The sequence below is a fragment of the Pocillopora verrucosa genome, chromosome 13, assembly GCF_036669915.1.
Source record: "Pocillopora verrucosa isolate sample1 chromosome 13, ASM3666991v2, whole genome shotgun sequence".
In the NCBI taxonomy this organism is placed as follows: Eukaryota; Metazoa; Cnidaria; class Anthozoa; order Scleractinia; family Pocilloporidae; genus Pocillopora; species Pocillopora verrucosa.
Genome location: NC_089324.1, coordinates 2089498 through 2159142, shown reverse-complemented (window position 1 = coordinate 2159142; position 69645 = coordinate 2089498). Strand labels below are relative to the sequence as shown.

Genomic DNA, 69645 nt, shown 5'->3' with positions numbered 1-69645 from the left:
TCAGTAAGTTATTGTGTTTTACAAGTTCAATTTTACTGCAAGTTTTCAATCAGCTTATCGATTCCTTAGCCTAGCGTCATTTACTTAAGCAGTAGATTACGCAAAGCTAAGTGAGTTTTCAGCTCTTTTTAAATATCAGCTGAATTTAAAGCTCCAGAATCAATAGCAGTTGTTATACAGCGCGAAATAATTTCATTGTTCCTTGTTTCGCTCCAAATTGGTTTTTGTGTTTTTGCAATACCGATAGCTATGGAACTTTAGTCGATTCATGTACGAGTCACGAAAGCTCAGCTAAATACTCTGTAGACGTAGATGTGAAGGATTTTGAAGAGAAGAGAAAGTTATATTTATTTCCGTGTGATTTATCATTTTTACAATGTACATTTTCGGAAAAACCAACGTAAGTTTTGCATCTTATGCAAATTGGTCAAGGTGTCTGTCCGTGATTGGTTAGTTTATCTCGGTTGACACATTGGGTCAAGAAAGTCTTATCGAGTGCATTTCAGTCATGCTACAGAGTTATTACCATGCTATTATGATTTATTTGTTTTAATTTCAAATGTGGCTTTAAGCAGAAAGTCAAAGTAAATTTTCAGCTAGGTTTTTTTTTTTTTTTCAACTTTGTCAGTTCATTGTCATTTTAGGCAAACAGGTGGTGTTGATGGAAATTGTTTTCAAAATATTTATCTCTTAACCCTTGAACCCCCAAGATCTGATTGTTAATTCTCCCTTCTAGCTGCTATATATCTCCTTGTAAATTAGTTACAAGAATTTGGAGGTAGATAAACCTATCAACTTCTGCCTGATGAGGTCAGGTATTCTCATTATCTGTCTGCTGGATAATGTAAGGATATTATGGGAAGAAGTTACATCTTAATCACTTCTTGGTGTTTAAAGGTTGACACCGAATTTTTTTCAACAGCTTGTGTCACCAAAATAATTATATATTTGATAATTATTTTTGTGTTTCTCTAATTTTTTTTTCATGTTTCATAAACCTATGGAACACTTTGCTTTATGCTGTAGGTCCTAGCTGATGATGAGAAGAGGAAGGTTTATGACAGGCATGGAGAGGAAGGACTGAAAAATATGCAACAAGGAGGTGGTGATGGTTTTGATCCTTTTTCAAGGTACATTGTTTTGCGTGATGAAGAAAGATCTTATTCTTTTTCTCATGAGCATGGCTCAACGATAGAATTTCACTTTTCTGGAAGGAATGGTACCTTGGACCTGTGATTGTAGGTTCTGTGCTCCAATGCTCTTCCATTAAGTCACAGAGCACCAAGGGTTTTTTCATTTCTTCCATGCTCTTTCTGTACTCCTTAACCAAACTCAAAACTTACCTTATTTTGTTCTCTAGTTACTGTTTATTATTATTTTTTTTGATTTGAATTTTCCTTGTTATTCCACATCTCACCCTATTATCAATTTTTCCTCAAGGTAATAAATATATATAATTTATTATTATTATTGAGAAAAGACATGTGGATTGTAAACAAAATCATCAGCTAGCAAGCCTTCCCTGGCCACTTTTCCAACCCCCAAGGGTGACTAGCTTTTCATTTCTGTTTACGGTATCACCTTTTCTTTAGATGTAAAAGTTGTGAAAATAAAGTAAAAGACTTGCCAGTTTTGGAACCTTCTGATTGTCGAACAAATTCTCCTTGTCAGTACCACAGAGATTGTAAAGAGAACAGTTTAGAAAGCATGGATACTAATGTTTGGTTATTAAGGGTGAACACATGTAATGTTACTTCATTTGAGGCATTGTTTTGACCTCGACTGTTTATAATCTTGACTCAGTCATCTTTACTTTTAGCTTCTTTGGAGGGTTTGGTTTTCATTTTGAAGGATCACAACATGGGGGTGAAAGGGAAGTCCCTCGTGGAAGTGATATTCACATGGATCTTCATGTCACATTGGAAGAGCTCTACTCTGGAAACTTTGTAGAGGTTAGTGAAGAATTCAACCCTGTTAATACAATAAACATATTTTTATACAAACTTGACGTTTACATGTACTGGATTGTTGATACAGGTCTGATAAAGCAATTATGAGTACAGTGGACAGTTACAAGTTAGCAAATCCCTGCCACAGAGAATGTTAAATTACTAGGTTTTAATATAAGTATTCAGTGAATTAATCTTAATCCTAATATCAGTCCTTCAGATAGGCAGTTAGGCAGTCAATAGTCATTTGCTCTGACAAAGGGCTAACACTTAAAATGTCAGCTTTGAAATTCTATACAATGGCCAATTTAGTCATGAACTCATTTGATGATATCAAATTACCCAGTCAGTCAGTCAGTCACTCAGTTAGTTAGTCAGTCAGTCAATCAGTCGGGTATAGTCAGTCACTCAGTTAGTTAGTCAGTCAGTCAATCAGTCGGGTATAGTCAGTCACTCAGTTAGGTAGTCAGTCTCTCAGTAAGGTAGTCAGTCAATCAGTCAGTCAGTCACTCAGTTAGTTAGTCAGTCAATCAGTCAGGTATAGTCAGTCACTCAGTTAGGTAGTCAGTCTCTCAGCAAGGTAGTCAGTCAATCAGTCAGTCAGTCACTCAGTTAGTTAGTCAGTCAATCAGTCAGATAGTCAGTCAATCAGTCGCAGGTAATTTTGTTCATCTGTCGGACAATCAGTCAGTCAGGGAGGCATGAATTTAAATCCCATCAAAGCCTTAAAGTTTCTGGGCTTTTTTTCTGCAATTACCTGAATTGAAGTCCACCAGTAAGGATCATTTATTTACTTGATTTTCATTTGCAGATCAAGTGAAATTTGTTTCCTTAAAAATTCCAGACAGTCAGGCAATCCGTCCTAATACAGTCGGTCAGTCTTTATGCAGTCCATCATTCAGTCATTTCAGAGGTGAACTGATTGATCATTTGTTCACTGTCCACAGGTTTTACGCATCAAACCAGTCACACAGACAGTTCCTGGCACAAGAAAGTGCAATTGTCGGCAAGAGATGAGAACAACACAGTTGGGTCCTGGAAGGTTTCAGATGTCACCAGTGGATATCTGTGATGAGTGTCCTGCTGTAACTTATGTCACTAAAGAAAAACTTTTAGAAGTTGAAGTGGAACCTGGAATGAGAGACGGACAAGAATATCCTTTTGTTGCAGAGGGTAAGAACTGGAACAGTTTGAATTTGATATTACTGATTGTGCTGTGGTTGTTTCTGAGATTGCTTTGATCAGCAAAGCAACAAATCCACAAAATTTAAAATTAAACATGAGCTTGCTAAAGTATAATACTGAAAAAGCTCTGTACATGGTTCCATTTTGCTACTAATTTTTAATCTCCTCTACCATAGAAATCAAAGGAATGCAAATGATTTCAAAATAATCAAGCAACTACTGTTTGAACCAAGAACAAAATTGAACCACAGCATCCACAATTCCCCCCTTTTTTCTTCTTTTTGAAGTTGAACTTTCTTGGGTCCAGTTGCACCATTAATCTCCTGAGAAGTCTCTTTTAAAGGAATGACCACGATTGTCTTTCAAATGATGCTTCTCTTTGTTGGTTAGGTGAGCCTCACATTGATGGTGAACCTGGTGATTTGAAGTTTATCATTAGAGAACAAAGGTACATCTAGATTAGGGCTGATTTTAACCCTTTAACTCCCATGAGTGACCAAGGCAGAATTTCTCCTAACAATATCAATACAATACCAATCAGATAAGTGATGAGAATAAAGAAACATATAAACTTGAGAATAATTAGATGATCCAACACTAAATTCTTAGAACTAACATTATAAGAACTGTATAGTTGACAGTAAGGAGAATTACAAATTTGAACTGGGAGTTAAAGGGTTAATGTTCTCAAGTTGTTTGGTATTTCTCTGTGAAATTAAAGGGGAATAACATTTTGTCTAAAGGGTTACCCAAGGCTTTACTCTAGGCACTCTTTCAAGTGATGGGAGTTATCATGACATGATGGTTTGTGTTCCTGGGGTATGTTGCTCAAAGTTCCCGGTAACTTAACAAGCCCATAAAGCTTTTCTGTTTTATTCAAAATGGGGTTTTCAAAAGGTTTGAAAATTGTACCAAAAAAAACTGTTAGCTAAAGAAACAAAGTGGACTGATAAGGTGGACCTCTCTATTCTTTCAGTTTTGATCTTAAGATTTAGCTTTGGGCCTGTTAAGTTTGTGGGACTTGCGAGAAACAGGCCCTTGGTCTGATCAAGAGGTCAGGGGGTTAAGTTGTGGGCAAGATGCTTAACTCCTACAATGCTCACCCCACTCACTCCACCCTGGGGCATAAACTTTTACCTGCCAACTGTGTGGGAAATGTGACAAAGTAGGGGAAGAGAGGGAGGGTGGCGAGTGTTACCTACAATGGAGCAGAATCCCGTCCAGAGGGGGTGGAGATACTCCAATTTGCTGAACCCTTTTAGTTGAGCTACTGGAAAATCTGATTGTTAATTCTCCCCTCTGGCTTTCACCCATTTTCTTTAAGTTTGTTCAAAGAATTTTGTGTTTGATCAAGAAAACTTTTGAGCATTCTCATCAGCTGTTTTCTGGTAAATGTATGGATATTATAGGGTGAAGTAACTTGTTTATCACTTCTGGAGGGGTAAGGGTTAATGATGTGGCAACTTGGATAGGACCCAACAGTATTAGCCTTTATCAGTTTGTAAGCAGACTTACGGTGCAGCAATTTTAAAGAGTGTATCACATCAACAGGCACGATAGATTTCAGAGAAAAGGAGATGATCTTTACACAAATGTGACTGTTGCTTTAATTGATGCATTAAATGGATTTGAAATGGATATTGACCATCTTGATGGTCACAAGGTTAGTTTATGGTTGAGCTTGCGAGTGGATTCACATGAGATCTGTTTACATAAACATTAAACCAATCAGCCCTTAACACTTTCACTCCCAAGATCTTGTGAGTAATTCTCCTTACTTTCTGCAATACAATTCTTGTTATGTTGGTCCAGAGAATTTGGTTTTGGATCAGCTAATAGTCCCCTAACTGATATTTTTCTTTTTCTCATCACTTGTCTGCTTTATATTGTATTAACATTGTAATGAGAAATTCCGTCTCGGTCATTCATGGGAGTTAAAGGGTTAAAAGGTTTTTCAAAGTTTTTCTAAGGTTTTTCTCCATGAAAATTGATGATAATTTGATTTCCAGCACTTTACAATCCACTCCTTTGCCCTGAAAATAGTTGTCTTCTCTTGTTTGCCTGCAGTGTATGAGAATGAAAATTAAATATCTATCACATCTTGATAAGAGTTTTTATATTACACTGTAATAACAGTTTGATATTCAGCTATTTGTATACCACCCCTTTGCACCACTGTGAGCCAAGTGGATTGCAAGGATCACCAAAGATAACTGAAAAATAATTCTTGTGGCTTAAATCATAAGAAATGCACGTCAAAGAGCAGGGAGAATGGATATGGAAGGTTGATGAGTTTGCTTTTCCATCAGGTGCACATTGTGCGGGAGAAAATCACATGGCCAGGAGCACGCATAAAAAAGAAAGAAGAGGGCATGCCTAACTATGAAAACAATCACGAGAAAGGGGATCTTTTTATAACATTTGATGTTGAATTTCCAAGAGGTGGCATGTCAGAAAGTGAAAAAGAAGGTAGGTTCTATTTCTACCATGAGAATTGATTAACCAAGAAACTAAAACAAGAGTATATTGGAGTTCCATTTTATTTGTTATTGAGATAACACACAGTTAACTGCTGCACCCCTGAAAATTGTAAAAAGTGTCCATCAGTTGAGCTGTCTGCCTTTGAGAATTATTCCCATAAGGGGATACTAGGGAAAATTAGGGTGGATGTCTGCTTACAGGAGAGTTAATTAACAGGGGTTAATGTACATGTTTTGTGGAAAAAAAAGAAAAGAAATGCACAGTGTATATAAATATATAGGGTTAGGTTAGGTTACACCCCTATTCTGTTAAACCTGTATTTAGTGGTCAACTTGTATTAAGCCATTCCCCATGAGTAATTACTGAGTACAGGTTTGACTGTACATGTTGATGCAGACTGGCCTTTTTTGTATTGCTTCAATACCAGCTCAAAGAAGATAAGGATGCCATTTAACAAAAAAAAAAACACTCTTCTATATTAGACTATTGTATTGCTCATAAATTAGCAAATCACTAATTAATCTTCGTCTTTGTTTTCAGCTTTGAAGACCATCTTGAAGCAACAATCTCAACAGAAAGTTTATAATGGACTCTAACCAATTGTTGATAAAATAAGATTTTTCAATATAGGTAGTGTAACATTGTATTTTTCAAACTTTGCCTCCTTACAAAAGGCTTTTTAAAGTATCACAAAAGGATAAAATGTTTCTTGAGCTTGCACTTTTTGAATGAAATAACTTGCTTGACGAAATGAAAAAAAGTGCAGTTATTTAAACCTTTACTGGGTGATGTTTCCTAGTTGAGCTTGGGACAGATGATGTCTAGGACATCTTTCTGTTCTTTGCAGAAAGGAACAGGGAAAAAGAAGAGAAGTCAACTACTAACTCTCTATTCCTTGTTGTCAGTAGGAGATCTCCCTCTTTTTTTCATTTAGAGAGAAGGTGTTCTTTCCTGGTAACATTCCTTAATTTTGTTGAACAGATAAGTTTGGTGCTCTTGTCACCTCTTTTGGGATAATGTTGAGAAAGCTGCATTTCACCCCCTTTCTGGGAGGAGTGACAAGAGGGCACTGCTGTGGCCTGGGTTTGAATCCCGGACTTGATGTCAGGCTTAGGTTGAGTTTGTTGTTGGTTCTCATGGCAGGGTTTTCCAGTTTCCCTCCCTCCACAAAACTAACATTTCAAATTCCTATCGGACTTGGAAACAGTCAAATATCCACCACTAAATTCCATTATTATTATTGTCATTGTAAAAATTAAATACTTAGCCCAGGATTATACAGTCATGAGAATTCTGATGTGGAAGAATTGTTGGCTCTTTCCTTCTAACCCTCCCTAAGGCTGCATGTTGTAAAGAAAAGTATGAATTTCTTTCTATCTTGGTAAATTATCCATACAAACATTGATTTACAGTTCCCATGTCTTCAAAACACCCTAGCTATGGGTATTCCATGGTTGCCACAGGTCAAAGAAAAGATTAGGAAAATGAAATTTCTTCAAGATCTGGGAAAGTCCAGGAATTTCACTTTGATTCAGGGGAAATTTACATATTTGAAGGAAGTCAAGTGAAATTTCAAGTCGTCAAGAAGTTGCCTATTCATCTTCTCCTGAACCTTTTCCTGGTGACATGGTGACACTTTCCTTTGTCATGTTGAGGTTACTCGTGTATGTTTTTGAGAACTATTGACATTTCCTGACAATCTTGTCCTTTCCCTTTGTAAAGAAAGTTCAACTTGGTTTGTGAATGTAATCATGCACATGTGTTTCAATTTTTCATTGTTTTAACATTTTCAATTCCTCAGCAAGTGTTGCTTTGGTAGATTTTTTTATAATGTAATTCAATGACAAACTGATGTTAGGTTTCCAACTGAATCAGTCCACTTACCGTGTTACCCTAAAAAGCTATCAATGCATGTACACTGTATGTGACTTTATGTACACTTTTTGTGACTTGCTGGAAACTTAGGTTTTCAGGCTGAGGGTTGAGGTCGTAGGACACTATCAGAAGTCACTCGTGAAATAATTAATTTGGATGGTTAAAAAGGGAAATTTTATGTTTGTCTAAAGGAAAGTCAGGGAATTCAAAATCCAACAACTATGTGGCAACTATGGTATTATTTCAAAGATATGGAGAAGCACTGAATTTTATTGTTATTACTGAATGATGTAAATAAAGTCTTGTGTTAAAAAAAGGGTCAAGTATAATTTGCTTCTTTGCTGGCATAGTTTCATGGCATTAAACTTTTACATCCTAACATCAAAATGCATCTTCTCCACACTCCTCTCTGTATACTCCCTAAGGTGCTGACAAGGAGAATTCATTGAACAATCAAGATCTTCATTAAAACCCAATAATTTCCTCTATCCTTGTGTCCTTGTTGTGTATTATTGTAAGGAGATATTAGATTCTCGTCACTCTTGGGGATCAAAATGTTAAGTAACCACTGGAATAGTGGATTAGGAGGGGTCATGATCACTTAAACTTATTTTTAATACACACAAATTACAATGCCTTCATCTTTAAATACCTAATGCAAGTCCTAACAGTTCACTCTTAAAATCTTGTACTATTCATAAAGTAAAGTCTGTATTCGAGCTTATTGGCCTACCCAGCCACAGCTTGGCTTTTTGAGTCAAAAAATCTTGTGCATAAATAGCCTGCATTGCTGGCAGTCTGTGATTTTGGGGGCAGAGAGAAAAATGAAAAAATTTTCTCTTCGCCCCCAAAATTGCAGACTACTAGCAATGCAGGCTAATGCATAAAATGGTAAGTAGTTTTTATAAGCAGAAATTTCTGCCATATCATTAAAACTTCCCCAAATCTAGCCCCAGGTTTCCATATCTTTCCTTGTCCTTTTAGGAACAAATTTCCCAACATATTGGATGAAACTAGAGTATTTGCGTGACACTGCCAGGCATCGTGCCATCCACTAGACAAAATTATCCAGTTATTAATTCAATTTTTTACCTCTTGATATTAGTTGTAAGTAAATTTGAGAAGTTAAACAAACAAAAGCAAATTTCAATAGACAAACAAAAGCCAGTAATTGCAAAAATTCCCAATGATTTTCCCTTCTTTTTGTCTGTGCTTTGTTCACTGCACAGGCATAACGTGATTATGCCTGCACATCCACCACACAAAACACACAGATGACTCCCTGTGGTTTCAGTTGGTACTGTTCAGTGCATGCAAGCGATTCAAATTGTAATGCAGTTTTCTTTCTCTGACAATCTTCTATAGAATCCCTGGGTATTCAGAAATATCAAAGAAATACCAGTTGAAGAATTCTTAAAACAAATTAATCACAGTAAAGCCTGAAGTTAATCACACATAAGATTCTGTTCAAATACCAAAGTTTTCATGAGCTGAACTTAATTCACATCATGACCAACTCCTGTTCAAAAATATACAGCTGATCATTCCAACCATCTTGAAATGTTCCATACACAGTTTCTGGAAATAGCTACAGAAAAGGTTATAACTCTTGTATTTAGCTCGGCATATAAAAAAGTTTCGCATCTGACTCACAGCTGTTCCCTACCAGAGTCAAAATTTCCAACTAAAGCAGAAGAGCATAAAGCTGAGAATTTTACTTTCTAGCAACTCATGTTTCTACTGGACAAATTCTAAAGCAATTTGATTGTTTGATTTAGTAGTGATTTATTCCACAAATTTTGGGAATTTCACTGGCTAACAGCTCTTTCACTGGTGAAAAAGCTTAGCAATATTTACAAGAGGGAACATGACAAGAGCACCGATACATGACCCTATCTGTATACAAATACCACACCAAAATAATGCCCGTTTACCATGGTCACGCATGATTGTTGAGATGGTCAACTTAGTATAACTAATTAGAATGCCGCTGACAATACTAACAAAAATCTGGAAACAGAGAAGAAAAATAAGAATTAGTAAACAAGTTAAATTAGATAAAAATACAGGGCCAAATAATTCCTTATCTACAATCAGCAACAAAATTGTTGACACTTAGACAATTTAAGGTCCCCATTTTTTTTCCAATTTTATCTCTTTTGCTCTCAGTAAGCCAACCTATTCATCCCCCCCTCCCCCTAAAACAATGTTGTATTATGATTTTATGAACTTTTTGGGGAGGGAGGGTCTTATCAATGATTTAGAGTGTGGTAAAAACAGGAGTATTATTCTACAAATAAATAGCACTCTTCAAACATGATGTGTCAACTAATTTTGAGGCTGATTGCAGGTCTGAGAAACACCTACATGTGGTGGTAGAGCATCAAAGCCTGAAATCAAAAGGTTTTGATTCCTCATGGGGACAAAAAACTTTTTTGTCTATCACCTGTGAAAACCATCTCTACCATCTTCCTTATTCTACTAGCTCTTATGTATCTTTTGACTTGGTTTATTTTACATGTTTCAGAGAATGTTCAGAGAACTTTCAGAGAACTTTCAGACAACTTTCAGACAACTTTCAGACAGTTCACCTTTTTAACCCCTCAACTCCCAAGATTGGATTGTTAATTCTCCCCTCTAGCTGATACACATTTCCTTGTAAATTAGTAACAAGATTTTGCTGTTTGATCAAAATAACAATTTCTACCTGGTAAGTTTGAACATTCTCATTACCTGTTTGCTGAATAATGTATGTATATTATAAGAAGTAACATGTTAATCACCTCTTTGAGTTAAAGGGTTAAACCACTAACATGCAAGATTCAGTGAATCATCATTTTCATAAACTTACCACTATCAAGCTCCCAACACTTGTACCATGCATGGGTGGTGTTGGGCTCATGGCTGCAAGGATGATGATGTATGTGCTGAGGACTGTATACACACTTGCCAACACTGTAACTAGTCTGGAAGATGTTGATGGAAACCATAAGGCAATGAAACAAGTCAATGCGCTCGCTATATTTGACAGTGTGGCAACTATGGAGAGACAAGATATGCACTGTCAAGATGCTAACTTATTCCTGGTTTTTTTAATTAATTAACCTTTTCACTCCCAGAAGTGATAATCATATAACTTAATTCTCTCTATAACATCCAAACAATATCAAGCAAACAGGTAATGAGAATATTCAAACTTACCACATAAAAATTGTTGTTTTCTTGATCCAACAACAAATTCTTGTAACTAATTTACACAAGAACATGTAACATCTGAAGAGGAGAATCAACAATTAGATCACATCTAAACTCCCAAGATCTGATTGTTCATTTTCCCCTCTAGCTGATCCACATTTCCTGGTAAATAAGTTCTGAGAATTTGGTGTTATTGGTGTTATAACAACTCCTACCTGATAAGTTTGAGTAATCTCATGACCTATATGCAGGATAATGTCTAGATATTATTGGGAGAAGTTACTTGTTAATCACTTCTGGGAGGGTTAAATAAAGCACGACTAAATCTCTTTCAGAAGGAAGAGTGATTAACTAGTTTTTGTGCCTCATACTCTACTGTACTGAGTAACAACCATTCTTTCACAGCTCTGCATAAAAAGAGGGTAGCAAAGGGTGTTCTGATCCTGTTTCACATACAGATTTTACAATGTTACAACAAGTCATACCTCACATATATTCAAACTGCATTAAACATGTCACAATTTCAAATGAAAACCTTCAAATCTCTCTTCTTGTGTGCAAGGTTTCAGGGAAATCTTGAGGTTTTTGTGAAATGAGGGGGAGGCAAATCACACATCACACTGGCTCTTAAATTTACATATCACCCTAGTCTTTCTGTAAAATTCTGACATCACACATTATTTTTGACCTTAACAACAAGAGCTTGCAACTTGTCATTAGCTTAAAACACTTTCCATTGATACCCCACCATTCAGAAATTCCCCTTCATTTTCCAGTATCTTTCCTTAAAAAATGTTGCTTTTTCTCCCTGAGGATTTTCAATACCCTTGAATGGATTAGGTAGGAACATTTTAATAAGCCAAAAGAAATCCCTTTAAGAAGCAAAATGCTGATTTCAGGATGTAAATTAAATTGCCTTTTTAACTTCATTTCTTGCCTAGTGGGTATTCACAAGGAATTTCGGAGGAAGCTGCTGATTCACAGACACCTCATAATTGGTAACCCTTTCACTACTTGGAATGACCACGACTTACAACATAAACACAATATCAAGAAGAAACATGGTAGGAATAAAGGAAAATATTGATTGTGGGATTATTCTCTCATCAAGCAACAAAATCTTAAAACTAACATTATGAGAAATGTACTGCAGACAGTAAGGAGTAATAACTACAAGATCAGTGCCCGGTCTTTTCGTTCAAGAGTCTTTTCATCCAAGAGTCTTTTTGTCCAAGTCTTTTTGTCAAAGTTATAACATTGTTTTAAATGAAGTTGTAACACGGTATACTTTATTAAATAGTGACAAAAATAAAGACTTGCCATTTAATTATTTCACACGAAAGAAATGGGAATATTAGGCTTGTTGTTAAGCATCAATTAGGCGTAATAGACAACTAAGTGTAACATCACTAAGTGTCCAACATGACCAGTAACATAGCACAACAAGAAATTTACTTCTACCAAAATGGCAATGGCTCGCGCTAATAAGTTCTTTATATGGCCTCGTCTAGCCTTCTAAAAGTTATTTATATGTTTCGAGAAAAGACTTTACCATTAGATGAACAGACTTAGATGAAAATTTTTATGGATGAAAAGACTTGGACGAAGAGACTTTTGGACGAAAAGACCGTAATTCATGAGATCTTACGAGTGAAAGGAGTTCATTATTCATTTTTTACCTAAATGGTATGTCTTGTTGCCATAGGGAATACTGGCGTATGCTTGTATCGATGGCAAGACACCATTGGAAAGGCAGTTTATCCAAGTTTGAATACAGAGCAGAAGTAATATGTGACGTTCACACCAGGAGAATGTATCACTGTTGACAGATTGGTGACTCAAGTAAGAATCTTGAGGAGAAACGTCACTTGTTGATGTAGACTGAAATCTACTTCTTGTAGTATCATCGAAAAGTGGCTGTGTAGAACTGTTGCTGTTTCTTCGTGTTTTAATTTGTTTTTGTCTGACATGTTGTCTTTTGGCCACTGGTAAATAATTCAGCGCCAAAAAGGCTATCCCACAAATAACCATGATTGTGAACAAAAAGAAGAAAAATACCTCTGGTGAAAACCTTGATTGGGGAATTAAGTGGGTCTTGTGATCAGTAGTGTTTTTGCTGCTGTTTGTACCTCCATTTTCAATGCCCTGGGCCAAAGCTACTAATGATGGCAGCAAACCACTTGAGGTTTCACCAACAAACAACGCACTCATATAAGTTGATGGGAAAGTAGACATGAACGTGAGAAATACCAAAGAGGATGTACAATCAACTAATGCCAGCAAGAAGGATAAGATAAAAAGAACTGTGCTGTGTTGTTTGCCACCAATAGAGCTTGTCTCGTCCCAATAAAGACCCAACAAGGCGCACGCTATACACCCAATCGCCACAATAAAAAGAATCGTCGTTTTTTCGTGAACGATGTGAGGAGCGAAGCGGTTCCCCAAGGCGTAAATCACGGGGCCGATGTTCGCCAACTGAATGATAACTGTGAGATACGATGGAAGGCTCCACTGTTCTGGGGCATATCCCACAAGCACAGGCAATTCAACCCACAAACCATTGACAGCTACCCAGGAACCCAGGCCAAATAGACAGATTAGAACGTACGTGGTCCAGGAAATGTTCTTTCTCAAGCAAAATGAGTTCCATCCTGTGCTTCGAATGAAAGCTTGTCCCTCTGCCATTTCGCAAGTTACTTTCAGAAGAGAGTTACATAATCATGTACTAATACTGGATCTGGAATATGCCCCCTTTCCCATCGTGACCCAGTCTCGAGCCCAGGGCCATTTTGGCATTATTTTGGTTTAGCGATCATACCGCTGACAAGGAGCCAAAATGACCCTGGGCTACCTTCCTTGAAGACAATTTAGCATTTTACACTAGTTACTGATTACTGGGATACCTGTGGTAGCCCAGTCATAAAATGCCTTTGTTTTTTGGTCGTCTTTTTTTTTTTCCTCCGCCACAAAATGGAAAAATTGCGCAATAGTACCCAGTGGTCATTGGGCCCTCAACACCATGACAACTAACTGTGATCCAATGAGGTGTTCACATGCTGATCACGCGTGTTATCTTGATGATGATTGACGTTGTCATGCACAGACAGGGCTGGGTCACATGACGAATCACGAGATTTTTGCTTATAAAACTCTTTGGTCAGTTATTTTGTATTTCAACGTATTTGGATTGCGACCTCCTGAAGCATCATGGCGCAAACGCGCATAATACTTACAGACGCATATACAAGCCGTATTAATCGCGGCTAATCCACACTACTAAAAGATGTTATTGAGCGGTAATTTTGGAACGGATTGAGTCGCGAACGCTTGAAAGCCACTACGTATGCTAATTAGTCCATGAGCCAAATCCTGAAATGCGGCTAGAAATCAATTTTCGTAGCACCCCCCGTAAGACATAGTGTATTTGGTATCAAATGAAAGCTTATTGTGTATACTTTAATAATATACTTGTTACTTTTTATGTAACCTGAGCGTAAGCGAGAAAATCAACTTTTCCTAAGGGGGGGTGGGCAAGGACAATTTGCACTTGTAAACCCATAAAAACTATGAACAGGGAATTATTTGCACAAATACCAAATGTTTTTACCCCAAACTTAACAAAAAAATTAATGCTCGTAATACTGTAGGAATCTTACGTATAAAACATGGTTTTGGGAGTTGCCATGGCAACTGTTTTCGTCCAAATAGGGAATTATAGAATTGTCATCTTCACTGGCCAAATTTCGCTGTGAGTGTAATTTTGACAAAAAAACGCGAAGAAGTTAAGAATGCCACTTTTAAAATAAGGCTTTTCTTGCGCATCCTTTGCCATAATTATCGCAGAAAAATAAGATAAATGCAAATTAAACTTTGGGGTGGGGGAGGGGTTGGGGCTGGCTGGAAGATAACGGAAGTACCTTTATTACACTTGATCAGCAGGGATTTGCTAAAGCAAAGGCATAGAAAAAACCAGGAAAGATTTATTACTCGACGTTTCGGGGTCATCGTGACTCCATTATCAAGAGACTAGTTTAAAAACATGCAAATAAGGAAAGGTACAAGAATAGCATAAATTAGAATGAACGGCTTAAACAAACACCTTGGCGCGGATGGAATCCGTTTGCACGTTCAGTGTTGGCTTACGCATGCGAATATACAACATTTCATTAACAAGGCAATCAAATTTGCCGTTACATTTCGCGATGACGTTGAATTGCTCGATCAAGCGTTCAGGCATTTCACTATTGTGCTGGAGGTGGTAGTGTTTGTAGATAGAAGATGATTTCCTTGTGTGCCCTTCTACGCGCTCGTGTAAGTGACCACGAGTGTAGCCCACATACCCTGCATCACACAGGTTACATTTAAATTCATAAACGATACATTGTTGGTTAACAATAGGGGGCTTAATTTCGTGTTGCTTAAGCTGTTGATCGAGCTTAGGGCTAACGAACACTGGTTGGACAGTCACGCTTAACTTCGAGCTTAGACTGTTCAGTTGTTGTTTAACATGATTAGCTGACGACTGGTCCTTGAAGGGTAACACTAATCTCACAATCTCCGATGGTACGTCTGGTGATGGACAGGGCTCTGCAGATGAAATCCTTCTCTCAACGAACCGCTTGATTGTAGTTTCAACCAGTGGCTTTGGGTATTTCAAGTTATGAAAAACCCCTCTAAGGCGGTCACATTCCTCGGAGAAGAAAGACCAGTTAGAAGATAATCGATAAGCGCGATCCACCATGGTGTTACATACATACATACATACATACATAACTTTATTTGATAACGCAGGTTAAAATTTGCGCAACTTTACAGCTGATGTGGACCTGCCTAAACTAATTAGTCTATAATTATATAAAATACAGATATGATAAAATTTATAAGTTGAATAAATCAAGTAAACCATAAAGTTTTAGTAATAGTGAAAATTTGGTTTCATGTTTTGTATAACATTACCTCCCTTTTCAAAATTAATATTCATAACAGTTTGCTTGGATTGTTTTAAGTTATATTTAAAAATAGATAAATTTGGAGAATCTTTAACATTATCGGGAAGTGCATTCCATGCTACTGCAGATCTATGAGCAAAGGACCTACGACCCAATTCGGTTTTGGGCCTATTAAGTACAACATTCAGGGATTTCCTTAGGTTATAACTGTTAGAGTTCTTGGTCACCAAACAATTAATTTCCCGCAACCCTAAATTATAATAAGCATTATATGTAATAGTTAAGATACGTAGCTTATAAAAATACTCTAAAGGCATCCAGCCAACCTTAGAAAGTACATCATTATCCCCAAAACTATTTGGTATCTTATGAATTAGCCTGGCAGCCCTGATGTGAATCATTTCTAGATCTTTAAGCTTGGATCCAGACCCCCAAATTGCAATTCCATATAGAACACTTGGTATAACTATCCTATAGTAAAAAGTCTCCAAGATAGATGTACATAGGAAATTTATACGTCTCAACATTTTAACTTTGGCATTAAATGCAGATCTAGCCAATGCAACATGCTGAGACCAAGAGAGTTTATCATCAATTGTAACCCCAAGGCAATTGGTGGAGGACACATACCGAATGGTGTCCATACCCCACTTCAGCTGTTTCAAAGGACCTATGAAGGGGGTAGTACTTAAGACCATTGCCTCGGATTTACCTTCATGTAGGCTGCGCTTGTACTTAATGTCAACATGACTCTGGAAATGCAGAAGGAGACCCGTGTTGGTTCTTTTGATGTAGACCTTGCTCTCAATCTTTGGTGCACGGTTAAGCAGTTCAGTTCCTAGAAAGGGAAGGGATCCTTCCCGTTCGACTTCCATGGTAAACTGGAGGGAGGGATGGGTCGACCTCCTCCGAGCAGCTACGAAAAACCAGCTTTTCCAGTTTGACGGTGCTTTATATGAGCAGACAGATGGAGTCGCTATGGGTTCTCCCCTTGGACCGTTGCTGGCTAACGTCTTCATGTGCTCGATTGAGGAAAACCTCGAACAACACGGTCAACTTCCGCGCTATTACCGGAGGTACGTCGACGACACCCTGACCGTAATGCCTGATAGGGTGACCGCTGGCCAGTTTCTAGACACCCTTAACTCTACCAATCCCTCCCTCCAGTTTACCATGGAAGTCGAACGGGAAGGATCCCTTCCCTTTCTAGGAACTGAACTGCTTAACCGTGCACCAAAGATTGAGAGCAAGGTCTACATCAAAAGAACCAACACGGGTCTCCTTCTGCATTTCCAGAGTCATGTTGACATTAAGTACAAGCGCAGCCTAGTTAACACCATGGTGGATCGCGCTTATCGATTATCTTCTAACTGGTCTTTCTTCTCCGAGGAATGTGACCGCCTTAGAGGGGTTTTTCATAACTTGAAATACCCAAAGCCACTGGTTGAAACTACAATCAAGCGGTTCGTTGAGAGAAGGATTTCATCTGCAGAGCCCTGTCCATCACCAGACGTACCATCGGAGATTGTGAGATTAGTGTTACCCTTCAAGGACCAGTCGTCAGCTAATCATGTTAAACAACAACTGAACAGTCTAAGCTCGAAGTTAAGCGTGACTGTCCAACCAGTGTTCGTTAGCCCTAAGCTCGATCAACAGCTTAAGCAACACGAAATTAAGCCCCCTATTGTTAACCAACAATGTATCGTTTATGAATTTAAATGTAACCTGTGTGATGCAGGGTATGTGGGCTACACTCGTGGTCACTTACACGAGCGCGTAGAAGGGCACACAAGGAAATCATCTTCTATCTACAAACACTACCACCTCCAGCACAATAGTGAAATGCCTGAACGCTTGATCGAGCAATTCAACGTCATCGCGAAATGTAACGGCAAATTTGATTGCCTTGTTAATGAAATGTTGTATATTCGCATGCGTAAGCCAACACTGAACGTGCAAACGGATTCCATCCGCGCCAAGGTGTTTGTTTAAGCCGTTCATTCTAATTTATGCTATTCTTGTACCTTTCCTTATTTGCATGTTTTTAAACTAGTCTCTTGATAATGGAGTCACGATGACCCCGAAACGTCGAGTAATAAATATTTCCTGGTTTTTTCTATACCTTTATTACACACTCAAAATACTCATACTATTGACAACTGAAATGCGTTTGCATTAAAACTTACTAACAATGTTTCTCTTGTAGCCACTAAGAGGTGTACCATGTAATTTTACTGCCTCAACTGTTGCCATGGCAATGTTTGTACGCTAAACGTTTAGAAGCATAGATAGTAGACTTTGTAATTGATGAAAACAGTAGCATTTGCGTCGTTTGTGTCTTTAAGACTCGGTGTTACATTTAACACAGGTCTTTTACTACACCCTTATTAGGTACATTTGAAGAGAGACATTGTACATTCTCATTTGAACTCGTGAGTCAAAATAATATCAAATATGTTTAAAACCAATGTGTTTCTATTAACATACTTTGTTCTCATCGTTTATAAGGTAAACTGTGTGGAAATAGTAATGTACATGGTTAATTACACTTTCAATACAGTGTGTTCTAAACCAATGTGTTGCAAATAGCATTCTTTGTTTTCGTGGCCGGCTTACAGGAAAAAGAAATCCCAGGTTAGCTTTCATATTCATCACCGTCAGTATCATCATCGCTATCATCATCTTCGCTATCGTCCTTGCTAATACAGTTAAGGCAGTTATCTTGGCATGTGCATGCCTCCGTGCAGGGAAGGCCATTGCTGACACAAGAACAGCGTCGTGTTTGGCACGATCCTTTGCAGCGGCAGCAAATAAGTTCCATGACCGCTTGAGGGGCAGGTGCCTGGTTAGTCCAGTAGATTTCCAATTGGCCATTCTTCTGTTGCCAACCCTGGCCATCAGGAGACTGGTTCACTTCTGTTTGTAGGGCATGCTTCCAGATGAATGACTGGTAGTTAGCACGCTTGAGATGGTTTTCAAGAGCTTCTTTCGTAGGGGGAAGTTGATGTGACTGCAGGCTTTTACTCTTGCAGAACAACTTGTACCTGAGTTCGTTTACACTTTGGCATAGGTGGTCGTTTTATAAGGCACAGACAAACCGTTCTAGCTTGTTTAAGTCATCTTGTCTAGCAGGAACTATCTCACCAAGACTGCCAAGAGTTTGCCTCAAAGCTGGATTCATCTGTACAACATCAAGAGCCTTCTTCTTCCCTTTTGTTGAAAAAGCGCTCACACTATCGCAACCAGTTATGGCATGGAGACTTGGAAGTATTTCGCATATTTCTCGGCCAAGTCTTTCACATACCCGTCGAATGCTAACAATGCGAGATCTTCTACTAGTACCACTGATCAGAATTATGTCAGCAGAAATGACGGCTTGGTAATAGCAGGCTAGTACTTCTACATCTGTGTCAGAGGATTTAATGGCAATGCGCTGGTGTCCATTTTGAGATGCATGTTCTGCGTGGAGGAGCATTCTAGTGTCAGCTTCCTCTTGATTGGTGCAAAGTTCGGGCACATCGCTTGCAGTAGTTGAACCATTTGGGGCGACAAGTTTGGTGCAGTTGTCTCCGTGAGTGACAAAGAAGGTGCGGTCTTTAATTTTCTGTGCGTACACGGCATTTTCTGACCACTCCCGTACAAGGAAGCTTAGGAGGTTAGTTTTATTTTTACCATTTGCCAGAAACTTTCTCCACTGACGTGGGCACAGCTGTTGACCGTTGGTGACGTTGACTACCAGCTGTCCATCTCTGCTTCGTTTGTTTCTTTCTGTGTTCTTTATTGAGATGGCCGGATATTGATCTCCTACAAAGTCAATTCTTGCTGCCTCGCCAGCTTCTGTCAGAATTCTGGACATCACCATCTCTGCCAGCTCACAAAATCTATCAGGCACTCTGACTACTGTCTGTAGCATCGCCATTGCATCTATGATGACAGCTGTAGTCTGATCAGGTAAGCTCGGTAGGCATTCTACATCATTTTCGAGTAATGCCAGAGACAATCTAATCTAAATGATAAGAGTCGCTTGCAACTAATAATGCTTTATTATTATTAAAATGCAGTTTCTGAAATAAAATCAAGTTAATAAATTTTAATGTCTATACTTGAAATAGTTGCTTAGCAACAGTTGCCATGCCAACACCCAATTTGGGTTTTGACAAACAAGTGCATATAACTTTATCTTAAGAACACTTTTGGCTGTTTTCTTTTCATATCGGATCAGACGGCTGGGAGATATTTGCTGTTTTCAAACTAAAAATTAACTCTTGACAAAAAGTCAAACCACCCACCCCCCCTTGGAAGTAGTTGTTTTTCACGCTTACGCTCAAGTTACATAAAAAGTAACAAGTATATTATCAAAGTATACACACTAAGCTTTCATTTGATACCAAATACACTATGTCTTATGGGGGGTGCTACGAAAGACATTTTTGAGGTGTCTTGGCTCATGGACTAAATGTCTTAATTGAAAAACGTTCACTTGTTGTAAAAAGCAAAATCTGAAATCTGAGACCAAACTGAATATACTCTATGCAATCTATTGAACAACACTACTACCGTGAGACTGAAGAACATAACTATAATGGATGCAAACTGCTTGTGAAGAAAGACGACATGTTGGATTCACTTGATGGCAAGGAACGTAGCTACGATAACAGTACGAATGGTATTAATTTCACGATCAGAAAGGTGAATCTTATGTTTGTTTTCATTGTAGTTGTATGGATATTCTTTTTTAATAAATACGTGATCCAAAATCCTGTGTTTTTTTGTGTATAATGTTATTATGTTAAATATTGTTTACGCAATTGTCTTGTCACAGGCGGACCAAGCTCACGTCTCGAGAAAAAGCCAAAGATTAATTCACGCGTTGTAACTCGGTGTTAAGTTACGAGAGGAACTGTTGGAAATTTGAACACGTTATAAGGAATAGTATAGGGAACGAAGTATGGTCGATTTACAACGATAAATATTTCGAAATATGAACATTTTTCTCGTAAAAATCAATAAAACTTACTCATACCCTGTGTATCCGTTGTATTTTCTGGTGATTTCTGCAGTTTTAAGCTTGCTTTACCATCACTGTTATTCACGTCATCTACTTTTATTACGTTGATAAAATCTGTACAGACATCACACCAACCAACTCGCGCGCAAAGTAAGAAGACTATATTGAAGGCTTGAAATAATATTGCGATCGATTTTCGTCAAGAAATGGGCCAGGAATATCCTACAATAGTGCAAATAATCGTGAAGGCGGATCGCAGAAAAGCGATTGCGTGACGCTCGGTAAGCTGTAAGATGACATGTTGTTATATACCAGACGTAAAAACTCTTCAGATTCTTAGTCTGCATTTTGTACCCACTCTGCAGTCTGCAGTCTATATTTTGTATCCAGTCTGCAGTCTGCTATCTGCATTTTGTACTAGCAGGTATCCGTGGCACCAATACAGTTTATTTTTACTTGCATTTATTCGCAAAACACACATAATCTACCACAAAATACCTGTGGGTGAGGTAATTCGACATTTTCGTTCTTTCCCACATTAATATTCTTCTCTCCTTTTGTAAGAATGTAGACATCACTCACAATGTTTCAAGTAATCCACCCACCCTACAAAAAAGTAACTCTTGCATGCATAGCATGCCTATGTTTTGAAATAGGTGAATGCCCTTGGCCAGACTTGAGCGCACTATTTCAGTATACTAGTCTGACACCCGTAGTATCACTACACTTGATTCCAAGGATCAAGTACCATCCAGGTATCCCAGTTACCTTGCTCACAGGGTCTAGTTCGAATATAGAAGCGATCCTTGCAGCCATTAACACTATTGAACTAGTTGTTGAAAAAATGCCTGAAAAAAATTCAGGCCCGTACGCCAGTACACATTTTTATATATTTACAGCCATTTTTCATCACTTGGAAGGTTTACTTGGATCCAACATAACGATCACTTCCCAGTTGGCTTCTTAGTTCAGTTGGTAGAGCGCTGCATCTGTATCGTAAAGGTCATGGGTTCAAATCCCGAGCGGGCATGAGTTTCTTTTCATGCCTTATTTCAACTTTAGTTCAGTAGTGTTCATAGGTGCGAGGATCGCTCCTATATTCGTTTCTTCAACCGCAGTGCACATATATGATTTTCATATATTTACAGAAAGTTGTTGATTCGTTGTGTTAGATTGCATGAAACACCATTATTTGGTCGAAGGAGAGACTCTGGTGACGACTGCCGATGTACAGTTCTGAAATGTCTTAAAAATGTAAGGATTTAATGTGGAAGCGACCCTCGTAGTTATGAACACAACTTAAGCAAAAGTAAAAATAAGGCCTGAAAACAAATTCAGGCTTGTGCGGGATTTGAACCTCTGCGACACTGGTGTAATTTTGTTCATAACTGCGAGGATGCTTCCGTATGCAGTTCACATATATGTAAGGATTTGTTGAAGAATCAACGGTCTCATTCTTAAACAAAACTTCTGAGCAACTTTCGAATGAACAAACTGACCTCGATTTTGGGTTCGTTCTTCAACATTTTCAGTTATTTAAAAGGCTGATTTACAGCCGTTTAACTCGTACCTAGTCTCCTTGATCTAAAATCACCTTCTTCGTTCGGCTCGGTAGTTAGTACCCTTTGGTCCGGCAGATGGTATCTTGTTGGTGTTATCGAGTGACGTGTCGTGAAAAAATAAAATAAAATTGGTTAAAACGTAACCACGAAAAAAAAAGGGAAAGGAAAAAGTCAGACCTTTTGAAAGAACTTGTATCCAGTGCTTTTCCGCTTGATCGCACAATCGGTTGACTCACGTGACCCGAAGATCCGAGGCGCCTTCGAGCACCACATCGAGGTGATATGAGGAGAGGGAGTAAAACGCAAATTTCTTCAGTCGCAAATAACTATGTAACCGAGCATATTTTTTTGAGAGAGATACCATTCAAGTCAGGAGAGAATCTGTTTCAGGTATAATCCTTCGGGGGGCCAATAAAGATTAAAAACAAAACTGGCATTTCGTTCTCTCTCACAATGTTCAAACAAAGAAGAAGAATCATGATATCAGTCTATCTGTCATTTTTGTCACAGTCAGTGGGCAGGTTTTAAAAGTGCTTAACCGTGAGACTTCGCAATTGGTGGCTACAATCATAACGCTTCTTTTTTCATTATTTTATTTGACCCCGAAAAGCAATGCAACATCGCACTGAGGTTAATTCTACAATGAAAGAAAGGCCTTTTCCTCATTTTGCACAGCGTTCCTTTCACCCACTGGAAGAAATGGAATTCTCGATTAAAAGGTAAATGTATGAGAAGATAACAAAGAAGATGATTCAAAGAAAGGCATAAAAAAATATTTAAGGAAACGGTCATTTCCAATGATGTCGGGAATCGCAAGGTATTAAATAACCACACTCTAAATGGATATTGGCTGCGTAATTAGTTATAACACCTAACCAGTTCACAGAGTTGGACGATTTCAAAACTTTCACGCTCTGCGCTATTTTAAACTTGGTTTCCACATCCCTGATGATGTTATATTACTATGTGTCCGACAATATCTTCGTTCACTGAAATTTCCTCTGTATTCGACTTCAATTTCTTCTTAAGATCTCAGCTTCCAATGACTTCACTTTATGACAAAGAGACTGTTTTGTTAATCCAAGAAAGTAGTGGTGAGGTATGCATCATTTGGGGTCTTTTACAGGGTAGACGTACTCGACAACCTCCTCTCCCAAAGCATGTGCATCGATGTCTACAACAGGGACTAAAAACAACAAATTGATCAACGATATCTGACGGACATAAGACGTCTTTCTAGAGCAGACAAATTCTATTTCGTCCACACCGAAGGATGCATGCGTGCCAACAAGTGACCTTTAGGCAGGAAACAGGAATGGTTAAATGCGAAGAAGATTAACGAGGATTGTCAACCACTACTAAATAAAAATTATGTACGCACGAATAAGTTTGGTAAGATAGAAAAACACAAGAGAAGCAATGATTCACCAAGAAGGTACAAGGATGGCTGAAAATGGAGAAGATTGGACCGGATTGTTAATGACTACAAAATACCAGTTTAGTAAGATAGAAAAACACAGGAGAAGCAATGATAAACCAAGATGGTATAAGGATGGCTAAAAATGGAGGAGATTGGACCGGATTGTAAATGACCACAAAAGAATTAATTAGTAAGATAGAAAAATACCAAAGAGACAATAATCAAACTAAATTGAGCAAGGATGACACAGGATGGATGTCGAACTTGAAAATAATGGGGCCCAATTCTTCAAGAATCATGAACGGTGACACATTTCTCCATAAAACTTACTTGTCTGGGGTTCAACTGGCGATCGTGATCGGGACCTACTTCTGTGTCTTCTGAAACAAGTTCAAAGAGTGACAAAGATCAGATACCAAATACAAGTCTATTTCATGGCAGAGGACTTTTGGATCTGGTCATAAGAGACGGAAACTATGATCACAACAGCCAATCAGAAAACAGGAAATCGAAGTCAAAACAGGTAAAAGCGTGGGAAAACGCAAATGGCCAAGTCGCCATCGGTGTTAGTTTTGCATCTGATTGGTTGAGAAGTTGGCGCGAGTTTTCTGGACCAATTACAGAGCGTAGTAAAGCAACTCTCTACCGGAAACTGATCAGAACGTCAATATTATTAACAGAGTAGGAGAAAACAGTCACCCTTTGTGGCTAATTTTCAGCTGCAAAAAGAAATAGCGCCACCCAGGAGCTGGATAATAGAAAAATTCTTCAAATGGGTGATCAACATAACCTGAAATTGTTTTGGCTTTACTCTGCCCAATCAATCAGAACAGAAGGCAAAATCAAATACGACTTTGTAACACGCGTTTTCCCGCGGTTTGCGGGGATTGGTTGTTTGAAGTTGATTGATTCTCATTGGTTCCTTGGGTAATTTGCCTTGGTTTTAATTGGTCGTTGCTATTAGTTTGGGTTTGGTTTTGCGACACTCAATTGAAATCAGAAGAAAAAAATATAAAACAAAAAGAAGTCTTACCTCCGCGGTGGAGACCTAGATACACTTCTTCGCCTTCCTGTGAATAGAATACGAAGTGAAGTCACAAGGCAATGCACTGTGTACTGAATATTTTCAGTTAAGTCAGTCAATAAAATTGTGATACAATTCATTAAGTTGTGCGATGTGGTTCCAGTTGTAAATTACATAACTTATAACGTGGGCGAAGGGCTCATGTATCACCACTCAAAAAAGAAATTACTAAGCACTTTCAAATGGTTCTGTTTATTGTGCTGTACAAGTTGGTTCAAACTTTCATTTTTAGATGAAACCCAAGTGCGAGCCATTAAAATAGAAGTTACTGAACAGTATTTTCAGGAAGTACTGTTCGCCATACTCGACACATTTTAACATTCTTTTTACCTCTAGGGGAAGGCGACCGACTTGTGTCATATCTGTCCCTATCCCTGCGAAACAAACAAAAACACGAAAACATAAACAACATAATGGTTCAAGTCGACAGATTAAGCAAGCTTCTCTTTTGTCCAAGTCATATCACACAATCCGGCGTGCGGAATCATTTAAATACTTTACAACCAAGGCAGATGACATTAGGTCAGATTGAAAAGGTCAAAACAGGATCCATGTTTTTTTTTTCAATGACATCGTGTGCTCTTACCGTTCACGCCATTTCCGCTGCATCTCGCGAAGGTCATCCTCGCGTTCCTGAAACGAAAAGAAAAGTTATTTCAGTCATCATAAATCTTAATTATTCCTATCCTCAAAAGTTTTCTTTTTTTATTACTGCGCGCCATTCGTGAACTAATCAGAAATTCTCGTGATTCACACCACATAAGGTAACAAACAATGTGTAAAATAGTATTTGAGGAATGGGTAAATTTTTAACTCAGTAATGAATTAGAGTGGGATTCTTTTCGTCTTGACACAAGCTTAGGACAAAACAGAAAAAGAAAGAAAAAAACATAAACAGAAAAATTTGCAATTTACGCGCATGACGCTTTGAACATAGCTGATCCTCGCAGTATGCAGGACGCATGTCACAAATGAACTCCTGGCCTTGCTCAGCGTAGAGTCTCTGGTGACTCAGTGGTAGAGCATTGGAGCTAGGAATCTGAAGGTCTGAAGTTCTCTTGAGGACTCAGATTCTTTTCCTTGTCCCATGCTCGTAGGAGGACGAAAAACATCTTCCCTTCTAAAAAACTAATTAAAAAACTCACATTCCTTTCGAATAGAGGTACTCTGAGCTACAAGGACTGGTATTAACAGCTTACAAAGCTTAGCTTTTCTTACAATGCGGTGTAGTACCTCCGTAGTAACTAAAAACTAACACAAACTCATTTTATAGATCCTTGAAGGGATAAGATGTTCCATTTCTTTCACTGTTATCTAAAAAAAAAGCTGAACAAGTTTCGGGAGGAATATATATATATATATATATATATATATATATATATATATATATATATATATATAAATAAATGATTGGCTGCATTTTTTCCTGTGACAAGTCCGACTACTTTTAACAAGCGATAATACAACAAAAGCAAATTTTTACCCGTCTTTCTTGTTCTTTGACTTCTCGTTTTCGTCTATCTTCTTTTCTGTCGGATTTCACTACAATTAACAAAAACAAACAAAATATTTTCAAAATTCAAATTTGTTTTCGTCTTACACCCAGCTGGAGTGATGTGATTGGTCAAAACCTCATATGCTAATGATAAATTACGACGTTAAAACAGCTGGATTTCCTCAAGCTCTAACACAATTGCTTTATTTTTCCCGCTTGGAACAAATTGCATAGTTTCCTGTGCTTCTCATCAGTTACTAAATTCCCTCTGCTTTCCAATTACATAATTTTTTCATAATTACAAACTTTCCCCGGCGCGCTTTGTTATCGCGCAATTTTCCGCTCTTTGCACCGGTTGCAAAATTTTCCCACGTTTTGCAAATAAACAATTTCCCGCGCCTCCCACCAGTTACAAAATTTGATTGACGTGACATAGGGTGCATGAGGTGAATCCGCGCAAAATTTCCTGCGCCTTGCGATAAAATTATTTCCCGCGCTTTGCACCAGTTGAAAATTCATTGCGCTTTTCATCGGCCTTGTAATAGCTTGCACGTTTTCTCGCATAGATTGTTCATTGCGACAAGCCAAATAAAAAAATACTTATTTTTATAAGCAGTAACCACAAACAGCAGCGATTTAGAGTCTTACGTTGCTTGTTGAGCATCATTTGCATTCGTTTTTTCATCTTTTCCTGAGCACTTAACTGCAAACAAACGAAAATTAGGAAACAAAAACCAAACATCTGAAAGAAAGCCCTTTGACTCGCAGATCGATTAGTTAATTCTCGATAGCAAAACAAATTCTTCTTACAAGCATGAAAGAATCGTATGGTCTCAATAAGAACAACAGTTGTTCAGATCTAGAAAATAAAAAGGTCGACAACTTTACAGTTTACCTTTTCTTTGCTGCCTGAGGAAGGTGTTGCTTTGGTTTTCAACAACCTACGTGTGACAAGAACATGACGACGATTATAATAATGATAATCTGTCTTTAATAAATCAGAAACAACAAACGTGTAACTTCACAATTTATGTTAATAAGAAAATAATAAGTACAATTCGGAATATACAAAAAATTGTAACATTGTAACATTATGTAACATTATGAAGTTCCTTATATACAGTGAATTTAATTGAAGAGGTATCTATTGAGGAAACAATTCTTGAAGCATTCGGTTTTAACTCTAGGTAATATAAAGTCATGCTTGTGCTCACGAAGCACACGTCTCTTCTTTGGAGGTAGCAAATTATGAAGTTTATGATCATCACTGATTACGTTCTTAAAAAGTTTAGAGTCCCTATCTTTAATTTGGTCACGTATAGTTGTTTTCTTTCTGGCGAAGCCAAATAAAGTCTTTGCAATCTGCATCGGATTCTTGACTAATAGAGTTAATTTTGACCCTTTTTTTTAATTAAGAGAAAAAAAAGATAGATGAGGAGAACTTGTCTTGAATTTGATTGGTTGAGAAAGTGGCGGGAGTTTCCAGGGCCAATCAGAGAGGAAGGTAAGAAAATCCAACGTAATCCAGGATTATTCTCTATACTCGGTTGAGATTGTTCGATTTTTAGCTAGCGGAGAAATTTTGACAGCTAGTAGAAACAAAATTAAAGCATCGCTAAACTAACTCACCCCAATCCCTTGGACGGCTGCTTCTTTCGTTCCTTGTTGTCACGGTCATTGTCACGCTCTCGCCGATCACGGTCATGTTCATGACTGCGGCTTCTGCTGCGACTCTGGTGTCTATGCTTTTCACGCCCACGAGTACCGTGACGGTCTCTGTCACGTGACCGGCTTCTGTCACGTGAGCGACTTCTCTCGCGTGACCTACTTTTCTCGCGGGATCTGTCTCGCGATCTGCCATGATAACGCCGTCGATCGCGGTCGCGTGACCGTGAGCGTGTTCTACTTCTCTGTTTCTTGTGTGACTGCAACCTGTCACGCTCCTTCGATTTCTTTCGTTCAGAAGTACTAATGGTTTTAATTTTCACAACACAGCACAATTACGCACACAAAAGAAATCGCATAACACGAAGAAATAGTTGCAAAATTAACGGACCGTTATAAATTTACATTTTTACATACCGAATTTGGTGTTTGAAGAGTACGTGTTGACAAGGCGAGGGATTGGGCAATCACAGAGGAACCACAAGCACAAGGCAGGTGCAGGAAAGAAGAAGAAAAAAAAATTAGCAAAAAGAGAATAGTTGGACAGAAATAGTTTTATTCTTTTTTAGAAGTTCCTGCATCTTGTAAAATCCCCCTAGATTTTCCAAACAAAGGCACGTAGAATGTGTCATCTCAACTAACTCGGTGGAAATGACAGGCAGATAAAGGACTTTTTAACAATAACCGATTCATTTATTCCCTTCTCCCCTCCTTGACTTAATACCCCTCAGAACCTGTCAAGACATTTTGGTAGCTCTTAACCGCATGTACATATCTTTACACAAATATTACAAAAAGATGAATCTTAACAGTTCACAATTTAATTGCAAAAAAAAACGGGGTCACCGAACTCGCTTTCGAGTAACAAGCATACAAAGTTAAAATTAGGGGTGCCACTAAGAGGCTATAGTGTTGCTATAGTAATCTTGTAAGAGAAAAAAATGATCGCACCCTGTTGATATATATATATATATATATATATACATCATTCTATGGATCACTGATTTATTAGTATTATTATTTTTTGCCGCTTGAGATAAACGAAATTTTAGCCGGGAACTAAGCAAAAATAAACAGCCTACCCCAAACCCCAAGCCACTACCATGGAGAGTTTTATCAAAACAGAGGCAGTAAATTTTTGCAGCGTTCCATACTGCAGGATTCTTATTTCAATGGCGATTTTGTCAAACCCGGTACTAAATTCGCAAAATTTTCATGCTATACCATACATATTCTTCAATCACTGGGGCGAAGAATTAAAATAGCGATGTCAACATAAACTTTTCGTCGCTCACAACATGTGGCTGCAAAGCTCAGTTAGTAGAAGCGCTTAAAAGTTTCAGAGAGGCAAGAGTTCGAATCCTGTCGGAGCCTAAAAAAAGTTTCTTCTTTGCAATTCTTTAAATCGCAGCTCACCTCACGAGGATCATTTCTTTACTTGTGGACCATGGACAAAAATATACCCACAGTATACCCAACAATGATAAACAGTATACCCAGCAATGACGAACAGTATACCCAACAATGACAAATAGTATACCCAGCAATGACGCACGGTATACCCAGCTAGGAACGAACCAGTTCGATTTTCTTACAGTCAATCTAAGATGGAAGCATTGGTCTAGCGAGCGGATAACAAAGTAAGGCAAACCGACCGGGAGGAGGATGAACGTGATCGTGAATCACCGCTCGCTTTCGTGGAAGGCTGATCGGTCGAAGAATGGCTGAATTCTGTGATAAATTCCACTTTGCCGGCGTTTTCTGGTGATGGCGATCTGGACGATGATCGAGAGGAAGACCTTAGTAAAAGAGAGAGAAAAGAGTTAACAATAGTCAAACTTACACTATATGAGCCTTCTGTTACTCTCAGGTCGCGATTGGTTTCAGTTTTGAATCTAATCGGTTAAGAATGTGATAGAGTTTTCTGGACCAATCACAGAAAGAAGTAATGCAAAACCAAAGCAGTCCTAGATTACTTTCCACACTACATTATAAATTTGCTTGAGTTCACTGGTATGCACTTAAACTCAAATTATGAACCTAATGTTGGCCTGGCTCACTGTGGCTTAATGGTAGGTCATCGGAGCGGGGAATCTGTCGATCTGAGGTTCAATTGCTCAAGTACACTCCACGTTTTTTCTTTGATCAACGCTTATCACAAGTCCAACTACTTTCATTACTTTTTTAAAACAACAACAACAACAACAACAACAAAAACCAGAACTGTCACGCTTCATAACTTGACGATGGAAGTGCATCGCAAGTTTTTCTTTCTGTTTTGTTTTGTTTTGTGTTTTTTCCAGGGTTTTCAACAAAAGAGAAAAGGAATAGTCGATCACTTTTACTAACCTTCTGTATGGTTCATATGTAGGGCTTGCTTTTCTGGCATAACTGTAAAAGAAGTGTAAAAAACATAGTGCCTGTGACAAATGGTTAAATCATTCATATCAGCTTAAAAAAAAAGAAGCGGCCTTTGACCCCTGTGCAAGCGAGCGACCGAACAACGGCACGAAAAACAAAAAGCGTGCGCACGAGCGCACCAACGAACGAACGAATACACAGAAATCGAGTGATTGCACGAATGAACCAACGAACGAACAAAAGCACATAAAAACGAACGAGCTCACGAACGCACCAACGAATTAGCTTACGAATGCACGAATGAAAGAGCGAACAAACAAGGGGACCAACGAACGCACGAAAAAGGAGCGAGCACACGAGTAAAGCACCGGAAGAATGAAGGAGCGAACGCACGAAAAAAACCAAGCAAGTGCATGAGCACATCAAGGTACAAACGAACGAACGAAGACATGCACGAATGATGAAGGTCTGGATGAAGACGTGCTCGCACGAATAAATGTGCGCATTGGTGCAAAAGCAGTGCATCTACCCACAGTACCTGGGTGGTGACAGTTCCACGTCATGTGCTTTCCTTCTCTGTCTTTCTCGCAATGAACGTCTTTCACGACGGGCACGCCGACCCTAGAATTTAAGTTGCACATGCTTCAACAGTTAATTAAAAAATAATAATAATAAAAGAAGCATATACGATATAGTGAACCAATACTGAGCCTGTTCCAGGCGTTCACTTAGTAAAACGAAACACGATAGTAGACAGCGCGATAGAAGCGGAGGAGTGAAAAGCCGAGGGAAGTTTGGGTCGGGTCGCGTTATGAACACGACCCGACCCAGACTTCCTCCGCTTTTACACTCATCCGCTACTATGACTGTTATCGCGTCGTTTGCCAAGTCACTCCGTTTTACTGGTTAAACGCCTCAAACTGTTAACCAGCACTGTCGAACCTTCGGTGAAAACTGCTTCCTTACAGTGGTCACTTCTTTTGTCAAATCTATCTAAAACGACGACCTCTCCACATCAGAGATTTCAAGCAACTTACAGTAACAAGTGAACGTTCCTCTTCTTGCTGTCGAAGCCTCCGTTGCTCTTCCAACTCTTCTTTATCTTCTTTCAGCTTTCTGCAAAATACATTCAGACTTGTATTGCAGCATCACAACATCGTTCAAACTCAACAATGAAGCGTCCATTTGAAAGGCCACACTTCCGTGGATGTTAGTGCCACGCTGAACCGACTGTATAGTAATCAGTACCACGCTCAGTAGCTTTCATTTGAATGGTCAAACACAAGGTTTTCAGGTGCAGACTTAACCCTTTACACCCTAACATCAGTATGCGTATTCTCCATACTGTTCCCTATACATTTTCCAACGCGCTGACGAAGAGAATTTGTTTAACAATCAAAAGCTTCTTTAGTTGGTGATCATTTCTTGTATTCTCATGACCTTAATGTTTGATTCAGGGGGGGGTATTGTAGGGAGAAATTAGACGCTGGTCACTCTTAAAGGTCAAACGGTTTAAGGTCAGAACAATCCTGCAGAGCATAATAAGTCTACAGTTTCGTAGGACAACATGACTGAGGATTTCATGCGACATGACTCTGGTATGGGACGACATGACTTCGGGGAAGATAACTTTCGGGCGACTAAACCAGTCATCCACTAACTGGCTTGTGTTTGAATGGTAACATGCTTTGGACTTACTTACTGACCTATTATTCAAGTTACCCGCGGCAGATACCACTACCATAAAAGGCAACCTTATAACTAGTATTCAAGCTACTTATAAAGTTGACAAACCTGCAGAATTGTGCTGATGCCATGCCGTAATGGAGTCCGCGAGAGTCTAAGGTTTCTCTCTACAGATAGACCAAAGGCAAACATTTCTTCAGGTTTTTCATTCAACTAATTTATTCTTGTTTTCGCGTCACCGTGTTCCCACCAATAGCGTGGCTTCATTTTTTCTACGATTCCTCCATTCGCTCTGACTAAGGGCTCACGCTCGAAACTTCAGCTTTTAAACTCTTTACGGTGGCCAATATACGTTATCAACTCAGTTGATAATACTAAATTACCCTGTTTTACTCTTCCACCGACGCGACACCGCAGTTTCTTTAGAAACTTACCCACTTTATTCATTCAACAACCGTTAGAGTGTAGTCTGATCGTCCAGGGGGGTGTAGTCCTATCGGTAGTGGCGACTGACGTTTCGACAACCTGGGCGAAGTCGCTTGTATGGTGCCGGTAGTGTCTCAGCTACTACCGGTACCATGCAAACGACACATTGCTTATCCTAGCAGTATACAGGACGCGTGTCATATGAACTTCGTAATAGACCTCGCTCTACGTGGAGTCTCTATGGATCAGTGGTTAGAGCATCGGAGCGCGGAATCCGAAGGTCTGAGGTTCGATTCCTCATGGGGACTAAGAATTTTTTCTTTGTCCCACGCTAGTGACAAGACGAAAAAAACATCTTTCTCTATTTCTTCAGGTTATCGAGCTCAAAACTTACCATATCTCTTATTTCTATCTAATGACCAATCAGTTTAAACAAACCGGACTGAGAACATTTGACTGACAACAACTATTATTATCAATATACGCGGCCAAATAGAAAATCGGCCTCTTCAAAACACACGCTCAGCGGGCCGCAAAAGACTGACAGCGGGCTGCTAATGCATTATCAGCCCTACAGCCAATTGGTTTTTGCTTCATCATCCGTTGGATTTTAACCAATTAGAGTAAGCCTAATGTTGACGCGGGAAAACCATTCATTTGCGAAACTCCGGTTTTGAACTGCAGTTTTTTCAGTCGTCGAATCGTCTTCGAGCGAAAACTGAAGTAATGGAAGAAATTAGCAGTCAAAACTAAGATTTGGGGCTGGAAGATTTGGACAAATTAGAAGCAAAAGGTCAGGCGGAAAATACAAAGAGAGCCATTTCGTGGGGGATCAAAAAATTCGAGAAATGGTCATGGAAAAGTCATGTTATTCCCTTAATCACTTGACTCTAATGATGATTTCCGCTCAGGTTGTAAAAACGTCAGTCACCACTACCGACAACAGTCCTTCTCAGGAATACACTAACCCTGACGATCAGACTACACCATCGCATTTTACCCCGAGTTCAAACCTTTCACTGTATTTCAATAACTGTGGCTACATGCAGCTCCCCATTACAAATCGTTTAAAAGAAATAAGCCCATTCAAATGAGTCGACACATCATTTACATTAACTGACCTACATAAGCTGTTTGAATCTGTGAGTTGACTAGCTTTTGTAAACATATTTTTATGTTGTTGGTAGAAGTGCAATAAATTAGTTTGCTAGTATTTACCTGATTTGTATCAATTTCATCCACATCTACTGTAACGTCTATAAAATAAAAATGAAATGGGGAATGGCAATCAGGCTTTGGGCATTGGGAATGCTTATCTGCTACTATCTGTGGCCATGGGTCGATTCTCAAATCTGGCATCTATAGGTGTCAATTTTCTATTGGTTCTTTCCCTTACAGCATGGTTTTCTTCCCAAGTTCTCAAGTGTTTCTCTCTCCAACTAAAGAAACATTCCATAATTCACTGGAATTATGAATTCCATAAATCACTGTGCATAAAATTTTACCATTTTCAAAAAGTATTTACAAACAGTTAAACCAAGGTTCCTTGGCGTGTAACATTAGCTCATCAAGGTAGCTTAAGTGACTCTATGCAAGTTGAAAGGCCTCATAACAAAGAAGGCTTAACACTATTCCACAACAAAAAATAGAAGCTTATGCTTATGAACAAAAATGGCTCATTTAGGGGCACCCCAGCAGACTTGGCAACAACAATGATTAATTTCTATCCTGGTACAGTTTTGTGAAGTTCTTAACAGTTTGCTATACAGACTTATAAATTTACAATTTATAGTATTTTCTAATACAAATTTTCAGCATGTTTTCCAGATTTTCTCACCAATAAGCAGCCCCCTAACCCTAACCCCAACCCTAACGCCATGATTTGTTGGGAGAAAAGATGTAGTTTGTGTCCCCACATTTACAATAATAAATATCCTTAAAATGTGGGACCGAGTCTGGATAATCAAAAATTATGGATAATCAAGTTTAAGATAACAAAGGTTTGAAATTATCAGTGTTATCATATTAGGTGCTTATGATATGCCTTACCTATATCACTAAGGATACTGTCACTGTCACTGTCACTGTCATCATCATTATCATCATCGTCGTCCTTGTCTGAATCACCGACACTTTTGCTGTTGTCATATGTAAAGCCAATGGTAGCCTTAGCTTGACTCCTGTACCATCATCAAGAAATGGAGTTATTCTCTAAGATAACTGACAGTGAAATATTACACAGCGTTCAAACTTTTGTGTTTCTTCATACCCCAAAAAAATTTGGTTAAACTTTAAGGTGTCTGGTAAATTTTTTTTTCTTGTCGTGGCCACCAAAAAGGTTACAGCTTGGAGAAATAAGTAGAAGTAAATTAATTACATTTTCTCCAAGCATTACTTTCAACAATATTCATATTCTCCCTGCTGTTCTCTGTACATTTACTAAGGTGCTGACAAGGAGAATTTGTTTAACAATCAGGAGTTTCTTTAGTTGGTGATCATTTCTTTTATTCTCATGACATTAATGTGTGATTAAGTGGTGATATTGGAAGGAGAAATTAAATGCTAATCAGTCTTAGGGGTTAAAGGGTTAAACAGTCAGGACAGCAACCCCAAAGAAGGGGTCAATTAAAAATGAGTTTATAAATTTAGAACAAATAGCAGGATGTGTTTACTGTCTTTTATCACACTATGCCTCAACTTAGTATAATTTATGTCAACAATGATGAGTTCCAAATGAAAACCTAAATAATTTTCCATTCTCAGAACATGCAAATTTTGGTGATTTCACAATGTTATTTTGCAGAGGAAGGCTTCCATATATATATACATATGCTTGTGCTGAGCTATTTTTCTGCCCCTAGATCTTTTGCTTCACTACCTCCTCATTGCAGTTGCTGTCACAGTTTCCTTACGGTCTCTAATATAATTACAGATTACTTTAAACAGAACTCCACTCCTCTTCAGATTTTAAGCTGTGTTGCTTACTTTTCTTTGTCTTTTTTCTCATCTGCTTTCTTGGCTCCATACATTTCTTCTATTTCCAACTGCCGAAGATAAGACTCCTCTGAGGCTAAAAAAAAAATGAAATATCGAAAAATTCACCACAAGCTTCCTATTTCATACACTCTTGGTCACTGGGCTGTGCATTCTTTCTTGCAGGGTGATAACTGACTTACTGACCTCCACTGTAATCTATCATTACCAATGTTCTGTATCTTTCATAATTTAATCTGTTTTCCTCTGGATCAGTCTCCATCAAGGCTCTAAGAAAAACAGTTGTGTGCAATCTTTTCAGTATTGTCACATTTGCAACTGATCCAATAGACTTCAGTCAATACATTTAGATGCAAGTCAAAAGAACAAGGTCTAGAATTTTGAGAGAAAGCATACTGGTAACATCCTGAGAGAACAAATGGAAAATAGGAGAAAAACAAACAAAACTTTCTTTCAAGGATGAACTTTCTTTGCTTGGCTTTGGATTTCCTTTTTCAGTGTCAGCATGAATTTTTAAGTTTTAAAACAAGAGTCTCAAAGAATAGAAGTGAAGGAGCCAGTATCTGCCTTAACCCTTTAACTCCCAAGATCTCATCAGTTATTCTCCTCACTTTCTGCCTTACAATTTGGAATTGGTTCCATCAATATATGATATTTTTCTTTATTCTCATTACTTGTCTGCTTGATATTGTACTGATAGTGTAAGGAGAAATTCTGTCTTGGTCACAACCGGAACTTAGAGGTGTAAAGGCATTCACATCATAAATTTTTTTTTTCTTGGTTGACACAGATCTCATTTCTGTCCATAATTTGTGCACCTACCCAATAGAACTTGATGATGGTTGTTCTGGGATAATATCAAGGTGGGCTCGAACATCAAACCTGAAAACGAAAGACCAACACTTTTCACTTCTACATCATTTTTTTGCTCATTTAACAACTAACTTATTCAGTATACACTATTAAATTGACTTAAGACACTGATGATGCAAATTTAATTATACTACTGACACAGATGTAAAATGTTTAGCATACCTAAACTATCAACTTACAATACATTACTTAGAATTCATCATTTACAATACACAGACTTGACATTTTAATATTTCACTTAAAATATATTACTGTTAACCCTTTCCTTTGATAAGATCTCATTACTAATTCACCCTACTGTTTGCCAGACAATTATTTTGATGTGAGTTTGAAGAATTTGTTATTGGATCAACTAATAATCCCTCTAATTGATATTGTTCTCTTTTCTCATTACTTGTCTGCTTGATGTTGTATTGATAGTGTAAAGAGAATTTCTGTTATGCCATATTGGTTGCTCATGTGAGTCGAAAGGTTAACTGAAGTCCTCTTTCACACTTCATATTATAGCACAGGGTGTGAAATTAATTTTTTTTTCTGATAGCCACTTGGCTCCTAAATTCTTCAAAGTGGTAGCCAAGTGAAAAAAAGTTGGTCGCCATTTTCAAAGACAAACAAAACCTTCTTTTAAACCGTCAGCATTCTAGATAGACCCTCCAAAATTAAGTTTGGGAAAAGATCTTTAACGTGCTACAAAATGGACACTAGGATGGACGATATACAACGTTAAAGCTCACTTAATTCCAAGATAGCGTCTAATTATCGATTGAGATGCATCTGTTGCGTTTTGGAAACAAACTTAATGAGGAAGTTTGCGACGGATTTATCTTTGCAAATCTTTTTAATTCACTATAATCTCTTAATAAGGTTAAGATGAAACATTCTAGTCGCCAATTTCGCGACTAATTTCCAGGATTCGGTCGCCAAAGTGAAAAAGTTAGTCGCATTGGCGCCTGTATTAGGCGCAATTTCACGCCCTGTAGCATCACATTTCTTTTGGAAATTTTATCTTTAAACCATTTAACTCCTAAGAGTGACTAGCTTCTAAATTCTCCTCATGGTTTCACCTTTAACTCAGATATAAATGTTGAGAGAATAAAAGAAAATATCTCCAATTTAGGAAGCTCCTAATTATCAAAAAAATTATCCTTGTCAGTACCATAGAAAATGTGAGGAGAATATGCATACTGATGATAGGGTGTAAAGGGTTAAGTAATGCAATACCTGTCAATCATGTTATTTGAGTCACCTTGCCATGGCATCCTGGAGAAAGAAAAAAAATTAAAAATAAAAACATAATTTCCTTAATCAAAATGTAGTAATAAATTCCTTAACCCTTTAAGTCCCGTTAGTGGCCAAGACAGAATTTCTCCTTACACTATCAGTACAATGTCAAGCAGACAAGTAATGAGAATAAAGAAAAATATCAGTTAGGTGATTATTGGTTGATTCAATTCCAAATTCTCAAAACTAACATCATATGAATTGTATGACAGACAGTAAGTAGAATTACTGATGAGATCTTGGGAGTTAAAGGGTTAAGTGCAAAATACGAAGAGCTGATGATCAGCATACGCGCATAAGCCATTTTTTAGGAGTCTTGGCTTGCCTAACCATTGCAAGCTTATATATGACCAAAATAAAATTTGTCTGTGTTAACTTTCTCATCAGTTGTAGCTTTCTACTTTATTCGATTCACAATTATCGTGAGTCTTTTAATCATAGTCCATTAATGCACTTTATTTCTGGTTGTTGCTTATGGCTTCTCTGCCACCGAAAAAGTCTGTATTCGCAAGCAATTTAATAATCATTCATTCTCACATTACAGTTTTCCCATCTCCTGCTGATGACAACTGTGGATCAATATGGATTTTATATTTTTGTCCATATACTCTCAGGAACTGAGTAGGATCTTGTTTCTGAATAAATATAATAAAGAGAAAAAAACTGACACTATTGCTAAGTAATCATCCAGCTGGATTTTGTTTATAGTTCTGAGAGGATCTGTAATAAACTGTCTTCTCTACCCCATCTAGGTTATAAGCCAATGAAGCCCTGCAAATCAGGGGGGAACCTTTGCTGGCTGCCAGCTTTTGTATGTATTCCCTCCAAACAACTAGAGTACATTATTTTTTGGAACTCACAAGTTTTCTCACTTGAACCTATGTGTAAAAGAAATTCAGCCCAGTGGGAGCACCAGACAAATGATAGGAATAACAAGCTAAGAACAATGACAAACATTTCAGAATTTGAAATCCTTTCATGCGTCTCAAAGCCCGCTTTCACTTCCAAGATTTGTTTGAAAATCCCTCCTTCTTTATCTTAATTGTTGTAAGATAAGGGAATTTGGTGTTAAATCTAAATAGCACCTTTTAGCTGATAGGTTTGTCTGCCCTCATCGCCTATATGCTGGTAATGAATCGATTTCATGGGGAGAAGTTACATGCTAATTAATCCCTTCATGATACTATAAGGTACATCCTGCGGGTTGGGGTATGGCGGAGGTGGGGTACGGATTCAACATCAAAAGGGTTTTCGGAATCAATCTCGCCCCGTCTGGTTGTCCGAAACCTCGTATTCATTGCCTTAGAATCTTGTTATAAAGTAAAATCATAAACATGAAGGTGTAATCCAACCATCCTTTCGTAGAAAGCTCTTCTTCGCTCTGCCCTTTTGCGGTAATCTACCATCATTCCGCGCAATTTCTTTTCTTGCCTTCTCGCTTCGTGCCACATTTTCAACGATTTGCCTCCAACAGAAAGTTTACCCAAATAATACTAAAATCTTTACAAAGTCACTCTGGAGCATTCCCATCCTTGGGACTCCCGTTTCCTACGGGAAAATGTGGCAAATGCTATAATCCAAACTGTGCTCTCACCGTTTTTGCACTGTTTTTATCTCTATTTTTTGGTCAGCAGATTTTTGTATCAACGCACACTCAGTAAAAAGATAAGAAAGAGCGGTAATTTCGTTTCGACAATTCACTTTCTAGGGATCGGTAGGTAGATTACAATTAGTTTTCTTTCATGAAAGGGTCTTCATCTTATCCATGATTAGGAAATTTACCACATAATCATGTTTTCCAAGTGTTGAAAATCTCTAATTAGGCCTATATTGGTTGTTTTTGAGATGATTTTGTTGTATCGACTCATATTTGAAAAAGCCCCAAGGAGGGCTGCCCGCTAATGCTCGGGTAAATTATTAGATTGATCACGCAGCACACGCGTGGTCGGACAGAGATCACGCGGTTGCCCTCGACTGAGTGTGATGGCGTTGGAATGCGAAAATAGCGCGTCTAGTTAATGGAAGCTTGGCGTTATACGGCGTTAAACGCGCACTTTTCCAATCTTCAACAGAAGCTGTTGTCGACAATGCAACCTGCCAAGTAAGTTTTCATCTCCTTGGTCTAAAATATTACGAAACAGAGCAAAATAGCGCAGACCATCGCGTTTCTCGGTTTGGCACGTATTCAGATACACGTAACGGCTTCGACAACACGGAGGTACACGTTCGCTTTTCTATTTTTGACATAAGTAGTGCAACTTTTGAGATTCGCAGATGGTTTTTGGTATGAATGAGGCAAGATAGCGGCGAGGCTTTTTCTGGCGTGTTGAAAACTTAAGTGAATTGATTTAGATTCACCTTAGATCGCATTACTGTCTGCGATCATGAAGTCTTGCATGCGCGCAAACCGAGTTGAAGGCTGTTAGGCCTACGCAGAGTCTCGCGAGACACTTGAATGAAAATTTAATTTCAGGAAATTCATCGTGGAACAAAACCACTCAAATCTTGTGGTGTAAAAAAATCAAACATTTTCTATGCCAGAACGCGTCATTTGAAAACTTATCACTGATCTTGAGTTGTACGCGACAAGTGCCATGCCTTTGGACGGTGGGGTGGGGGCGCCTGGGGGGGGGGGGGGGGAGGAAGAGGTAAGGTAATTGATCAGCATTAAAAAAGAAGCTACCAGCATTGTCACATAGTGATTGCTAGCCAAAAATCCTGCACACTCCGGATTCAAGAATTGCCAACAAGCAGGTACACATCATGATCAATGCAACACAAGCAATTCTTTGCTGGCAATAAACTTAGAGGCCTTGAGGAAAGGAACCCAGCTTCAGGGCTGGGAGGGGTCTGGTTCTTTTTATTGGGCAAAAACACCTGTGCTGCAGCCCAACTAACTTGCATGTGCTTGTAGGGTAATTCTAGAACAACACAATTCTCACCTCCAGCCATGACCAACATGCATCTTCTCCCTACAATATCAATATATTTTCCTGCAAGCGGGTAATGAGAAAAAATCAACATATCTGTTAGAGGATGTTAACTCTCATTGAATGTAATGGTCAGACAAATGTAAGCAATACAGTTGTTAGAAATATTTCAAATTATGTTTTAACCGTGTAACTCCCAAGATCTCATTATCTCATGAGTAATTCTCCTTAGAGTCTGCCATACAGTTCTTGCGATGTTAATTTGGAGAATTTTGTATTGGATCAACTTATAATCCCCTAATTGATATTTTACTTTATTCTCATCACTTGTCTGCTTGATATTGTATTGATATTGTGAGGAGAAATTCTGTCCTGGTCACTTATGGGAGTGAAAGGGTTAATGTTGTCAACTGATCATTTGTTTCTCACAGGGATAAAAACTCAGGTACTATGGAACCAATGGAGGCTGACCTCTACAACAACAATGTAACCAATTCAAATTCTGTTCGTAAAAGAAAAGCAACAGATGGACAGCAAAGTGATGTTTTAGTGGTAAGGCTACAATATTAGGTCCATTAAAAGACGCCTTTGCTTTGTTTCAAAATTGGAAGCCATTTGATCAGACATTTCCTCTGTTAGGATTCTTTTTTACAACAGTTCTGAAATGTATATCATTTGTAAAGTAATATGTAAATGAAAATATCATCTGGAACTATGGAAAAATTTCTTTGGGTTTTTAATGGAAGACCTCAACATTAAAGTTCATTTTTGGTTCATGAACTATCAGTTGAACCAAACTCCTTGTTGTATACTGTTCTTCATTTTATTTGGTAATTTTAGTCTGGGAGGTTCTACTGTGCTTTTTTTTTTACTTGTAACATAATAAAAAATTTATTCAAATTAGAATTAAGTCCTTGAATAAGACACATGAAATGAGATTAAAAATAATTTGTTTTGAGTCCATTAAATCGTAGATTTTCAGAATAAGAACAATGATGATTATTAATCAGGTGAAACTCATAAAGATCATTTTGTTATCATAAATACAATAATTACCTCTTCCCCCCTCTACAATTGAACTTAATTTAACTAGAACATTAACAATATTTTTAGGAACCAATTAGCTAATTAAATCTTCTACAACTCTTAAAATTTCAGAAGAAACAAGCATTGAACATGATGACCTGAAGCAGATGTCTCAGTAACAGTTCTAACATATACATCCTCAAGTCCTAGATGAATTTAAAAACATTTTATAAAGTCCATTTTACACATGCAGATCACTTTCCCTTATGATTATTAGAGAAAAAAAAGCATTCTTTAGCTGCAAGCTTGTAAAATAGTGATACAAACTTAGAAATTTAATTAATATATGAAATATTTTTAGTGTAGTTATACTAAATATTTGCTGTTAACTCTAAAACTATAATTCTGCACAAGTCTTTGTTCCTTGACATAAACAGAAAAAATTAACTGATACTATGACATTTTCACAAGTAGCTTTTTTGAGACAAGCAACATAGGGTTCTCCTGTTGTATCTCCTAAACTTGTCATTAAAAATTACTTTTTTTTCTTTCAAACTCTAAGATTAAGATTTAGCAGCCTTTTCTAAGAATTAACCAATGTTATGACGTTTTCATAAGTAGTTTTTTTGAGACAAGGAACATAGGGTTCTCCTGTGTTGAATCTCCTAAACTTGTCATTAAAAAAACGACTTTTTCTTTTAAACTCTAACATTAAGATTTAATTGCCCTTTCTATCAGTTTTTACCCTTTTTTACCCAGATGTAAACCTCTAATTTCCATGGTGAGAAAAATATGTTCCTATTTTTGAAGTCTGTTTCACAAAAATATTTTTGCAAATGACATTTTCATTGCAGTTGTTTTATAGTCTTGAAATAGACAATTCAAATGTAGACACACATACATGTTTGGAGACTTTCTCAACATCATATCTTTAGTTACTGTGTGGGAGTGATTTGAAACCTTTATGTCACTCTTAAACAGGAGTCAACAACTGTATCTTGGTTTCACTTTAAAAAGTAGGACTAAGAAATCAAACCTAACAGTCTTTCATTGTTATCGTACATTACATTTTTTAAGCAGTATGATGTAATCTTGGTGTGTAAACAATAAAGACTTGTGAATAATTTTTTAAGTTCTTTATAGCAAGTTTTGGGTTATGGGAAACACTAAGATAAGAGAATGTAGCTTAGACAAATGTTTCAATGTTTACGGATCTACTTTCCAGTAATGTGCCAACTAATATGGGCCAACTTATTCAAAGCCTCAATATCCTTCCCCCTTGGGCATTTGAGTGTTGTCTGAGCCCCGGTGATAGGGAATTGGATCCTTGTCTGGATGGGGTAGGAAAATGAAATTGGTGGAATACAGGTGTTCAAAATCAGACATGTAAATCAAGTGAGGCCAGGTATACCAAAATAATTTAGTTCCGTTTTCCGAGCTTTTGCTGATCTGCAGCATCATCAGGGAAAGATGATCATTCCCTGATGATGCCATAGATTGGCAAAAGCTCGGAAAACTAAACTAAATTATCGTAGCATACCTGGCCTCACTTGATTTACACGTCTGACTTTATAACACTATGCTACTCAAGGACAACATCCAACACAGGTGTTTAAATTTAATTCTGGAGAAGTTTAAAGATAAAGTGTCTGCTTCCGTGAGCAAATAGCATTGAAGAGGCTTAAAAGCAAGAAATCAGCAAATTCTTCAACATTTGTTGATCACACATAGAATTATTCAAAACGTGCATTTAAGTGACGCATGTGAATGCAGTTTTGGCCTTAGGGTAGGAATTTATACAAAACCAATTTTCAAACATTCAGTTTCCCAGGGAGAAAGGGATGTTAAAGATTTCAAATCAATCAACAGCTAATTCACAGCTTCTTACATAGGGAGCTATGAAGCTTGCATTTGCCAAGTGGTGGTGAAAAACATAGAGACATTTGGCAGACAAGTATCAAAAGGGAGGGAGACTTAATTTCAACTATAGTGAATTTTTGAAATGTAGAAATTCAGTTGAAGAGTCTGGAAATACATGTGTCAGTGACAAACACTGGCTGACCCTATATCAACACCCAACATCACAATAGCAATTCTCCCTTTTGTCTATTCTTCATTTCTTAAGATGTTTTCTCTAAGAATTTGTAGTTTGATCAAATGATATCCCAATATGGATATATTTCACTCTTTTCTTGTTACCTTCTACTTGACTATGTATTGCTACTGTAAGGAGAAATTTCTTTTTGGTCAGCATTGGAGATCAAAGGATTGAAAAACACGTTATGAATGTTTGGTTGCTGCTAGTGTCGTGGTACAGAAAGTTGAAGTTAAAATTGCACAGCAGTAATAGGATATCCCACTGATTGTATGCCAATTACAAATAAAAGACACATTAATAACCAATCATAATCAAGGATTTCATCACATTATGAATTAATGAATAACAGTGTCACTTTCTTTGTTTGTAGGAGAAAGGTGCAAAATTTGACAGGCCCTGTGTATGGGCAAATGGCTCTTGTCTGAAATTAGATGTGTACACCCAGACAGATTCTTCATTTGTGTCAGACAACTACTCAAAATCTCTGGTAAGAGACGAGGTAGTTATGGATTACTTTTGATTTGTTTTATTGTTAAATGCAGGAAACTGCTACAATTAACCAGTCAACGGCAGTCTATACTCTTATCAACAAGGATATTCCTAATCACAGAGGTCAAAATGTTGTTGACCACAGTTTTTTACCACAATATTGACATCAAATAAGATAATTCTCTCAGTGCAAGACCATTGCTTGATGTAGGCAGTGTTATCTGTTCATTTACTGACAACAGTAAATTGGCCAATCAGATAATGCAATGTTACTGCTTTAATTGTGTTAAAAAGGGAAATGTTTTGTGAAGGAAATTTTATCAAGAAGTGGTTGTCAATCTGACCTAAGGGAACTATACCTTAGTCTTTTAACTCTCAAGATCTGTTTGTTAATTCTCCCCTCCAGCTGCTACACATTTTGTTGTAAATACGTTATGAGAATTTGGTGCTAGATCATGATAAAAACTTCTACCTGATAAGTTTGTGTATTCTCATTACCTTTTTGTTGAATGAGTTTAGGGATATTATAGGGAGAAGTTACTTGTTAATCACTTCTGGGAGTTAAAGGGTATAGCAGCACTGGTAATATATCTGTGGTTATGTGGATAGCTTATGTCTTGATCTCCATTGTAATGTTTTTTTTTTTCTCTTTTTAGTAGTTTATTTTAGTAGTTTATCATTTTGTCTACCTCGATTAGTCTTTTGTCAGTGAAATGGTCCAAGCCAACAGTAAAAGGCTGGAAAATATTGAAAAGTTCCTGGAGGCCTTAGACTGTAAAATTGAAAGTTTTCTGTCTGGCGAATCAACACGAGAAACACCAAGAAAGAAGGGTCATGTTCAAGACTCGTTTAGAAAGACGGAGGTGGGTCATTGAACACGTTTGATTGATTGATTGTGTCTGGGAAATTGTACAGGTTTTATTTATGAATAAACTTCTTACATTCTCTGAGTTTTTCTAACTTAATTCTCTGCAGGATTCAAAAGTAATCAGAGGAAATTACCATCTTACTTATTCGGTTTACTTGCGTAACAGGTGCCACGTATTAGGGAGTTAAAAAAACCACGAAGGCAACGGCAACGGGAACGTCATTAAACGAAAGGTTTAGTGATCAGAACAATGGCTGCACACGAGCGTTATAAATCTTTGCAAATTTCTTTGTGTCCTCTGCAAAACTTTGCCTTGTCTGAAGAACGCGAACGACGACGGCTAATTTTTTAAAGATTTCTATGCCTAATTCAACGCTGTATTCCATGTTCAGTTTCGAAATAGTTTTGACAGTGAGAAACAAACTAAATGACTTTACAGTATCGCGAGATTTGTAGGTAAAATATATTTTGAATTTTTAACCGACATTGTCCACGGCGTCGCCGTTGTCGCTTCTCAAACTCCCCATTAACTTGGCGTAGTTTATTGTAGGATTCCCTGTGACTCAGTGGTAGAGCATAGCAACAGGAAATGCGGAGGCGTGGGACTCTTTCTCGTGGAGACTAATATTTTTGTTTTCCTTCCATTTTGTTAGACGGCACATACACCTGTATTAATTCCTCTTTCGGTAAAATATAAGTAAACACTAATCAACACTTAAACCCCAATATCACTATACATTTTCTTTATACTGTTCTCTGTTACAGTTTTTAAAGTGCTGACGGGGAGAATTTGTTTAACAACCAAGAGCTTCTTTAGTTGGTGATCATTTCCTTTATTCTCATGACCTTAATGTTTGATTCAGGGGTGATATTGTAAGGAGAAACTAGATGCTGGTCAATTAGTTACTCCACCATAGTTCTCTTATACAAATATAGCAAAATGAGTGCATAAGTTGAAATATTGTTTCTCAGATGAAAGTACGAGAGCCTCAAATACCTGAGGGAGACAGTGATATGTCTGTGCTCACAGACAGGAGCAGTTCACTTACCACTGCAGTAGGGAACCCCAGGGACACCTTTATGTCAAGTCCCGCGGACAGCACCAAGTCACCCAGCATGTGCTTGTCTCCTGGTGTGAGCTCAAATCATGCAAGCTCCCCGGTCACAACTCACTCATTCGTTGCATGGAATCAAGGTTACCATCAAGGCTTCGATACCATGGCAAAGCAAATCCCACAGGAAGGGCGGACACCAATCGTAAGGCAAGGGGCTGAATCAGTGGCAAGGCCTGTCATCATGGCGACAAAACCGGTATCAGTCTCCAGGGAGACAGAAGCAGATCATTCATTAGGTGACGAGGAAGGGCTGGTGCCAGTCATAGTGTCACTTGGAGATAATCCACCCTCTCATAGAGACAAAAAATGTGTGTCAACGGAAGTGCCTCTAAAAGATATCATAAACGGTGCTCCGTGCGCTATGGAAGGTATACAAAATTGCACTTTCTTAACCCCTTTACTCTACACATCTCAATATCAATGTTCTGCACTGCTGGTTAGGAGAACTGCCTAGATCTGGTCATCTTTGTTTTTTGTTCTTGTGCAAGAGACTTTACCCTCAAAATCTTTACCCTTACCTGTCTGGGAGACCCAAGGGGGAGGGTACCTGCACTGGAAAAGTCCTCCTTTCAAGGGGAGTGACAACACTCAATTAATCCTACGGAGAGATGGGTCATTATTGTCGTGTTCAGACTTAACTCGCTTGATTTGTTGTCCACAGGTCTGGAAAACATATCGTATTCTCGCGGCTGTTGGCTTGGAGACAGGAGCAACCCTCAGTCTCGTGTGTGGTACTGTGGCAATCCCAAGATTCTAGGACGCGCCGAGGCTTCAGGATCAAATCCCGCCAAACTGTCTCTCAATTTGCTGGAGGCGTTTTTTGTTCGGGACGAGATGGCTGCGTCAAATATCAACGGAGCACGTGGCAGAGAGTTGCTAGATCCAATAAAAATAAAGGGAATTCAAGGTTAGTTGTGAACTCTGGGGGTGGGGGAAGGGGGCTGAGCGAAGCTATGTCTTGATTTGTGTATCGGAAAAATTAGGCAAAGTTCGTCATTTCTTATTTCTTTCAGTCTTCCCCATTCCCAGCCACACTTGTTTTCTCTTGGTTTTTTGACAGCTTTTTAGCGTTCCTTCATCACACCGAACTAAGAAAGATTGAAAGCTTTCTGTTCCTCACTCTCTTTTAAGTTGAATTAACTTTTCGCGTCTCCAAAAACGTTTTGGAAAATGTGACGTGACGCATTTACGTTAGTCAGGTTGATTGCCAGCACAGGAGATGCTTCACCATTTTTGTCCCTCTTTGATTAACATTGTCAATCTTTTTTTGGTGTTTTCATCTTTCTTTAAAAAAAAATTATTTGTTTATTTCTCTCTAGCTCACGTAAACTACAAGTTTCCAATTAGCGCCGAGAAAGAAGAGCTGCGATGGCAGTTTCTGAAGCCAAGGATTGATAGCAAATGCCGTGCACAGCGCCGTTTACAGCGAGAAGAACAATTGAAACGTATGAATATGCCCCGTGTGGTTACCGCCGAGCGGACTGCCCGTTCCCGTGTACCCCGGCTTGATCCCAAGGAAAAAGACCAGTTGCTGTACGGCTACAACAGAAACATACCGAATCTCGGGCTCGGTACACCTCGGGCGCAAGTTGCCGCTTTGGATGATCAAGGGACTGGAGTAGATGTTGGTAATAGCCAATTGAGTGGTGAGAATGGTTTCAGCCAGTTACAAGCCAATGAAGCAATCGTGGAAATTTCTGGAATCCCTGTGACAGTTAATGAATTGAACCGATAAGTGGAGTACAGCCTCAGCTGAAATTTCTGGGTTTCTCACATCTGTAGTGAAGTGAACGGACCAAAGGGGGTTTTGTTTTAACCCTAACCCTAACCCTAAGAGCCCGCGAAATTTACATCTTGAAGGAACCGGTTACGAAGCCTTTGGCGGTAAAATTTGATCAAGTTAGTAGAATTTTTGTTACAAATCCCTCTCGTTTTGAGAAGGAAAATGGAGTTTGCAACAAGAAAAGGAATATTAAAAGAGATAATCTTTACCAAGCTAAGGGATTGATATGTATCGTAACAAAATTAGCGAAACTCAACCACGCCATTTTTCTATTCGTAGCCGTAAATTTTATAAAGAGATCGCCACATGTATATTTGTAATAATTAGAAATACGTGTAACACCAATTTTTTTTATTATTATTAAAGTAACCTGCAAAACAGGTGTAATTTTTCTGAGGCAAGTGTGAGTCACTTGCGAGGGGAGAAGCCCAAAAAAGATGTAATCGAAGTACCCAGCCCCTCTCTTCCATGTTACCTCAAGACCAACAAAATGGCGGGCGGAAGTGGTTGTCTGACGTCACCATCAGGGATTCCTTAGACACGATAAGAAAATTAATGAGCTTTATAAACTCCTCATTAACAAACCTAACTTCCATTATTATACTTTAGAAACAAGCAAAGTCATTGGAAGGTGGACATTCAGTTGTACAACACAATAAAAGGAAAGCTGATTTTCGAAAGCACATAATTGTTGGTGCGTTTTTAAAATAGTTTTCCTTCCGGCATGTGTTAGAGGCCTTAAGGAAGTGATTCATGAAAGCAATGTTACGTTTCTCAATAGAGCACGTTTAGAGAGGCAAGAAAACGAAAAAAAAAAAACGTTCATTTATTCTAACATTCCTGAGTCGCTTTTCGTTTGGAACGCCTAGCAACCGGTTGCTTTGCTAAGGAACGGAGGAATTGCGATGTCATAAGTGCTCAAATGTTTACTCCCTTTTTGACGTAGAGAACAAAGTTAACAAAGAAATCTGTCATCGAAAGTATCATATAAGTCGGAACTAGATTGTTGAACAACGAAGCGATTTTGATTTATATAAATTGGACTTTCCGAACATCATCAGAGTTAAAGAGACCATCGTTACGACTTTCTGTTCACACGTGTGTTGTCTTTCTGATTTCCTTTTCAAAAATAGAAAAGGCTGTTTGTTTTTCTGTCCTTCTTAGATGGATTTTGATACCGTCGTGTATCAAAACAGTCACTACTTTTCAAACAGGTGGTATTTTCTAAAAAACAACCTGTCATTACATCTCCTATTTTTGCCACACGCCAGGCATTCGACTGATTATAAAATTAACGGAAAAATTCCATTTGCGTCGAGACTCGAATGTAACCCAGCGCAAGATCGTTAAACTCCGAAACCAATATAAATCGCCCCGATCGACGAACTTCACAAGAGGTTTTGACTGTAATTCCCACAGGCCATTTCACAGTTCATTGAGTTTTTAGTCAAAGTGACAAGAAATGTAACGATTGATGCGTTCAAATCCCTCGAGGAATTAATTTGTTGTAAAGTAAAGCTCGGACAAACAGAATGAGTCTCATGAAGGCTGATTTTCCCACGCTTTTCTGTTTACGGACTCCGTGAACTGAGCTTATGGCCCACGTGTTCAGAGCTCCCCCGCTGGCAATAATACAAACCTGCTTTGCCCTCACTCTACCCGTTACCAACGAGAATGACTCAAAAATCAGGCTGGTGTTATGTTCTCTGTTTCAAGGTGCTTGGACTGCATTGCTATACACCGTCGCGTTTCCTGTTTTGTTCCATGTAACTCTAAACATTCCCTAATCCCATCCATTTGAGTGCATACGCATTCGAACAATCCGCATAGCTCCAGTATCTCGCCAGATGTTTTAGCCACGAATGTGAAAAGTTTCACGGCGTCCGTAGATAAAAACAGATGAAACGCGTATCGTTATTTTCGCGATAGCCGATTTGCGCGCGTTATTTCATTTTTACGCTGCCTAGTTTACTTCAAAATAGCTTTGCAGCGAAGAAACTTTTTTACTATCAACCCCACAAATGATAGATTAAAAAAAAACCGCTCCTCGGTTACGTGTTAATATTCCCACGATCCTTAGGCACTGTGCATATTCGGTCTTACAGCAGAAAACAATGTCCTTACGGCGCCTCTGTTGTTGTTGATGGTGAAGCGAACAATAGAGGAGGCAATTTCTGCTGCACACCTGTGTTGATAAAGGATGTTTGAGTAACGCTTGAGTAAAGCCATTATTTTGAAGTGTAAGATAGCTAGCGAATTTGGCGCCTGGAATAGGATTGTTCATTTCGTTTGTTATTCAGAAATCGGAAGCGCAAACGTTTTTTCAACTTTCGACTTTCCATAACGATGTTTCTGGGAGAAGTAAGTGAACAGTTTCTGACGGAAACATGTGTCGCGCGCACAGATATTTGCGCGACAGAACAAGTTTTACACGGTGGTAGCAAACTCCGCATAATTCTTTTCTGTGATGTCACCGGTGAACTCATGTGTATTAATTATTGCGGAGGAGTGGCAGATGATTTGGAAGGATGCAAAGAGAACAATAGCCGTAATATGTTCACCGACAGGAAACAATCAACAAATCGTGATATTTAATCAGAGCGTTTACATCGGTGCGTTCAAAACTTGTTGAAGCTCGACTCGCGAAGGACTTTGTTGGAGAGAGTACTTTTTTTTCTCTTTTACGCGAAGGAAACATCGAAAAGACATGGCTATCAAGATGCAAGACGGTGTGAAGTATATCAAAGAGATGAACGCCAAGGCTAATGATATGGACCACGAAGGATTTGAAAGTTTGGAGCACGTTGAACGGGCTTTCAGAGCACTGCGTGAACTTTTACCGCAAAACGAGAAAGGCCAAGATCTCTCAGAACTTGAAGTCCTCAAACTCGCAATGGAGTATATTCATGATTTGGAGGAGATTTTACACTTCGAAAGCGGCAGCACCTTTCAGTGAGATATTCAAGACGAAGAGGGAGAGTTAAGCAACTCGTGACAAACATTTCTCAGTTTACACGGGTACAATATCTGCCTTGATAGATTCTTGAACATAATTTCTGGGCCCATTCCAGAGAAAGAAAAATTTTTAAGATGCTGTTAGCGAAGGTCACTCGATCGTGTCTTAGAGAAAAGTTTCTAGGTTTAAAACTTGAAAGATTGAAATTTGAAACAACATCAGAGGAAAGAAAACAAGTTGAAAATTCTTGAAGACAACTCACGAATGCCAATTACTGCGCCTAATTACCATGACAGCGACGAGGTGCGGAAAGGAAAGTTAAATTTAAACCCGCTGTCCATGCTAGCGCACCATGAGCGAACAAGGATTCCGTAAATAGAGACTTAAATTTGCATCCAGTTTTATGGACGAAAAATATTGTTTAAATAATTTCTTATATACTGTGTATATTTTTTGTAAAGCGTAGCGCAGATTGTGTAGCCCTCGAGCGCTTCCAGTGCGGGAAAATATCAGAACTGAAGCCAACTCTGAAAGCAGCGCTTAAGAGATTAAATCTCTCGCTAAGTTATGAGTGCACACATGATGATTTGGATATGTCAAAAGAAATCAGGATTTCTTATTGAATTAAGCAGATAATGTATTTTTTAGTGTTAGAATTGTTAATTGCAGGAAGTATATCGAATAAATGATAACTTTATTTTTTATATACCAAGGTGTGCTTCCTTTCGCTCGTAAATTCGGCGCGGTGCGGGGACTTGAATCAATTTGCCATCCGAATAAATGCACTTCAACTTGGGGTTTATCTTGTCCCGGGAATGAAAACAATTGGCGCCAATTCCATTCTTTCGGAGATCTTTGGAGTATAAAAATTCGGTCAAAAAAATTTGAAAGTAAAACAGATGGATTTTCTGTTTTCTGTACTTTCTGGAAAAAACGCGTGAAGACCTCGTAGCTGTAGGGGAAATATAATTCGATCTAAAGTATTTTGAATTAGCTCTCAGGAATTAAGCGGAGTGTTAAGGTTGGCTACATACTGGTGTCAGATATTCATCTGAAATGTTGTCAGATGTAGCGCAGCGTGGCTAACTGAAGCAGCTGGGAGAGTGAGACCTGAAGGCGGGAAATTACAACAGTGACACTGTCCGTTGTAAACAAGCTCGTCAGAATGCCATATGGTTGCAGTTATAGGCATATTTAGCATACATTAAGAATGTCACATTGAGAGTAGATTTCCGAAGAAATGTTTCGCAGCGATGGAAGTTAAAGCATTACTATAAAGCTCTTCTTCTTGCCCCTAAATCAACTACCTTCACCATTTGCTGATAAGAGTAGGTCGTTTTGTTTGCGTTTAAACCTAATGAATTATAATGTCTCTTGTCAAAAAAGGTAACGATCTTTGCCATGATGACGTCACCATGACTTCATTTAATATTCTAGTCACGAAACTTCGTAAAAACCATCTGTGGCCGAAAGAATCTTGAATTGTCTTCTTCCAATCCTTTCCGGTGTCATCTTGCTGAGTGAGTATCATTTGCGGTTTCTTCTTTCACAAATTGTTTGGCCGCCAGCGAAATTCCAAAGCAATTACGGAACATGCTTGGTGCTAGTAAATATTCTACCTGAATGTAGCACACTTCACCTCTCAGAAGACCAGGTGTTCTGCGTGTTTTCCGGTGCAAAAAACCTGTTGTTCCTTCTGTTACCAAAAACGCATTATCTCTTTCTTCGATGAATAGAAATGCTTGAATTAATGTGTGATGAGCACGAGCCCGCCAGTTCTAACAATGTATGCTCTGTTACAAATGCCTTAATAAAACAGGTACTTGGGCCAGTATGTGTCGGTTTTGATTTATTTTCTTTCACGCCAGCTCACCGAGTTTTCTGGATTCTCTGTAGTGCATACCGTCGATATAATAAAGGACACGTAAGCTTTAAATATGCGAAAAGATAAGCCTTTCTCGATAGAAAATAAAAGATAGTCTTCGCAAATATCAATGCTGACATCATAGTGAAACTAAACGATTACTCAATGGAGGTTGAGTGTTCGAGTGTGTGTGAGTGTGTGGTTTTTTTTTAAATTTGATTAACTGACCGTAAGGCTGCGTAACTATCACGACAATTAACATCAGAGATGATCTGCGCCATGCTGATTCTCAGTGGCTAAAAATAGGTTATCATGTGAAGAGTACTCGAATGTAGTTTAATTCTGCTACCTGAAATCTTCTAAATTGTGAACGTGAAATGTAGTTGTTTATTTAGAGTCGTAGAGCTTGAAATTTAGCGTGAAAAATACCATAAAGGAATTGATATTACTATGCTTGGTTCAAACGCTAATCTGTCTGTTTTAATTATTCCGGTTCTCAAAGAGGGTAGGGTCGTACATTGAATTAGACCCGTCATTTTGAAGTTGTTAACAGCAAGTGAAAGCAATAAATCACCATTAATCTTGTAATGAAATATGAACGTCATTTTTCTTAAGTGACTTTTCAAGTTAATGAACATGGCTAAAAAAAGAAGTATCTACAGCGCACCTTTTAGACTGAATAAAAGAAACGTGCTTCATTTTACTTATCACGCGCCGAGAACAAGTTTGGAGAGAAAACGGTTACATGGTTTCTGAAACAAAGTTTACACTTTTAAAACGAACAGGTTATTTTTTAAACAAAATAGCTTTGTTCTTCAACAGCTTTAGTTTCCGGCAATGATTTGTGTACTTTCGTGTGTGTATTTCTCTCTGAAAAGATAGAGTCAGTTTTTTGGGGTTTAAACGTCGCTGTAAAGCTGTCGGTAATGGCCACACGAAGGGGCAAGGTAATGATTTTGCTTTGGCAAGGAAAGACATCAATATTCTTGTTTGCCTACTGTGTACATTCTTTCACTTGATTACAAAGAAATCGCACATAACAAATCTTCTACAACCTTCACCCGCGTGGTGCTATTTCAGGTGGCCGTATTGTTTGGATTACTAAGAAGAATTCCATCGCTTCCTGTTGTTATCGCCCAGGCAACACGAGTATTTTCTTTGTTCAACATGTTATCGGCACGCTGGGTTAATGTGTGATTGGTATATTTTCAGAGTCCGCCCTTGAAATCCATAGTAGGCGACAATAATATCTTGATGTACACGTGGATATCTGGTCTAATGAAATCTATCCCCTCCCATGGTGCGCGCTGAAATTCCCTGTCTGGTTGTAGTAACTTAATTGGTTTGTGTACGACTCCATCGCTCGATTCAATGATTACCAATTTCCTATTTTCATAAAATCGAAGTGATGTGGTTTTTACTCTTCATCGTCCATTTCATTTCTACCTTTATTCCATAATATCAATTGTTTTATAAAATTGCCCTGCTTAAAAAATGACAAGCAGCCTCGCATGCAATTTCTGATGTCAGTAAGTTCAGTTGTCTTTTTTGTTTCAATGTTTGATTTTAAACATGTTAATATTCTTCAGCACTGGACCCTGCAGCAAATCACGTAAAACGTAAAAACAACGAAAGACTCAGGTTTCTTCGCTAATCATAGAGGGACGATTCTGCGTTTTTCATTTGAAGTTTTTCACTGATACTTCTAACTATACCGTTTATTAGCGCTTTAACCACGAGCAATGAAACTTATGTGAATATTCAACAAGTTTCTCACGGAACTTGTCAGTAAGGAAGACTCTAGGGACGAAAATGAGGTCTCAGAGTAGAACTTTTGAAATATTTAGACATCAATTATTTGGTTTTCCAGCCAGACTTTGCAACTGGTCAAAACAAACTTCATTGAACGTGCAGCAACCTGTTAACTTCAGATATCTTTTTCATGGTTTATCTGACTCCTCCAGCCAATCAAATTGCCAGAAAACCATTCCTACCCCAGTGGGGGAAGACGGAAGGGAAACAAATGCACGTGAACTGCATGTGTGCGATCTTTCCCCGCCTTTCCATGAGTTCACGAAAAAAAGATTTGGCCAAATGAAAGCTTTTTTCGACGAAACTTCACCAAAAGTCTCTTACCCGTTCCTTCATACAAGGAATAGAAAAAAATTAGATAAAATAAAAGAAGTGAGGTAGTTGAACTCTTAGGATCTTTTGTTTGCGATAAATTTTTCATTGCAGGAGGTCTCACAACTCAGTTTCTACTCGTTGCCAGTCTCTCCTTTGAATGTCACGCAGCGCGTCGCGTGACACCCCAAAGAAAACTTGCTTCATGACTAACCTGTTACCGGAAATTGTTTTTCAGAGGGGGTCGTAAAAATCCACAAGGCGAGACAGGCTCTGCGGCAAAGGGCACTTTTCATAGGTTTTTATAGTCCCTCTTCTGTTCATTTCAACTAAAAGTTGGAAGATAAAGATTTTAGTGAAAAAAAACCTCTTACAGTCACGTGGAGACTATTCCAGAAGGCTATGGGTACTAGAAGGACTAATTTAATTATAAAACGCCTGGGGGATTTTTGCGGTTCTGATAAATTCTTTGGACTAAGCGTCGAATTCTGCTCTATTTTTGAGGATATTCGAGGATTTTACCATGCCAGAAGGACCAGAACTTTACAAAAACAGCCAATTCGTGAACAAAGTCTGCAAAGGACTCGTTTTCAGTGGCAAGATTGTGAAGTCAGCTGTTAGCACTAAAAACCCCGATGTCTCCTTTCCCGCCATGTGTGATTATTGCATAACTTCAGAGTCTAGAGGTAAAGAAACTGCGCTGATTTTGACATCATTAGGCTCTGATGGCAATGGAAAACAAATCAAACAAGAGAAAGATTGCGAAAAGCAAAGACTCAGGATTCTTTTTCGATTTGGAATGTCTGGAAAGTTTACGTTTGGTGCAGTAAAGGACATGCATAAACATGCGCACTTGAACTTCTTTACTAAGGAGAAACCAGTCATGGTGTTGAGTTTTGTAGATGTTAGAAGGTATGTTGGTTTAGTTTAGTTAATAGGTTAACTGTTGGTTTTTTTCTCTGGGATGCAATGGGTCGTAGAGATACTACCTCAGCTGCCAAGGAAAGTAAATTTAGCACCTCTTCATTTGACCCCCAAAATGGAGCTGGCTCAGCTATAAGCTCCGCAGAGTACGATGCAACGCGACAAGTTCCTCTGCATGCTGAACTATGTTAAGTTGCATGCATCCCTCGCAATACAATTAGGAGTCCTGAACTGTTGCAGTGCTGTGTCTAATTTTTTTCAGCTGCTGTGTTCAATTCTATAATTATGGCAAAAGCAATAAGAGCTTGAAAATGAGGGTTTGTGTGCACACCTATTGTATGCAGTACTCTGCAGTTTGGCTTGCTATCAATAAAAAAATCTTGCCTTCAATTCATCAGAGAAATTTCAGCCTTGTTAGAGAGGTGAGATGTCAGCAGATTTCTTCCCTTTTGATATCATGAACTATCCTTTGGGTGGCGCTGAAAAGTAGCATCTCCTTGGGGTTACTAAGCAAATAAAAGTTTTTACTTTTTAAGTAAAGTTACTTCATAATAGACCTGGCTCATGGTGGAGTCTCTGTGGCTCAGTGGTAGAGCATCAGAGTGTGGAATCCAAAGGTCTAAGGTTTGATTTCTCATGGGGACTCAGAATTTTTTCCTTATCCCATGCTTGTGACAAGCCAAAAAAATGTCTTTCTCAATTTCTTATTGTTTAGATTTGGTCGATGGGAAGTGACAGATGAATGGTCAAACAACAGAGGACCTGATCCAATGTTTGAATACCAAGAGTTTAGATCAAACATTCTTGATAATCTACAAGAAACAGTATTCAACAAACCACTATGTGAAGTAATGCACAATCAGAAGTACTTTAACGGAATTGGGAACTATCTTAGAGCTGAGATCATTTTTAGGTAAGAACCTATTATTTCAAAGAGTCACTGTGTTCCTTTGAAACATTGTTAGCCAACTGGACTTGAGATTGGAATGTGAAATGTTGAACCTTTGTAAAGGTTATTACGATGTGTTCCCTGACACAGTGCCCATCCTCACCAATAACAACAAAATATTGATGCATTGCTGTCGAAATTGCAATATTCTGGAAAAGCATTTAAATTAATTCCTGATAGCCTTGCTTTCACTCCTAATTTCCCCCTTGTGAAGCTGTGTTTTGTTTTCTGTGATTGTGCAACTTTTAATCAGGGAAATTAACAGAGAGGGTATTGCATTGAACTGAAATTCAGTTTTTACATTCTATTTCCTAACCCTTTACACCCTAACATCAGTATGCATGTTCTCTGTACTGTTCTCTTTACATTTCCTGAGGTACTGACAAGGAGAATTTGTTTAACAATCAAGAGCTTCTTTATTTGGTGATCATTTCCTTTATTCTCGTGACCTTACTGAGTGATTCAGGGTTGATACAGCAAGGAGAAATTAGATGCTTATCACTCTTAGGATGTAAAGGGTTGAGACTCCCTTATCATAGCTATGAAGATTTTATGTGTCTACCAATTTTAATTGGAATTGTAGGTCTCTCTGAAGAATGTGGGATAAGTTATGTTAGTTACATGTACATAAATCTTTATTAGAGAATTTACCAAACCTTTTTTCCACAGTAAGTTATAGTAATCTAACAGCTATTACAAAATGTGGCTGAAAATAATACAATTGAACTCATTAAATGCATGATCCTTTGTATACTAATTTATACTCCACTGTTGGTCTCTTATGATTGTTGCAAACTCGGACCTCTTTTACTTGCTAAAGAAAATGTCCATTTTTCATTTTCCTTAATTGAGGATAGCAAAGGGTTGGTAGGAGAGGTGTGATATGTGATGTGTTAATTTTGCAGAAAGGCAAGATAGGTGGGATTTGTGAATTTATAAATCACATGAGGCGTGATTTGCCTCCTGAAGTGTATGTGATTGATGAAATGTTTTTCTTTCAGTTCTTGAAAACCTCAATATTTCCCTTAAACCTCATACATGAGAAGAGATATTTAAAGTTTTCCCTTTTAAATTTGTGCCCCCTAAAATTCTGTTTAAAATATTTACACGATGTGTGAACTTTTCTAAAATTTGAGGATGAAACAGCATCAGCACCCTCCCCCCCTCCCCCTTTGCTACCCCCTTAATCCTTTAACCCTCAAGAGTGACCAGCATGTGATTTCTCCTTACCATATCAGGTCCATATCACCCCTGAATCAAACATTAAAATCATGGGAATAAACAAATTAATGACTAATTAAAGAAGCTCTTGATTGTTAAACAAATTCTCCTTGTCAGCACCTTAAGAAATGTATAGAGAACAGTATGGAGAATATGCATACTGATGTTAGGGAGCAAAGGGGTTAATTCTAGTAATTTTCTTGTTGACTCTTCTTTACTATTGAAACCTTCACAATGCAAACAAATTTCAAGTGAGTGTATTAAGCTCTAGATTTTCTATGATGTTCTTCCTTCAGGGCTGCTGTTCCTCCATTTAGCTCTGCAAGATCAGTGCTGGAAAAGCTCAAGGTAAATGAGGAGGAAAGCATGTCCAAGGTAATTTTAATGCCTCTGAAGTACATCATGTGGGAAATATAAGATTAACCCTTTAACTCCCAAGATCTCATTAGTAATTCTCCTTACTGTCTGCTATATAGTTCTTATGATGTCAGTTCAGAGAATTTAGTGTTGGATCCACTAATAATCCCTTCATTAATATTTTTCTTTATTCTCATTGCTTGTCTGCTTGATATTGTATTGATATGGTGAGGAGAAATTCTGCCTTGGTCACTCATGGAAGTTAAAGGGTTAATGTGCTTTCAGGGAAGGCTTACAAAATGTAAAGACAAACAGGCTGGGAATGAGTATCAAGACAAATATTAACATGGAGATATTATTTGATTTAATAGCAAATTCTGAGAAAAAAGAAGAAGAGAAGTCTGGTGCATGCATCAATTAAGTGAATTGTCTTGTGATCATGGGGGAAAAAGAAAATAAAAATTAATTTATAATTTATATAGCACTTATGCAAGCCTTTAAGAAACAAATGTTTCAAATAAACATGAAATGCTGGCAGGAAAATCCCAACTGGCAGGAGGCAGACCAGTTGGCTATTTACACAGTACAGCTGAAGAGTTAACTTGGGGGGGACTGAGAACAAATCCAGTGAGTAGCAGGGTGGAGGACTTGAATCCAGGAACACCACATTTCAATTGCAGTACCCTAACCACTCGGGCATGTCGAATCCAAAGTTTCAACCTTGCTAACTCTGTCACTTATATATATAAAAGAACTACCAGTAACTAAGTTCTCTCAAAGTGCAAAGGGGTATAAGTTTCTTAAGAAACAGTAGTGCTGCGTCAGTGGGAGAGTACGACAGGGTTATTTAGTATTACTGGCCACTGTAAAGAGTTTCAAAGCTGACCTTCTGAGAACTAAAGCCCTTTGTCAGAGCAAAAGCTCTGCCTCTCAAAGCGTCCTTGATTCTGATAAGGGAGTCAGACTAAAGGTATTTTCTGAGCTTTTAGATCATAATGAATTTTGATTGTCCTATTGCATTTAAGGTAGCTGCTTTTATAGTTCAATTGTATTTTTAGTGAGTTTGTATTTTTGCCATTTTAGGTATCAAAAGGAAAGAAATGTAAAGTTAAACATCCAGACTTTCTAGAGCTTTGTAATTTAGTGCCCAAGAGGTGATTAATTTATGTAAGTCAACAATCAATTTGGTTATTTCTATCCAGTTATTACTGTTTTATGATATCATTTTTATACTTCACTGGGTTGATTTGAAATCACTTACTCTGGCTGGATCTCAAAAACACACGAGAATGGATTACTAAAACAAAGCAATCACTCAGATTTCAAGGCAGTATCACCCCTGAATTACACATTAAGGTTATGAGGTTCAAGGAAATGATCAAGAACTACAGAAGCTCTTGATTGCTGTACAAATTCTCCTTGTCAGCACCTAAGGATATGTATAGAGGACAGTTTGGAGAATATGCATACTGATGTTGAGTTGTAAAGGGTTAAGGTTTAACCCTTTCACTCCCAAGATCTAATTAGTAATTCTCCTTACTATCTCCCATACAATTCTTATGATGTTAGTTCAGAGAATTTGGTATTGGATCAACTAATAATCCCATAATTGATATTCTTCTCTATTCTCATCACCTACCTGCTTGATATTGTATTGATATTGTAAGGAGAAATTCTGTCTTGGTCACTTGTGGGAGTGAAAGGGTTAAGCTAATCAAGATCAGTGAAATTAGAATGCAAAAAAAAAGACATTTAGTGATAGATCTTACTATTTGTGCTGTCAAATTTTTGCCTTCTGTTTTGTTCTGCCTCTTTGTGTCTAGATGGTAAAATTATGATTCTATTTAGTTAAGTGCCAAATAAACTTTTAATCATTCAATTTTGGCAATTTTGGGAAGAAATCATGCTTCTGATTTAACATCCAGCCACATCATGCACTCAATTAATTTTGAAATCATGTGCATGATTGCAATCCACCCTGTCAAATTGTAATTATTTACTGAGTCTTAACTTCATTTAAAATTAAAATTTCCTTTCAGCATATGATCCCACAGGAAATTATTCAGATTATTCTGCATTCAATGAGTGGCGTCAGTGCTACTACAAACCAGAGATGAGGAACATTGTGGACCATGATGGCAGGACCATTTGGTTTAAGGTATGCAGCTTGCATCATTTTAAAATACTGCATTTCTTAGAATAAGCTCCCTGCCTTTTAGCCGAGAGGAGAGGTGCTTATTTGAAGGGGGTGTTTTATCGGGGGCAAGCTCAATGGTAGCAAGGTGACTGTAAACCAAACGGTTGAATCTTTAGGGAGGGTATAACCACCCTAACACATATTGTATTCTGCTGAACATAAACTGATGAACAGTTGACTTTAAATGCAGTGATTTAAGTGTATTTGTGTAAATAATAATTTTCTTGGGCGTGTTTTAATTTAATTCAACAGGGTGAAGCTGGACCTTTGGTGCCTAAAGGCAAGTTATTTTAATTTAAAACTTTTGATTTAAATAGTTAGGAAGTATTAAAAGAGCATTTAGCCCTTCAACTCCCAAGAGTGATTGACTTCTATTTCTCCTTACATTTTCACCCTTGAATTGAATGTAAAGGTCATAAGAGTTAAGAAAATGATCACCAACTAGAGAGGCTCCTGATTGCTAAACAAATTCTCCTTCTCAGCAACCAAGGAAATGTATAGAGAACAGTATGGAGAATATGCATACTGATGGTAGGGTGTAAGGGGTGAATGACAATGCATGACATTTTACAAGTATTGAAGTTCACGTTTATCACTGTTGCTATGTTGACAGAAGACATTTTTGAGTGCAGATGAACTTAGTAGCCATTTAAAAATTACAGAATGTTCACAATCCATGGGTTATGGTGTTTCCTTCGGTGTCAAGCTATACTTACACACTTCGTGAACAGGATTGCTGTTATACAATAAAAAAAAATTCAAACGGATTTCAATGTAATGATGTGTCAGTTATTGCAACACTTGTCAGGAGTAAAAATCTTCTGATAGCGGAGCTCCAGCGTAAGCGGAGCCTCATACCCAAGAAAGTACATTAACCCATGAAAATCGGGAAAATCTTGCCGTAAAGTCACTGCCATACACCCATCCTCCCGTAATTAGATGTTTCTCTGTACTTTTGTTTAAAGATGCAAAATCAAGAGGGATACGCACATCTAAAAAGAGAAAACAGAAAAAGTTAAAAAAGAAATAAATGGAGAGGAGGAAACTAAAGCGGTGAATGAGGTATTTTGCACAGTATAGCACACGTTTACCTCGTTAAAATCGCTTTCGAGGTTGCATTTGAATGCACGCACGCTTCAGATATAAAAGTTGGAATCAGCTTGTACTTGGTACACCTTGTAACAATGCGTCTTGTGCGCACTGCTCTGTACTATCTCTTCCAAAGCTTTTTTCGGTGTCTATCTATTCCAAGGTTTTTCGGTAACCCGCTTTTTATTTGAACCCCACAGTTTATTGATCCTCACCATATGGAAGTGGTGATCAGTAATTTTTATTTGAATAGTCGAACAGTAGTATAGGACCATAGGCGGGACCACATGAGAGTACTGCTCATAAGCTTTATTTGAGTGGTCACCCAGTATGGTTTTATCCACCTTGTGCAGCCTATTAATAGTTTCCACATAAAAGTGCCTCTCAGTAGCTTTCTTTTGAATGGTCACGCAGAAGAGTCTTCTCCGTTGACATAAAGTTAGACCCACCTTGTACAGGAAAATACCAGCGCCACATTTAAGTACTGCTCAGTAGCTTCCAAGTCATGGGTCACTCCAACTGAAGTTACGAGAATCTACTTTGTATTGAGCGCCAAACCCACAAATTACATTTTGGTTCAATAAATTTTCCAGGACCATGCTCCACCAAAGAAAAAAAAGAAAACGAGACACCGCCAAAGCAACAGTGAAAAAAGGTAAGAGCTCTCAAGGAACCGTTTACCGAAGCGCGCTGTGACCCTGGAAGAACGGACGACTTTGTGGAGGGAGAGGGAGGCAACGGAAATTGTATGTAAACAAACTATTTGGGCACGTCGCCGGAGACAGGGAATCCTCTTGCAGAGGAGGGAAAGGGGGGAGGTGATAGGGGGAGGGGGAAAGGGGCTCTGTGAAGCTTATGCTTGATCTCCGTTCCGTTTTGCTCTTTGCCAACTCTCACCTGGCTGCTTGGAAGCCGTTAAAGTTTCCGCACTATACTGTTACCACTCCATCTGTATTTCACTAATCGTATCTGATGTCCATTCTTCATCACAATCCAAAACCGATCCTTCACACTGCCGCATAACCTATTAATATTCTATCCGGAGGAGGGGTCCCGAAGATGACAACCCGAGGACACACTGGGATTCAGTTTTTTTTTTTTTTCACTCGGAGGACTATATTTTATTTTTGGTTTTTTTGTTCTCCCTATCCAGAACCGTAAAAAGAAACGGTTGTTGGTAAAGAGAGTAGAAAAAAGAGGTCGGCTGGGAAGGTAAGCATAATGAATATTTTTGGTTACGTTTTCCTGTCTGGCTGAGTGAGGCTGTACACCATCTAATTTTCAAACTGCCGACTGAAACCTTTCCATTTTTACTATTTTCTTCTTGCAGCAGCAGAACGCAACCAGTCCAGAAGAAGCCTTCGTCTTAACACCGATATTTCGCAAGTAGCTGAATTAATTTCCGTAACACGTAGGGCAAGATGCATTGTGGTCAAATTATTAGTATTCACAAAAGGATGGAAACTTCATTACTTCTAAACTGTGTTCAAATTTTCTGTAAACCAAAGCCAAAATGGATGACTCGCTCCCGACGAAAATTCGAGTGACGAAAGAGAAACGGTTTTCGCTCGACTTGGTATACGTGATGTGAAAGGGAGAATTTGTCTAAGTAAATGTCACTAAACCTGAGCACAGTAAACAAAACAGGTGTTTCGCCCATGCCCTGCTCTCGGCCTAAACCCGGGTCCAGTCTTCAGACAATTTCCACGTGACTAAAACGTCATTTTCATCTGCCTGACTTCATCTACCAATGAGCACAAAGTAAACACAGTTGAGGGTAATTTAACAATGACGTTATGCATGGCGAAGAAATAACAAGCCTGTGAGTACAATGCCGTATGTTCATTTATATTTCAAATTTTTAGTGAATTTTATTACGTTTTCCAGTGCTTACAGATGAGTTTATTAGCTCAGGTAAAGTAACAGAGACGCGTAAATCTAATTTGACCGTTGCGTGAGTAACTTTAGGAAAGAGTAATGATTTGACGGGAACGTCATTAGCCAAGCCCTGTTCCCATGGTAACATTCTTCAAAGTTAATAACAAATAGTCTTCACTACTGTAGTTTTTCTACGGATTAGAAAGGATGAGAAAATAACACATTCAAACTCTCATGACTTTTTTTTGCCTTGTTTTTATCTACCGAATGAAAATAAACTGAATTTTAACGGTGAACTACATTTGTGTTGTAGACGGTATCCCGTTTGCAATCTGGGTGAAATTTCCAAGATAGTGACGTCATAAGAAGCAAAATATTAAAAGGAAACCGATCCGTGATTTTTTAAGAACCAGTTGCAAATCAAGTCAAAGAAACGCGTCAGTTAAATGTGCGTAAGTACATTTGCGTGGCTAATTGAGGCCCATTTAGCCAGTGCCACATTTTGAAATCTTGGAACAAGGCGATTTTCACAAATTGTGGGAAACGCTTTGCATTGAGACTTAGTTGCGTAGCGTCTGGTTTCTGTAATGTTCGCTCTCCTTATCAGATATCAGTTTAGTTTGGTTTGGTATATTCGGCTCAGAACTCTCCTTACGAAGTAGTAGAGGTAATTTGCACTGCTTTTGACCGTGACAGTTAGTATAACGTAACTGAAAAAAAACCTCAAGATTATCGAGTGCGCAGAAGGCTTTATAAACAATAAGGAGGTAGATGGTGAAATTTTAATATCAGTTTCGTGGAAGCCATGGAAAACGGGCGAGGAAGTCATAATTGCGACGCTCCGTTTCCAGTGTACCCACCAGAATTGATGAAACACCAACCAAGTGATAAACATGAAACAGACGATGTTCGACTGAGCTGGCGCAGCTTCAGTACGTCGGCCGGGAGTCCTTCGCGATTGTTCGATTTCCTTCGACTTTCGGAAAGCAATGACTGTTTACAACTCCCTTCGCCTTTTTCACCAAGCCCTCGGAGATTCTTTGACGGCATTGAGACCGGTCAGAGCACGACAGTGGAAGTAAAGGACCACCGACATGAAATAGAGGTCAGTGTTACCATGCAGAATGGTAGAATAAATAGTGAATTGGTGTGCGACATAGAGCGCGAAATCGAAGCGAAAGAAGTAATGGCTGTGAATTTATGCCAAGAAGACGAAGAGAGTACAGAGTGTCACACCATTTGTATAAATTTACCTTTAGACTTAGAAGGTCCATCAAGCGTTCAACAATCGATTGATAAGGCTAAAACTGAAAACCAAGGTAACACAAGAAACGGCATAACGACTAGGAAGGACTCCACCCCAAAGATTGAGGAGCTGAGGGATCCGGAGACCTTAGCTTTGTTTCGATCTCCGAGACTGTCCCATCCTTTTCCGATCCCAAATACGAGTCGTTTGGCTTTACGAAGAAAAGTCAAACGCGAAGCATCGCAACCGCTTCCGTCTTCAATCGTAAATGAAACTAGGAGAAATACGAAGGAATCTCTGACCCCAAGGAATCGATCACTATTGCGACCCACCATGAGCCATTTTAGTGCGACAAAATCAAAGAGAGTGTCATCCGTGGCGAATGCGTGTGAGAATGGCAAATTATCATGCGCTAACAGAAGTCCCAAAACACCTGCAATGAATGGCTGGCACTGTCCTTATACCAACAACACGCGAATTCGTCGATCGGCCGTTCGATGGAATCGTACAACTTCTGACATGCTGAAGATGGGACAAAACGAGCGAGCATCGTGCTTGCAAAGGGACAAATTGGCGAACAGTGCCTGGGAAAATGACGAAATTTTCCTGGAAAGAAACAGAAAGAAAGCTGTCCCCACCTGGCCGAGAATTTCTCAGCCAAATAGTTTAACCTGTCCCGTGTCTTCTCAATTAACTAGGAAATTTCATGACACATCCAACGGGTTTGCGTCATGCAAAGCGAGTCAGTTCCACCCCTCTGTAAACTCAGGAGTATGCTTCAAAAAGCAGAACTCTTTCGTTATTCCCGAGAAATTGCGAGGTTCTCCGATTTCAACGGTGGAGAAAACTCAGAAATCATCGTGGATGTTAAATTCACAAGGAATGAGCGATACTCTTAGGGGCCATAAACCGAGAAATTCCAACTTCAAATCGACAGACGACCGAAGAGAGGCAACGGAATCGTTGCAATGCTCGCAAATTTCTACTGCATCACTGCCAAAAATCTGCCGGCCTCGACAGCAAAGACTGTTACGTCGCAAGGCGATCTCGTCGGCAGAAACATCTTCCATGACGTCACATGCCCTACGACCCACTTCCAAGTCCCAATCAGCCAAAGAGAGTCCTTCGTCATCATTGCAGATGTCGCGCAAGAACATCCCTGGGATGGTTCCCAATGCCACACCTTTCCATCTGAGGAATCCTTCAACGGGTTACCTCGCTATTCGTCGCCAACTAAAACGCCAAAATTCCAGTTATTTGTCAACTTCAACGCGTAAGGAGATGTAAACCCAACCGGAAGTTGAATCCAGAGTTTGCGGGTAGTCTGGAGTTAGACTTCAAGCTTGTTCCCAGGATCTCTCTTTTTCCTTTATGAATGAGGTTCTCTCATTTCGTACCAAGTTCTATTTGTGTCTTGGAAGTGCGCCGATCGCTCGAGTCCCGGAAGAAGACCCAGGAAAACTTCCTGTTTGAGCAGCTCGAACGAAAAGCAATTGCAAGTGACCTCAGCATCCAAGAGGGTAATAATTAAAACTGGGGTTTGTTACAGAGAGCAATTTTCAGTCGAGCATTAATAGTATTCCATTATTGTATTGCGTGTGCTTTGAATTCAGACTGTGATTGGTTCAGAAAACCCTTGCCAACCTTTAAACCAATCAGAGCCAAAAGCAAGATAAATTAACGCGTATCATTTGCGCTTTCCTGCGCAGGAAACAAAACAGTAAGTGGCTACCGAGCTCTCATTGGCTTTTGATAGTTTCCAACTCTTGCTTTAATTGGCAGCCCAGAGTTAGGGAGAAACACCAAGAAAACTTGGTGAAAAACATCTCGGCACGAAAGTTGTTTACTGCTAAGGCCGTCATAAACTCGAAACCAACAAGAACTCACCCGAGTTTTTAAGAGGATACAAATCAAACATGTGGAAATTCACTTCTACAAGTTCGTGTTCAGACTATTTTATTACAAGTAAAAGCTTAACGTAACACCAATAACAAATAAGAGCACAATCATCACCAATCTAACACAAATTTTCTAGTTATTAAAAGGAACCTTGAGGAATGTCATGTTGGTCTTTGAAAAGATAGAACTAAACTTCACTTAATCAAATAATGAATTAAATTCATATTAGTCTCATTAGCTCCAGCAGGTTACTTACAGCAAGATTGTTCGTCGTATAAATTAGCAAAGAAAATCTTTGAAGAAAGTAACCCTTGCTGGGTATAGTTTTGATGTTCATAAAGTGCTTATGTTTAGTCATCTGGATTTTAAAAAATCGTGTTTGAAAACAGCATTTTGCTAACAAATCTGCGAGGTAAAACCCTTGCGAGTAAGTTTTTGACCGAGAAAATTTGCCAAACTGTGTAAAATTTTTTTCATCTACTTCGCCAAGGAAAAATGCCTGAGACAACTTGATATTGTAAATGCTTCTTTAAACCATTTAACTCCTAAGATCTCATTACGAATTCTCCTTACTGTCTACCATACAATTCTTATGACGTCAATTTGGAGAATTTGGTATTGGATCAACTAATAATCCCCAACCTGATACTTTTCTTTATTCTCACCACTTCTATGCTTCATGATGTATGCTATTGTAAGGAGAAATTCTCTCTGGGTCACTCATAGATATCTCCTTAGGATGATGCTGAAGGTGAATAACATTCGCTTGGGTGAAATATATTATAATTAGAGCTTAATAGTAATATGAACAATTCAAGGCACGGCACCCACAAAGTACGATGCAATTTTACGTTGTTAAGTCAGTGTTAAGGCCGGAGAGGGATATTTACTACAATTTACAATATGCTTATTAGGTCTTCATCTTTCCGAGGCGACAGAGCGTATTGGAACGTGAGAGAGGGAGTGGGAGTCTCAAACCATGCACATACCCCTGGGGTTGGGATTCTCAAACCAAACACATACGCCTACTCAACTTTCCCAGAATGTCCAACTGAGCGTGCTGTACCGATTCACGACGAAACATAGAGCCATTTTTTAATAAAGACGAAAGATGTATCAATAAACCAAGGAAGATCGCGAGAGTGATCATTTTTCCGAACCAGCGCGTTCAACAGTTTCCTCACCTACCGTGAGACGGGTCTGAGCCGCAAAATTTCGTTTTGAGTCCCTACTTTCCCCACACACCCTGCCCCGCCACCTTTACATTAGTAAAGTACCCAATTGCCGTCAAATTTAAAATAAACCTAACCGAACAACGACGATAGTGGGTTAAAGAGTACGTGTTAAAATTACAAATACCTTTCTAGAAAAATTTGAACTAAAATTTTTGCCCAGCACAAACCGAGACATGTGTCAGAAAAAATGCCATTTTTTTCAGAGTGAGACGGGTTAACACATCACCTGATCATTTTAAAACTATTTCTCGAAGCCTGAAAAACATTTGCGGCAACTGTCTGGGTAGTTCTGCGGTGTAAAAAGACATTACGTGATGCAAGACCCACTATTACGTCTGCATCTCCTTTCAACGGAAAAAAATCATCGTTTACACATCTGGGTACATGGTCTAACATCAATAAAGAACCCTTTTCGAGCAAGATTTGTTCTTTTCCTCCTTTTAGAACATCTGGACTCATAACTTGATCTAATTTTTCCTTCTCCATCCACGCACGGCTTGGAGCCGTACTTTCATTTAATTGCGCAGTAAGGGTGTTGTTGACGACAATTCAGGTTCTTTCCTAAGGAAAACAAAAGAGAAATCATGAAGGAGTTAAGGCAGACAAGTCGAACAAAACCACTTTTAACATTTCTAAAAAAAGACCCGTTTGAGGACCAGCTTGGTAGAGGATTATAGCTTGTTTGAAACTCGCTTCCTACCAACGTTCACCTCGCGTTCCACACGCGTTCACCTTACAATCAATCCTCGTTCATCTCGTGTTCAACTCTCGTTATCTCGCGATTAACTCTCGCTCATCTCGCGTTTAACTCTCGTTCTTCTCGCGATTAACTCTCGTTCATCTCGCGTTTAACTCTCGTTCTTCTCGCGTTCACTTCGAGTTGAAGCCACCTACTTGCGGAGGTTTGATGGGTATGGCAGCATTTGGGCGGCGTCTTGTCTGCTGTTGTTGCGGTTCTCCCTGGGATGGCTGTTGTTGCTGTTGTTGCTGCGAGTGCTGTTGTTGTTGTTGTACCATGGCAGCTTGTGGAGGATAAAATGTTCCTCCTCCTGCCATCTGGAGCCCGTACATCTACAGAGGTAATTAGGTAAAAAAGTTAAGCCTGCACACAAAATTGACTTGCATGGCTGCTGACGGTTCCTGGGGTGTACGCGACTCGATGCATTGGTATTCCTTTTTCCCGGAAAGGAATTTAGTCCTTACCATTTTTTCCTTCCTTACCCTTCCTCCCCACCCCCCCTCCCATCCCTACCCCCTCCAGAAGAGAAGTTAAGTACCAAGTTGAAGGTGAACGGCTACAATTGAACTTCTCATCATCAGCTTTAAGCCGATTTTACTCTTACGTGAAAGTATTTACTTCAGTTCTGAACAAGAGATCCTTTGGCTATTTTTCAACAAAGTTGTTACGATTATGGGAAAATAAAGTAGAATCAGAGTTGATTTGTACTGTTTGCCATTGCCTTGCCTCTCCTGATTGGAATGAGGTGCTCTGAGAGCAAAATATCTTGCGCAAGACAAAAGCAAAAAGAAAACTGACCCAGGCAGAATTTGAGCCCAGACAATCGCACTTTTGATAAAGTAACCCCGTCCTTCAGGGGTGCATCCTAATGAGAAATTAGTTCACGATTTACCAACTCACCTGTTGTCCCATAAATGGAGGCATTCCCATCATTGGATATCTGCAAACACAATCAACAAACAACCACAGTTGTAGGATTCACAGTTTAGGATCAATATTACCTCGCTTCGATAGGAGTGAACAAACTTTAGACCCTAACTGCTTGTCTGAATGAATGCAAGGTTAGGATGCACCATGGATAGATCCAGATCCCTCTCGGGTTATTTTCATTACAAGGTATACGCCAACAAATTAGGCGTTTAAAAGGGGTTCCGAGTACTAATCGGAAA

General features: G+C 38.6%; 9 protein-coding genes across 16 annotated transcripts in view; 4 read left to right on the top strand and 5 right to left on the bottom strand.

The window, feature by feature from the left end:
- The window catches only part of LOC131773639 (dnaJ homolog subfamily B member 11-like), an 8510-nt gene extending 540 nt beyond the window's left edge, over positions 1–7970 (top strand). Inside the window, exons 3-9 of the mRNA XM_059089575.2 lie at positions 1027–1130; positions 1820–1952; positions 2897–3122; positions 3525–3582; positions 4686–4797; positions 5444–5603; positions 6156–7970. Coding sequence (XP_058945558.2) covers positions 1027–1130; positions 1820–1952; positions 2897–3122; positions 3525–3582; positions 4686–4797; positions 5444–5603; positions 6156–6211 — 849 coding nt within the window. The 3' untranslated portion in view covers positions 6212–7970. The remainder of the gene's footprint in view (positions 1–1026; positions 1131–1819; positions 1953–2896; positions 3123–3524; positions 3583–4685; positions 4798–5443; positions 5604–6155) is intronic.
- Positions 7971–8086: 116 nt separating this feature from the next.
- LOC131773638 (solute carrier family 52, riboflavin transporter, member 3-B) lies at positions 8087–13434 on the bottom strand. Its single transcript, XM_059089574.2, has 3 exons — positions 12365–13434; positions 10342–10529; positions 8087–9500 (listed from the first exon to the last, which is right to left on the bottom strand). Exons 1-3 carry the CDS (start codon positions 13368–13370, stop codon positions 9318–9320), a joined length of 1377 nt encoding a protein of 458 aa, XP_058945557.2. The 5' UTR covers positions 13371–13434; the 3' UTR covers positions 8087–9317.
- Positions 13435–14616: 1182 nt separating this feature from the next.
- Positions 14617–15426, bottom strand: LOC136277885 (uncharacterized). Its single transcript, XM_066160687.1, has one exon. The coding sequence runs from the start codon at positions 15424–15426 to the stop codon at positions 14773–14775; it is 654 nt and encodes a 217-aa protein (XP_066016784.1). The 3' UTR covers positions 14617–14772.
- A 17-nt stretch (positions 15427–15443) lies between these two features.
- Positions 15444–16347, bottom strand: LOC131784351 (uncharacterized). Its single transcript, XM_066160686.1, has one exon. The coding sequence runs from the start codon at positions 16330–16332 to the stop codon at positions 15598–15600; it is 735 nt and encodes a 244-aa protein (XP_066016783.1). The 5' UTR covers positions 16333–16347; the 3' UTR covers positions 15444–15597.
- A 265-nt stretch (positions 16348–16612) lies between these two features.
- Positions 16613–17726, top strand: LOC136277884 (uncharacterized). Its single transcript, XM_066160685.1, has one exon. The coding sequence runs from the start codon at positions 16613–16615 to the stop codon at positions 17624–17626; it is 1014 nt and encodes a 337-aa protein (XP_066016782.1). The 3' UTR covers positions 17627–17726.
- A 4994-nt stretch (positions 17727–22720) lies between these two features.
- Positions 22721–39096, bottom strand: LOC131773648 (CLK4-associating serine/arginine rich protein). Of its 4 annotated transcripts, none has more exons than XR_009339356.2 (22): positions 38842–39096; positions 38027–38124; positions 37430–37468; positions 36158–36217; positions 35522–35604; positions 35327–35411; positions 34391–34521; positions 33560–33597; positions 32024–32082; positions 31267–31345; positions 30768–30850; positions 30218–30259; positions 29524–29667; positions 27833–28171; positions 27099–27144; positions 26852–26906; positions 26192–26250; positions 25295–25341; positions 25039–25082; positions 24658–24740; positions 23955–24001; positions 22721–23390 (listed from the first exon to the last, which is right to left on the bottom strand). XR_009339356.2 is itself a non-coding variant. In XM_059089589.2 (22 exons), exons 1-22 carry the CDS (start codon positions 38938–38940, stop codon positions 23311–23313), a joined length of 1794 nt encoding a protein of 597 aa, XP_058945572.1. In that variant the 5' UTR covers positions 38941–39096; the 3' UTR covers positions 22728–23310. The 4 variants fall into 4 exon arrangements, 2 of the variants coding, with proteins under 2 accessions (XP_058945572.1, XP_058945571.1); XM_059089589.2 differs by having other exon boundaries at positions 22728–23390; positions 24658–24694; XM_059089588.2 differs by having other exon boundaries at positions 22730–23390; positions 23955–24004; positions 24658–24694.
- A 358-nt stretch (positions 39097–39454) lies between these two features.
- Positions 39455–48176, top strand: LOC131773658 (uncharacterized). 3 transcript variants are annotated; one of them, XM_059089603.2, is made up of 7 exons: positions 39455–39590; positions 40851–40971; positions 43914–44030; positions 44731–44895; positions 45873–46383; positions 46677–46922; positions 47335–48176. In XM_059089603.2, the coding sequence occupies exons 1-7, from the start codon at positions 39508–39510 to the stop codon at positions 47748–47750; spliced, it is 1659 nt and encodes a 552-aa protein (XP_058945586.2). In that variant the 5' UTR covers positions 39455–39507; the 3' UTR covers positions 47751–48176. The 3 variants fall into 3 exon arrangements, with proteins under 3 accessions (XP_058945586.2, XP_058945585.2, XP_058945587.2); XM_059089602.2 differs by having other exon boundaries at positions 43914–44042; XM_059089604.2 differs by having other exon boundaries at positions 39567–39707; positions 43914–44042.
- A 6828-nt stretch (positions 48177–55004) lies between these two features.
- On the top strand, positions 55005–61442 carry LOC131773655 (endonuclease 8-like 1). The gene is given in 8 exon segments (XM_066160390.1): positions 55005–55654; positions 56382–56579; positions 58133–58211; positions 59277–59334; positions 59337–59360; positions 60233–60351; positions 60643–60670; positions 61356–61442. Coding segments are annotated over 8 exon segments (960 nt in total). The 5' UTR covers positions 55005–55265; the 3' UTR covers positions 61421–61442.
- A 5100-nt stretch (positions 61443–66542) lies between these two features.
- Positions 66543–69645, bottom strand: part of LOC131773681 (protein CASC3) — a 12720-nt gene continuing 9617 nt past the window's right edge. For all 3 annotated transcript variants that reach the window (XM_066160411.1, XM_066160412.1, XM_066160413.1), the window contains exons 15-17: positions 69377–69416; positions 68632–68808; positions 66543–68298 (exon numbers count right to left, since the gene is read on the bottom strand). In XM_066160411.1, the coding sequence (XP_066016508.1) occupies positions 68287–68298; positions 68632–68808; positions 69377–69416 (229 nt within the window). In that variant the 3' untranslated portion in view covers positions 66543–68286. The remainder of the gene's footprint in view (positions 68299–68631; positions 68809–69376; positions 69417–69645) is intronic.

Bases quoted from the DNA above. Each gene is read 5' to 3' on its own strand.
- LOC131773638 (XM_059089574.2), bottom strand. From the start codon at position 13,370: ATGGCAGAGGGACAAGCTTTCATTCGAAGCACAGGATGGAACTCATTT. The intron at 10,530-12,364 runs GTAAAAAATGAA...GTCTCTCCATAG, and splicing joins CAACAAGACATACCATTTAG to TTGCCACACTGTCAAATATA. The intron at 9,501-10,341 runs GTAAGTTTATGA...CTCTGTTTCCAG, and splicing joins GTGTTGGGAGCTTGATAGTG to ATTTTTGTTAGTATTGTCAG.
- LOC136277885 (XM_066160687.1), bottom strand. From the start codon at position 15,426: ATGGTGGATCGCGCTTATCGATTATCTTCTAACTGGTCTTTCTTCTCC.
- LOC131784351 (XM_066160686.1), bottom strand. From the start codon at position 16,332: ATGGTCTTAAGTACTACCCCCTTCATAGGTCCTTTGAAACAGCTGAAG.
- LOC136277884 (XM_066160685.1), top strand. From the start codon at position 16,613: ATGGGTTCTCCCCTTGGACCGTTGCTGGCTAACGTCTTCATGTGCTCG.
- LOC131773648 (XM_059089588.2), bottom strand. From the start codon at position 38,940: ATGTGGCACGAAGCGAGAAGGCAAGAAAAGAAATTGCGCGGAATGATG. The intron at 29,668-30,217 runs GTTAGTAAAAGT...TCTTTTACTAAG, and splicing joins ACATATGAACCATACAGAAG to GTCTTCCTCTCGATCATCGT. The intron at 24,005-24,657 runs GTAAGACTTCTT...AACTTGTTTCAG, and splicing joins TCTAGGTCTCCACCGCGGAG to AAGACACAGAAGTAGGTCCC.
- LOC131773658 (XM_059089602.2), top strand. From the start codon at position 39,508: ATGGAAGCTTGGCGTTATACGGCGTTAAACGCGCACTTTTCCAATCTT. The intron at 44,043-44,730 runs GTAGTTATGGAT...TACCTCGATTAG, and splicing joins AATCTCTGGTAAGAGACGAG to TCTTTTGTCAGTGAAATGGT. The intron at 44,896-45,872 runs GTGGGTCATTGA...ATTGTTTCTCAG, and splicing joins ACTCGTTTAGAAAGACGGAG to ATGAAAGTACGAGAGCCTCA.